A 72,089-nucleotide genomic window follows, 5' to 3' on the forward strand; every position below is an offset into this window, starting at 1 on the left:
GAACTATTCAAAACAGTAGCCTATCTAGCAAGGAGTCCCCGCGATTTGGTCTTCTGCCCTAACCAGAACTTTGTAACCAGCATCGCCACCTTCTTTCAACAAAAGGTTCAGGCAGTCTATGAGGACCTTAGCACCTTAGCTGCAGACACTATCTTTGACAACAACGATAGTACTACATTCGTTGCATACAACTACCCCTGCTTCCCCCCTCTTGAGGAGGCGCAGGTTGGCACCCTACTCACAACAATGAAATCAGGATCCTCGTTAGACCCCTGTCCCCTCTACGTACTGCATATGATCCCGGAGACCATCACTGCTGTTCTCACTCCCTTGCTAATTAAGGTCAACAACTCAGGAGTATTCCCTTTGAGCTGGAAGAAAGCCTGCATTCGGCCCATCCTCAAGAAAGACACCCTTGACCCTTCTTATCCCAAGAACTATCAGCATATCTCCTGTTTGCCATTACCAGCAAAAATTCTGGAAAAATCCATGAATCAAGAAATTATGAGATATGTGGACCAAAATAAACTATTAGACTCCTCTCAGCATGGATTCAGACCCTGTCACTCAACAGAGACCGCAATAATCCTGGCCACTGAAGACATTCGTAGGACCATGGATGAGGGTGGCAGAACGGCCCTCATCCTATTAGACCTAACAGCAGCATTTGATACTGTTAATCATACGACCCTGCTAAATAGATTACAAACCCTAGGATTTTCTGGCACCGCTCTTGCCCTTGTAACATCTTTTTTGAATTCTCGCATTGAGCAAGTGCACTGGGATGGGCTACAATCAGTGGAATTCACCCTCCCGGGAGGGGTCCCCCATGGCTCGGCGCTGTCACCCACTCTGTTTAATTTGTATGTCACCCCTCTAGCGGCATTAATAAAATCACATGGCCTACGATTAGTGTCCTACGTTGGCGACACACAAAACGTCGTGTCAATCTCCCAGTCCATCGAAGCAACAGCAGAACGTTTTAGGAATGGCCTCCTAGATGTCAAAAGCTGGATGAGCCATCACTTCTTAAAACTAAATACGGACAAGACCTAGGTCATAGAATTTGGCCAAAAACCCTCCGTATGGAGTGACCTTTGGTGGCCTCCTGAGGCTGGTTCCTGCCCCAGTCCAGCAGATAAGGTCCGTAATCTCGGCTTTATGCTGGACAAAGACCTGTCTTGCAGGGCGCAAATCAACCAGATAACGTCCGCTTCCTTTCACAGCATTAATATTCTCAGAAAAATCCTACCTTACATTCCGCCTACACTTCAAAAGACAGTGATGGGAGTCTTGGTTATGTCCAGAGTGGATTACTGTAATTCACTCTATTTTGGTACGGGAGAAAAACAGCTGATCAAACTGCAGGCAATTCAAAATGCCGCAGCCAGGGTCCTCTTGAACCTCCCAAAATGACACCTAACCTCTAAAGTCATTCACGGACTCCATTGGCTCCCAGTTAGGCACAGAATTCAGTTCAAAGCTCGATGCCTGGTCCACAAGTCCCTGCATGGTAAAGGCCCGGATGATCTCGCAAAACTCCTTCCCCGCTATTTCCCACCACGCGCCCTGAGACCAGCTACCCAGGATCTTGTCTGCCAGCCCAGAATTAGAAAAGCGCGTTGGGGGGGAAAATCCTTTCCCCATCAAGCCTCCAAACTATGGAACTCACTGTCCCCCTCGCTTCGCTCACAAAAATCCAAAATGAGCTTCAGGCAGGCATTAAACACATGGCTTTTCTCCCTGCCCTAACCACCTTTCCCCTGTTCTTATGCACCATAGCGCCAAGACGGCGCGGCATTCGAGCGCTTTAAAAACGTTTCAGTCAGTCAGTCAGTCAGTCAGTCAATTGTGTCGTGGAACATGGCGGGGCTAGGAAAAGAAAAATATAAGCTTAAATCCTTAGAATACCTAGCCCCCAAGATAATTGTCGTCCAGGAGAGTTTCAGCTAGAGAGCTACTATGTGTATTGTAGTGAATCAAAAACATCTTTAAAGGGGCATGCAAGTGGGGGTTTAGCCATTTTGTTAAGTTGTGAGTTGGCATGGGACCCTGTGATACACATACACCCATCAAATTGCTGTATCTGCGCTAAGTTAAAAATGGAAAAAGACAACTTAGGGCATGCAACCTTTTTGCTTTTGGTAAACGTGTATATTCCACCTGGGAAAGCGTTTACACCATTTGTTGACTCCATTGCTCCTTTGTGCAAGACTTATGTAGTAATGGAGAAAGAGTATGCATAATGATGGTAGGGGATTTTAATGCTAAAATAAGTAACAGCTCCATCTCATCTTTTTCCAATGTGGACTTGGAGGAGGTTTGGTTTATACCAGAGTCAGTATTCCCGGCCAATTTAAAACCTGACAAACGTGGCCTTTCACTCTTGCAAAATCTTAGGAATCTTGACCTGACACAGCCACTGACCTGGGAGGTCACCACTTGGGCTCCTGGACCACTGCAGCCCCAGCGCTGCTTTGCTGCAACAGACACCAGGCTCTCTGCTTCCCTGCTGCCTGCCGCTCCCCAACCATCGCGGCGAGGCGGCAGATCGGGGACTACATTCCCCAGCACCACTTGCGCCTAGGAAGGCGCGCATCCTGTCCCGCCCCCGGAGGTGCGCTTAAGGTCAGCGTGAGCCCCGGGGGAGCGGGGGACCTGACACAGCCACTGACCTGGGAGGTCACCACTTGGGCTCCTGGACCACTGCAGCCCCAGCGCTTCTTCGCTGCAACAGACACCAGGCTCTCTGCTTCCCTGCTGCCTGCCGCTCCCCAACCATTGCGGCGACGCAGCAGATCGGGGACTACATCCCCCAGCACAGCTTGCGCCTAGGAAGGCGCGCATCCTGTCTCGCCCCCAGAGGTGGGCTTAAGGTCAGCGTGAGCCCCCGCATCACTGGATCGCGCGCGGGTCGGCACCCGGGGCTAAGCCCGGGCAAAGGGCGGGCCCTCTGTGGCCCTCAGCGGCACGAGGAGGACCGGGACGGGCCACTCCCCTTGGCACCCCCACAAGAGAAGGTACAGTGCCCAATCTCATTCGTAGACGACTCATGGACATTCTGTTTTACCATCATAGCCATATTACATAAACCATGACACCCAAGGGGGCCTATCAAAATTTCATTCAAATACGACGCCCGGCCCAGGAAATGGATACGCACACTCAGAGCCATAGGACCCTTACCACTATCAGCGAAACAGATACTGATGATTGCCGTCAACCCTTATATTCAACTCAAACCCTCTCACAAACCCCTGACTGTCCGGAAAAATTCTCCTACTGGGAGGAACTAAATGCTTTGTGCGGGACAAATTTTGTTCCAATTATAGCCCCTTCCCCCGTAACAGGCTCTACTATCGACACTCGCGCCGATAGTCCTTGCGATCCACCCCTATTATCTAAGGAGGATAGCAGCCAAGCTATTGGACTGTCACATGGCCAAAGTGCGAAAAGGAAGCATGACGGGGTTAATGATTACGAAACAGAAGCTAAAATACAAAAACTCTGTTCTGATCCCTCAACGCCTGCCATAAATCCTATTATATCCAAGGTGGACACTGAAACTCTGGATGACGAAGTAGCATCCCCCCACCTGCAATTATTGCCCCAGCTTGAACTGATGTTAAGATCTGTAATAGCACCCCTGCTTGATCAAATCAACGTCTTAGGGGATAGGTTGACAAGCCTAGAGACTATTATAAAAGCCAACGCTTCACCTCCCGTAAAGATTGTAATACCTAATTGTTCCACTCTCCCTACTGCTCCCAAAGTGCCTCACACTACACAAACTGTCCCAACTGAAAGTCAATCTCCCAACTGTCTACCTCTAACTCTTACCAAAATCGCCCATAAATCTGTGATCAATACAACAAAAAATGTCCTAACCGATGGACTACCTCCCAAGAGACAACCCCCAACTGCCACCAAAATTGCCCGTAAACCTGCGTTAATCAACTACCCTGCTATCAGAGCAGAAGCAAACAGAGTAGCTTGTATAGATTTGCCTCCGGAAGCCGCCCCCTTTGTGCTTGTTCTTGCAGGAGTTCCTGCACCCACCCACGGGAAACCTGAAAGACATCAGGACCTACTGAACAAGGTCCTGTTTTGGTTATCCAAAAATAGACCCCTCCCACCCAACATAGACGGTGGCATCCTGAGTGTTAGAAGGGTGGGCTGGTTAGGGTCATCATCTAAAGAAATCCCCGGGGACCTAGTTCTAGTTAAATTTAGGAACAGGCACACAGTCCCCTACCTACGATCCTCCCAGCCTCACGAAAATGACGGCTCCATCTCCGTTTGGGATCTGTACGATTTTTACCCGAGTACCCCACCTATCCCCCCACCAAGATCAACAGCCCTACACAAATATTTGCTAAGTAGGGGTACCATCAACTCTCCTACCCCCTATAGACCTGACTTATTTTACAAATATTGTAACGTTTGAGAAGCCTTTATAAAGGGACAAGTTTACATCTCAACCCAGTCGGTAATGCTGTTTTTATGTACCTTCCCTTCGAAAAAGCAAAAGGTTCCCATAGGCTGGTTACATGTCTCTTTTACCTTGTATATATCATTGTATATATTATTTTTTTTATGTTTGTATGCTCATACTGTTTTATATGTATGCTTTTATGATTTTAATTCAAAATTGAATAAAGCCAAGTGACTGACTGACTGACTGACCTTGTATTATTAAACGGCAGATTCCCAGAGGATTCCCCCGCAGCGCTCACCTTTCATGGGACATTTGGCCACTCCCTACTCGATTATATGGCAGTGTCTTTTCAATTGTTTGGGGCATGTTCACAGTTTAAAGTGCTTCCTACTAAATTGAGCGACCATAACATTTTGGCGGTAAATTTAGCATTACATTTCGAGAAACCTGAACTCTGGAACCAGAGGAATGACAACGTAACTTATTCTCGAAATAATGGTCACACCTGTTGGTCACACAAGAACCTCCCGAACTTCCAGTGGGTATTTAAAAATATGGCGCCTAGTTTAATCTGGGAGAGCCCGATTGTGAGCTATGAAAGAGTAATGGCTGCCATAAGAAATCTGGGAAGAAAGAAGCAAGGTGAAAGAGCCGCCCCTAAGGCAGTACTCCCCACCGAAATTAAAAAGCTAAATAATGAGATAAATGGGCTGATTAGAGCTCATTTTAGAGATCCTAGTCCATTAAGACAAAAAGAGATATACAGATTAAAACAGGTCTGGAAAAGAAAACTAGCAGCTGACCGTAGGGTTAACCTTAGGGAAGTGGCACTTTTGGGGGATTCTAGAAAGTACTGGGCCTTAATAGCCAAATACTGTGACAGTAGATAAAAATCCCAACCCATGTTAATCCCAGAAACAGAGTGGTCTATTTATATATCCTTATTGTATGCTCCTAATCTATTAGATGATGAGGGTGAGGGGTCCATTAATACCATAGCACTGGCGGGTGATGTAGAAGTGCCATCAGTGAGGGAAATTGAAGGATACATTAAGGGGGCGAGATACTTGGGTGCAATGGGCCCGGATGATGTCCCTGTAGCTATAATAAAAAAGGATTGTAGCGATTGGGCAAAAGTATTACAACCTCTATTCGTCCATTGCTACAATTTCGGGGACATCCCTTACTCCTGGAAGGGACGCATAATAGTCCCACTATATAAGCAAGATATTAAGTGCTATATTAGCAGCAAGGCTTTTACAACATATGCCCGATCTAGTACACATGGACCAATCCGGATTCATTCCCGCACGCAATACGACGATAAACATTAGAAGGCTCACGCGACTGCTGGAAAGCCCATATACTGAAGACCAAACACCCCTCGTCCTCTCGATAGACATTGAAAAAGCGTTTGACAGCCTAGAATGGGACTACCTCTACAAAGTCATGGAACGCTTTGGATTGGGGGAAGGGTATATTAACTGGACGCGTGTCCTGTACACAGCAGCAGTGGCTAGGGTGCGAATAGGACCCCTAGTCTCGCACCAATATCCAGTTGAGAGAGGCACCCGACAGGGCTGCTTCCTGTCCCCCCTACTATTTGCCCTGGCGATTGAACCTCTTGCGGCCGAGGCCCGGACGGGGCGACACTTCAAGGGCATAGACAGTAGAGACGGCCAACAATTTATCTCTTTATACGCAGATGACTTGTTGCTATTTCTAGAAAATGGCACAACAGCGCTGGGGGGAGCGGAGAGACAGCTGGGGCGTTTTGGTATCCTCTCGGGCCTAAAAGTTAACTGGGCTAAAACATGCCTATTTCCACTGCGGCGGGATACGGATCGTCCCGACCACCGACCCTTGTTCAACTGGGAGCCCACCTGCCTGAAGTACCTAGGAGTATATATATATATATACCACACACCCGCGGACATGCTGGAGGGTAATGTGGGCCGGTGTGTGCGGGCGCTGAAAGGAAGCATGGCCTTTTGGGCCACGCTCCCGCTTTCGGTCACTGGCCGCATTTCCTTGCTGAAAATGATTGCCCTGCCACGGCTACTATACTATTTTAGCACTCTCCTCATCTGGATACCGAGCTCCTTCTTCCGCCAACTTGTTATGTTATGTTATGTTATTTATTGTCTTGTATAGCGCACGGCTACTCAGAAGAGTGTCCCGGCGCTTTATTACCAACCTGCATCACTACATAACGGGCAGAAAGAAACAGAAAAGTGGAAGAAACCCTAACTAACAGTCAAGAATGCTGTCTACAAAGTGAAAAGCCAGGTTTTAAGGCCCTTCCTAAAAGCCAGTAGATTTGCAGTGCTACGCAGAGTCACTGGCAGAGTGTTCCAAAGCTGCGGAGCCAGCAATCTAAAGGAACGACCTTCTATGCGTGCCCTTTTAATCCGAGGGACCACGGCAAGAAACAAGGACCCCGATCTCAAGGATCTAGCAGGATGGTAAAAAGCTAGCCTTTTTTGTAGAAATTTTGCTCCAGAGGCATGTAGAGCTTTGTGGGTCAAGGTCAGGGCCTTGAAAATTATCCGCTTCCGAATGGGGAGCCAATGGAGTGACTGCAGGAGGCCCGAGGTTCGAGCACGGCCGGGTAATCCAAAAATGGCCCGTGCTGCCGAGTTCTGGACCACCTGCAGTCGTTGCAGCAAATACTCCGGCAGGCCGAGATAAAGGATGTTGGAATAATCCATTCTCGAACCGATTATAGCCTGCACCTTTATCTTCCTGTGATCCTCCGATAGTATAGGAAGAAACTTACAGAGCATCCGGAGCAGACCGAAACAGGTGCCGGTGAGCCCAAGAATCTGGGATCGCAGTGTCAAACCATTATCGATCTTAATACCCAGGTTCTTGGCTACCTGGGAGGAGCCTGCAGGAGGAAACATATTCACAGGCCACCATTCCTGCCAGTCTGGATCCGATCTGCAACCAAAGAAAAGAACCTCTGATTTGACCGAGTTGCACTTGAGGCTGTTCAGCTGGAACCAATTAAAAACAGCCCCTAGGCAACCCCGGATACTCTCTCCATCAAAATCCGCTCCTTTCCCGCAAGTAAAGAGGAGCTGGGTGTCATCAGATAGGAAACGATCTGGGCCCCGAAAGACTCCGCCAGTGCCGCCAAAAGGGTCATAAAGATGTTAAAAAGAGTTGGACTCAGCACAGAGCCCTGAGGGACTCCGACACCCAAAGGTGGCATTTCGGCGGAGCTGGGGGAGGCCCAGACCGTTTGTCGGCGACCAGCCAAGAAAGATCAAAACCAGCTGAGCACCGTCCCCCTCAGACCGATCTCAAAAAGTCTGGCGAGGAGACCCTTGTGGGGGACGGTGTCAAAGGCCGCCGACAAATCGAGCATCACCAGCATCGCTTTGCCTCCTGCGTCCAGCACCCCCTTAATAGCCTCCGAAACCTCCAGAAGCGCTGTTTCGGTGCTTAAGTTAGTGCGGAAGCCGGATTGAGTGGAGTGCAGTAAATCATGGGATTCCAGATAATCGGAGAGCATCTTGTGTGCATGCTTCTCGAGGATCTTGGCAAAGGCGGGCAGAAGCGAGATAGGCCTATAATTGGCCAATACCTCCGAATCCAAACCGGGCTTTTTAAGCAGAGGGATGATCATCGCCTGCTTTCAAGCCTGAGGGACTAAACCCTCACTGAGAGAGCGATTTAAAAGGGGATTCACGATGGGATTAATGACTCCAGCCATTTTAGCCAAAAATTTGGCAGGGCATGCGTAAAGAGGTGTTCCTGATTTAAGACAGGCCATGAGGTTCAAAGACGCGGAAGCAGAAAGTGGAGGAAAGTCTGCCAGAGTCGGGTCTGCGCTAGCTGTTAAACCAGAGACATCCTCTGAAAAGTGAGAGACTTCCTGGCTTTTCGCAGGAAAAGAGTCCTGAATCAACTTGATCTTGGAGGTGAAAAAGTTGGCAAGGGCCCCCACCCATGCCTCCGTGGGGGGTGCCTGAGTTGTAGAGGCATGAGGGGCCATGAATTCCCTCACAATAGCAAATACCTCCTTGCATGAATTGGATGCAGTCTCAATTTTCTTAGAAAAATAGCCTATTTTGTCAGAGAGAATGTCTCAATGGTATGCTTTGACAGAGGCTCTATAGGCAAGTTTTGCCACCGGATCGTATTGCGAGCGCCACGCTCTCTCTGCCACCTTGCACTGCCTTCGTGAGACCACCAGAGCTTCGGTGAACCAGGGGGCGGACGCCTGTTTTGCAATATTGCGAGGGGGTCCCACCGGGGCAAGATCATCTAGCCTCTCCGTGAGCCACAATTGCACCAGCTCTGAGTCCCTTTCGAGGTCCCCTGTCAAAAGGCAAGGTTGAGTCAGACATGCCTCTGCCAGCAGTTCTGGAGTCACCCGATGGAACGCCCTCGATCCTTGGCAACACTGCCGGGGAGGAGCACTAGATGGCTTCCCTGCCTCCGACACAAAATATTTGACCAGCCTGTGATCTGACCATAGCACCTGTAAAGGTACTGACATCTCTATAGAGGTCGTCGAGAAGACCAGATCCAGGATATGGCCCTTTTCATTCATCGGTCCGCAGTGATAAAGAGCAAGGCCGAGAGGAGCCGTTACATCCATCATTTTAATCATGCCTGCATCCATTTCATCATCCATATGGATATTGAAATCGCCGGCCAATATGCAGTGCTCAGATCTGAGTACCAGAGTAGACATTATCGACTGGAGTTCTTCAAAAAAGGTGCCTGTCGGCCCCGGGGGCCTATAGACAAGAAGTCCTTTAAAAGATTGTTGCGGCGTTAATACTATGGAGAAAGCAAGGGATTCACAACCCATAATGGCCTCCATGGGAACAGTAGTACAGGTGGCACGTTTGTTCACCACAAGTGCCACCCCCCCCCTCGCCCTTTCAGCCTATCTTGCCTAAGGATATTGTAGTCAGAAGGGATAGCTGCAGCAATATCTGGATTAGAGAACTCCCCCAGCCACGTCTCAGTCAGCATCAGGCACAGAGGCTTTTCTGTTGCCAAAAGATCATAAATTTCGAGAGCATGCCGACTGAAAGATCGGGTATTAAAGAGCAGACAGAGATGCTTGACATTATCTGCCTCGCTGTCTAATACAGGTGCCAAATTGTTCTGTGGCAACCATCCACAATCAGGGCACCGACTCTTGCCCTTGTAGCGGGCCGGGAATACCTTGCGGCAAGAGGCCCCCATCTTTTGTAAAGACCTGAGCTCGAGCACCGAGTATTGAAGCATGATAAAGTAGTAGAGTAGAAAAGACCACCAGAGACCAGACCAGTCCGTTGCCTCAGTCGCCTCCGGGACTCTGACGGGCGCAGACGGGCTGGACTCTGGCGTCACTCCGGCGTCACTACGGCGGAACGCTGCGCGCAAACGCTGTGCGTAGAATGGCTGCTTTATATGCAGGTCAGCGTGTCCTTGCGACAGCTGGTCTGCTACCCCCAAATGGCCAGGCGTGCAAAAGACTCACCCAAGATGGCGGCCAAACCTAAAGTGAAGCAGGGACCCGCAAAGCGCGGTGATATACCAATTATAGTGCAGGCGAGGGAATAAGCACCAGCTAAAAGCAGGGTAAATAGAAACAAAGCAAACACAGATAAAAAACGGGACTTTTAAAAAACGCTATCGCGTTAGTAAATAGCTCGCTCTGCAGCGCGCTATGGCGTGTGATGTCAGGTCAGGCGTCCGAGGTAGAATTAAACAGAGCAGCCCGCCTAGAATGCCCCCTTATATGCAGGTCAGCGTGTCCTTGTGACAGCTGGTCTGCTACCCCCAAATGGCCAGGCGTGCAAAAGACTCACCCAAGATGGCGGTCAAACCTAAAGTGAAGCAGGGACCCGCAAAGCGTGGTGATATACCAATTATAGTGCAGGCGAGGGAATAAGCACCAGCTAAAAGCAGGGTAAATAGAAACAAAGCAAACACAGATAAAAAACGGGACTTTTAAAAAACGCTATCGCGTTAGTAAATAGCTCGCTCTGCAGTGCGCTATGGTGTGTGATGTCAGGTCAGGCGTCCGAGGTAGAATTAAACAGAGCAGCCCGCCTAGAATGCCCCCTTATATGCAGGTCAGCGTGTCCTTGCGACAGCTGGTCTGCTACCCCCAAATGGCCAGGCGTGCAAAAGACTCACTCAAGATGGCGGCCAAACCTAAAGTTAAACAGGGACCCGCAAAGCGCGGTGATATACCAATTATAGTGCAGGCGAGGGAATAAGCACCAGCTAAAAGCAGGGTAAATAGAAACAAAGCAAAAACAGATAAAAAGCGGGACTTTTAAAAAACGCTATCGCGTTAGTAAATAGCTCGCTCTGCAGCGCGCTATGGCGTGTGATGTCAGGTCAGGCGTCCAAGGTAGTCTCAGTTGACCACGTTCCTATGGGGCTCGGGAAGGTGTAGAGTAGCGCTGGCGACGCTCACTCGCCCGAAGGACGAAGGAGGGCTCGCAGTACCAGACTTCGAGCTCTATTATCTCGCTGCTCAATTGCAGATTTTCACTCAGGAGGTGGCGCGAGTGTACCGTGGTCCTGAGAGTGATAGAGGGGGAGGCACGCCAAGACATGTCCTAGCCTATATAGCCCTGCAGCAGAGGATTGCCCTTCGAGACCTGACGCTGGAGGAACAAACGTTCAGGCTTTGTTGGAACCGGTCTCAGCGACACGCGGGGTGCGACACCCATATGCCCCGGAGATACCCCTGGGCATGTTGACTGCGTTCCCCCACGGTGGAGATTGGTCACAGCTGCAGGATTGGGAGGATGCGGGAATACAGGTTGTAGGAGACCTCTATGAGAACGGGGAACTCCTTCAATACCAGGAACTGCAGGAGCCATTCGATCTACCACGAGGGGGTTACCTTCTGCATGCGGCGGTGGTTGGGGCCATTCAGGCGCACTGGAAGGAGGGCCTAGCAGAACCCACAAGAACCATGGCTTGCCAGTACGCCATGATGACAGCCGGGACTTACAAGGCTGTAACATGTCTGTACTCCAGGATGCTCCGCGAGAACCTGCCACCCCTCGAGATGCTGAAGACCAAATGGGAAGTAGACTTTGGTAGGGAAATCCCTGAGACGACTTGGGCCCGGCTAGTGCGCCAAGCTAGGAACAGCACGAGAAATGCGCGGTTTCAGCAAATTCATTTCTACGTACTACACAGGGCCTACATGACCCCGGGTAGAATGAAAAAATATTTCTGGGTGCCTGAGTCGGCGTGCCCACGCTGTGATTTGGAGGGAGCGGAACTGGAACACATGTTGTGGTCCTGCCCTGCCCTCCGGGAGTATTAGCGAGCTATAGGGGATACCTTAAATGAGGTAATGGATAGAACCCTTGACTTTGATTCAGTGGTATGCATACTACACTGTTTTCCACACACGCCCAAAAATAAAACCTCAAGCAAATTCATAGACATGGGACTGATCATAGCACAAAGGGAAATAACACGACATTGGAAGGCGAGGGCGGGTCCTACACACAGAAGAAGGTATAATGAATTCCTCAAGTGGGCAGCTTGTGACAGCACACACAGGTACCAAATAGCCCGCCGGAAGACAGATATTAGAGCGCTAGATATGGCGGCAGCTTGGGAGGCCCTAGTACAAGCCCTAAGAGATAGCATACTAACAGAAGATGAGGAGACACTGGACTTAGACAGAAGCTACACCCAGGACACACCGGGTACATAACATACCTAAACAAATCATAGACCATTACTGTACCCAAATTCCGCAACAAGATGAGTCCTCATGAGCGGGTGGTGGAGGGGGAGGGGAGGGAGGGCAAGTAAGGTTGTTGAGGGTTAGTTTAAAGGGCATTAAAAGAGTTACATTGACTCGAACTAGAAAAGCCGACATGCACCTATCCATGCCATGGTATTAATCCAGACAAAAGCAATCAGACACATGAGGTTCTTATATTTACCGCCGCCCGACCCCCGGTTGTGGGCCAGAAGGCTGTGTACAAAACGTTACGAGAAGAAGGGAATGGGAGAACCAAGATGTAATATATATATGTAATGCTCTGAGTATTGTATGTCTGCAATTAAAATTACTTTAAAAAAAAAAAATAGTCCCACTATATAAGAAGGGCCCAAAAAATTCTCCGGCAAGTTTTAGGCAAATTTCCTTTCTAGATGCAACAGGAAAATTGTTTGCAAAAAGTATCCTGGTTCACTTACAAGAGTGTGTATTTGGAAACAATTTAATTCCCCTCGAACAATCAGGGTTCCGGAAGAATAGTGGCACTCTAGATAACATCTCCATTCTGCAAACCCTAATTGATAAATATCCCGTTGGTCGGAGGTCCCCATTGTACACAGCATTTATTGATTTCTCCACAGCGTTCAATAGGGTAGATTGGGGGACGCTGTGAAGGAAATTGATCACTATGGGGATCCCAGGAAACCTGTTAAGAGTAATAATTGCTCTCCACTCCTCTACATGGACCCAAGTTTTGTTAGGGGGGACTCAAGGACTTTCAAAGAAAATTTTTACTAACAACGGGTTGAAGCAGGGGTGCCTATTGGCCCCTTTACTCTTCTAAATCTACATAAATGACTTACCGAGTCAGATAGGGGAGAGTAAAGGGGATCCTCCACAAGTGGGTGACCTAAAAATAAGTTGTTTGCTGTACGCTGATGACGCTATAATAATGGACTTAACAACAATTGGGCTGCAGAGACGACTGTCGGAATTGGTTAGGTATACTAAGGAATACTTTTTAAAAATAAATGTTTCAAAGAGTAAAGTGATAATTTTTAGTTATAATGGCTGTAAGGTTAGATCAAATCTAAAATGGTTTTTAGGAGATGAAATAATGGAAATAGTAAAATTTTACATTACTTAGGAAATTTTTTCACAAATAAGTGTTCTGCTAACAGACACATGGGCCATTTTAAAAGCAAAGCTATCTCACAAGCCTCTGCAATTAATCGCTTGTACTTGCAATGTGGGAAAAGACATTTTCCGCATACCATTGCAGTATATAAAATAAAGATTCCCCCGACCTTGAATTACGCAAATGAAACGATAGATGAATGTGAATGGGCAAAGTTCGAGAAAGTGGAAGGTAAAATCTGGTGACAACTATGCAATCTGAGTCATGCTGCATCAATCGCGGCTCTTAGGCTCGAATTTGGCCTTCTTTCAACATATGTCTTAACAATGGCAGCTTGCTTAAGGTGGGGTAACGCATTGATAAATTGTGAGGATAATCTATTAAGGTTGGCATTGCATAAGGACATTTTTGTTAATATGTTATCGAAAAGTGTAATCTTTATGAATTATTTAAAGGCTTTAAGCAGTTTTGGTATAGATTTTAAAGTGGCAGCAGGTTTAGATAAAATAGCATTAAAACATATAATTAAAAGAACTATATATGTGATTTCACGGGATAGAGATTTGAAAATATGCCGTGTGAATGGAAGGTTATACTGTATTGCGGAGAGCTCTACAGTTAAAAATCCTCAGCCGTACGTTCTTTGGAACTTGAATCATGGAATTCCAGAGTGATTTTATTGTTAAGAATGAACCTGCTGCCTTTGAGGATTGTAACAGGTGCCTGGGAGGGTATCCCCAAAAATGAAAGACACTGTGATTTATGCAATGGCGGCATACACGACCTTAATCATGTTCTGATTGTGTCCCCCGCACTCCTTTCAATATGTTGCAAATACTTAAGGCATGGTTTTTTACAGTATAAAATCTCAACAGCAGAACAGGCCCGCAACTTTCTTCTGCTCACACCATCTGAATTGATTTGTTTTAACATTTTTTGCTTTTTTAAAGAATTTTTGAATGTTTTTTAAACATTAGTGGGCGAGGGTGACCCTCTAGTTTTTATAGTATTGAGCGATGTGTTCTTATGCATTAGCACTTTGTTATGCACTTTAAGCACTTTAATTAGTTACTATTCAATTTTAATTGTGTATTAGCATTCCTGTAAGATACTTAATTTATTAAGAGCATCTCCTCAGAAACATAGCTCCTGGGTAATTATTTGTGAGAAACGTCCTAGAATAGGGTATTCAATGCACTAGCGCTTTATGTAATACATTAGCACTTTATTTAGCATTTTATAAAAATATCTGCTGCTATTTCTATTCCATGATCCCCTCCCTAAAAAAGTTTTAAACTATTTCTGTAATTTGTTTTGTGTATATTGGATGTTAATTGTACCTGTTTTTAATTATGTGCCACCCAAACGATGATTATTTTACAAAACCAGGGTGATAGCCAAAAGTATTATTCACCTGTTATTGATTGTTATTGGCCGCAAGCGTACTCTACCAGAACATTGTGCTCACCGTAGTGACAAACTTAATGAAGAAAAGAGATTTCCACCTCTTGAAAGAAGCAATTTAGGAAAACTGAACTTGTATCTTTTTGTGTTTTAGACACTGACTTCTGTTGTCCTCCATAGTGCAGAGTCTAATGAAGAAAAGCGATTATGTACTCTTGGGTGTAATCTAGGAAAATTTAAGTTGTATCTTTTTGTGTCTTAATATTGTGATTTGTATGAAATGTTGTTTTATTTGTATTTTATGTGGAATTCCAATCATAATAAAATTATTGAATTGAATTGAGTACCCCTGGGCATAATGGTTGAAAGCAAGGCAAAATGGGTGCAGGCCTAAACACACTGCCTGGCTTAAAAATGGCCCCTTTACCCCCACAACATGGAAAGGCCCTGCCTGTACCAGGCCTCAAAATGGCCCCCACCCACATGGCCATGTCCCAACAACACCCCAAAAAGTCGAAAAACACTCAAACATCACCACATTCCCATGCCATCCATGCCCTCAATGATGTTTAAATTCAAGACACCCTACAGAAAGACTAGGCCCATGCACCACTGAGTACCCCTGGGCATAATGGTAGAAAGCAAGGCAAACTGGGTGCAGGCCTGAGCACACAGCCTGGCTTCAAAATGGCCCCTTGATCCCCACCACATGGCCAGGCCCTGCCTGTACCAGGCCTCAAAATGGCCCCCACCCACATGGCCAGGCCCCAACAACACCCCAAAAAGTAAAGAAAACACTAAAAAATAACCACAATCCCATGCCATCCATGCCCTCAATGATGTTTAAATTCAAGACACCCCACAGAAAGACTAGGCCCATGCACCACTCACTCACTGGGCCTACTGGCTAGTGAGGCTTTACAGGCACCCCAAATTTAAAAAAAAATCATCATATAACAGTGAGCTAAAATTCCATGACATAAATGAGAATTAAGTTAAAAATAAAATCAAAGAAACAGTTGTATCATGCACCCATGACTAACCCTGGGCCTACTGGATACTGTGGCTACCCACCACAATATATATTTTGATAAAGTTGTCAAAAAAGTTTTAAAACTGTAGTTGCCTCAACTGCAATTCCCCAAACAAACAACACCAACTTACTTGTAAAATCTCAAGTCCAAAAGTGATCCAAACTCCAAAGTCCAAAAAGTCCTCAAATACAAATATCCAGCAGCAGTCACAGAAAGTAATCCTTCCAGCTCCACAGCCAAATGAAAAGTGACCAGTACATGGACAAAGCACTGGAAGGAGCCTGCTGGACAGGAACAGGAAGTTGGAGACTCTGGGGTACTTCTTTCCTCCCACCCCATCCCACCAAAAAATGGACTCCTGCACCAAAACGTGCAGCCAAATGTCAATCTGAGGAGTTATTCTGATCAAAATCATCACCCATGTACCCAACTATTTATCAGAAAATACATTTATTAGGGGGGCGTAACACCCCAAACACCCTACCTTAATCGACATCCCTTGCTGCAAGTGTATAGTGCATACACAGTTATAAGCACGGAGACAGGAGCAGCCTATTTAATGCAAATACTATTATAACCCAAGAAAAAGCAAAAATGGTGACTTTACGTCAATGCATCTATTTAAAGCACGCTGACAAAATCTCATACTGTGCTACTCTGTGTAAAAAATGGTAGGTATGGGTGACAGGCAGTTAGCGCAGTAAAATATTCTTTTGAAAAGGAGCAGAGATGGATTTATTGCTTATCAACTCACATAAGTGGGTTAAACTATAACATGCCTTGGAATGCTATCCCTTTGGGTTGATTGATTCCCTGTATTTCAGCACTTATATCCCTCTACTGACATGATAGGTATAACGTCCCAAATATTCATGCTGTCATCTCGGGCTTACTCATATCCTGGTCCTTTCCATGTAAATTCCTCCTACTGACACAAATCAAATTGAGTGTGATGCACCAGCACGACTAACACTCAGTTTGACACAGAATGCCGGATTCCTTACATTCATAAATACCCAATTAGCTAAACATAAGGGTCACCTTAGCTTCTACCGATTGAGCCAGGCACCAAAAATACCTCGCATTGGGACGGGTAGTCATTGGAATGCCTACGCAGCCACTTAGACTACGCCTGAGCTATTGCCATTTCCAAGTACTAGAAAGGGTAGAGATGTTTTGATGTCCGTCTTCATTGTCCAATCGTGTTTGGTGCTTGAATGCTGTGACGTTACCATGCGGTGGTACAATTCGCAACTGCGGTTCACAGGCCTTCTCCCTCTGGTCTGGTCAGACCACAAGGCGGTGCTATTTGAGTCGACCATGCCTGACCGGGACACTAGGAAACCAGCAACTAAAACAGCTGCTAAGCAGAGCATGGAATAATGTAAAAGCTGAGGAATTACAGGAAGTGTTAAACTCCACATCATTCACTCTACTTACAGATTTGGATGAGGCCACACTCCTTAATACTAATTGCTGGAAGCAGCTGGTAATAAGCGTGCTCCCAAGAAATTCTGTCGACCCAATAGGACATGACCCTCCTCTCCCTGGTATACCCAAGAACTTAGAGATTTTCGCCACATTCATTAGCTCAACAATCAAAACGTCCTCGGACCACAAACCCCATCCTTAGTTAAGAACAAGCTCTGGCCACAATTGGATACATTTGACCCAGTTAAAACATCAGCATTCCCAATCCTCTTATGATGGTGAAATCAGGCTCACCATATGATCCATGCCCAGTTTCTATACTAAAGCTAGCACCCGTACCAGACATTTTAACCTTGACTTCCATCATAAATGCCATGTTCACGGAAGGATATTTTCCCAAAATTTGGAAAAGGGCATCTATGCTGCCCCTGCTTAAAAAAACGAGTCTAGACCCTAAAGACTCCAATCATTTTATACCTATATCTGGACTCGGCTCCCTGCAAAAAAACGCAGAAAAAATCATGAATGCTCAACTTAGTTCTTTCCTGGAAGTAGCTCAAGTGTTGGATCCCGTGCAATATGGGTTCCGAGGGGAGCACAGCACGGAGAGTGCCTGTTAATTCTACTGAAGAGATCAGGGCGACACTTGACCGGGGAGGCAAAGCCGCTATGATTATGTTGGACCTCTCAGCAGCTTTTGATACGGTCCATCATGCGTTGTTGATGGACCGGCTGCAAGAGATTGGAGTACAGGGCTTCAAACCGTTTTCTTTGCCCTGTGGTGTCCCCCTGGGGTCATCCTTGAGCGCAACAATTTTTAACTTTTATGTGTCACTGTTGGCTTCCCTGATCAAATCCTATGGCTTCAGCTTGACCTCATATTCAGACAACACCCAAATTGTAGTGTTGCTGCGGCCAGGTAAGCTGCAGGGCACAGCGTCTCAATTCCATGACTGCATGATTGCTGTGGGTAACTGGATGGCCCAAAATTGCCTAAAAATAAACTACAGCAAAACGGAGGTTGTGTTGTTTGGAAATGACTCCAATTTCTGGACCCCGGCTTGGTAGTCTGATACATTGAGACCCCTTCCCTCCCCTATCCAAAGGTAAAAAATCTAGGAGTCTGGATAGACAACAAACTCAGTTGTAGGGACCAAGTGAATGCAGTAGTCTCATCTACTTCGTTTACTCTAAGATATTGCAAGAAAATCATGCCATTCTTACCCAAAGACAGTCAACAAACAGTTATTACTGCTTTAGCTATGTCCAGACTGGATTATTGCAATAGCCTCAATATCAATATCCAGGAAGGACTCATGAATAAACTGCAACTTCTGCAGAATGTGTTGAATGTTATTGTTCGTAGTTGATGCGCAGGCGAAGCACGCGCGTCATCTATGAATAATACGCAGGTGATGTGTTGTGATTTAAAGGCTACTGCGTGTGGAAGGATGTTGCGGGTCGCGTGGTGAGTTATGTTTTGAAAGGCGAGCGGGGAGATGTGCGCGGTGAGCCGGGTGGTTTACCGGCATTCATAGCCTGGAGAGGATCGAGCTTGTATATGGTAATAAAGAGCTCGTTTACCTGAATACACCGGATTTGTGTACTTCTTCCTTCTTGACAGAAAAGTATTTTTCCACACTGGCGACGAGGATGGGATCGCAACCCTGCTTTGGATTTATAATAATTTGTGATTTGGAAGCAATTTCTTCAAGATTATTCTTTGTGATTTTCTTCCATTGGATATCTTCGGAAGTAGTTCAATTTGTGCTTTCCTATTGGATGGATTCTTCAAGCCTTATTGGATAAACAGCATGGAAAATGTATTTTCATTGATTTTCATTGGAAGATGTATCTCACATCTCATTGGGTAAAGAATCTTCATCCAATCTTGTCATTTCTCGGGAACTAATCATCATTCTTCTTATATTCTGGGACAATTTGGTTGTTTTCATTTTTTTTTCAAGCGCTAAAGTGGGCAAACTTACTCTGAATCACAACAAAGTGAGCAAACTTACTCTGAAACACAGCGTGACAATTTCTTTTACTCAATTTCAACGCCAGTGCTGTGATCCACAAGAACAACTGTAAGTAAACTACTGTGACACGCACACATTATTCAGCATGTCATATACAATAATAAAAGAAGGGAAAGAAGTAGTTATTGATATACATTGGCACATATATATAGGAACTATTTTTTTTTATTGTATTTTATACAAGATTAGTAAACAGAAATACACAATATATCTGGAATTCAACCTCCCCCTTAATTTTTAGCTATACCAGGTGATCCCCAAATTGAGTGGGAAATATGGGAAGCAACGTTCTTAGCATATGTGGATGTTCTTGAAGGGGAAGAATGTGAAGCTGACAGGAAATTAGCTTTACTTAAACATTGTCTTGGAGGCATTGCTCTTAAGGAATTTAAAAATCTACCGCCTTTGAGTAACACCTCAAATTTGAATAAATATCAAATTGCATCTAAACAACTTGCTATCAGATATGCGAAGAAGATAAATATGATCATGGAAAGATTCAAATTTTATTCAAGGAAACAAAACAGTGATCAGTCCATTGACAATTATGTTTCTGCATTAAGAGCATTGGCAGTTATATGTGATTTTGAACAAATGAATTATGACCAGGTATTGAGGGATCAGATTCTTATGCGCACTAATAATAAAAAAATACAACAAAGGCTATGGACCACTACTGATATGTCACTCAATGCAGCTATTGAAATAGCAAAGTCAATTGAACATTCCGAGAAGTTTTGAAATTAAATCAAGCGATAAGTCAGATGTCCATATTGTCAATAAGGAGAATGATAAACAAAAAGATCTAGACAAACAGAAAAAGTTTATAAATCAAAAGAATGACAACCAATACAAATCATGAAATTGGAATAGATGGCAAAAACCAGATCCAAGAATGAACTATTGGCAAAGGCCAGATTCAAGAATGTATAGTACTTATTGCTTCAGATGTGGAAGTGGCTATTATTTTGGGAATTCTAAGTCATGTCCAGCTTTGGAGAAATTGTGCACAACATGCAATAAAAAAGGGCATTTTTCAAGAGTATGTAGATCAGCTCCAAGGAGAATCCATTTCATTCATGGACAAGAACAAGATGATACAAATGACTGTGAATTTGATGTTAACAGTATAATGTGTATAAACAAAAACACGGGTTGTAAAAAATTTCCCTCTTGTGAAATCATTATTGATGGAGTTTCAACTAAAGTATTCGTTGATTCTTGTTCATGGTATACTATTCTGCCTTGCACCTTAGTTGACTCTAATTGGCCTAATGTCAAACTGATACAACCTGACATAGCGCCTACACGGTCATAAATTACAACGTAATGGATATTTTATAGCTGAACTGAATTTTAAGAACTGCAGCACATGAGGGAAAATTTATGTTACAAAGGCGGGAGAATCACTACTTGGTTGGCCACATCAGGAGCAACTTGGCATTAAACTAGATCCTAATGCTGATCCACCTGTGTATTCTATTGATGATTCCAATCTGTCAATTTGTAGTGGTGATTCATTAATATCAGAGATTAAAAAGAAATTTCCTTCACTGTTTTGTAATAATCTTGGCAAGTACAAAGGATTTGAACATCACATAAAAGTACATTCCAATGCTTTACCTATTCGCCACAAAGTCAGGAATGTTCCACTGTCATATAGAAATAAATTGAAGGAAATGCTGCATAATATGTGCAGCATTTCCTTCAATTTAAGTCTCGTTTACCTGAATACACTGGATTTGTGTACTTCTCCTTCTTGACAGAAAAGTATTTTTCAACAGAATGCAGCAGCCAGACTGCTCACCCTCATACCAAAATAACCTCAATCTCGGCTGAGATCAGAAGACTTCATTGGCTGTCCGTTAGAAAACGGGTTCAATTTAAGGCTATATGCATGGGGTTCGATTCGCAGAACTTTCTTAAGGCAAATTCCTAAACTTACTACAATTTTGGTATTCGCAGAAGGCACTTACTCATTACAGAAGACACTTACTCATCAATAAGTAAGTGCCTTCTATGAATACCAAAATGAGTGAGTGCACTAACCCAGTTTGGTATTCACAGAAGGCACTTACTCATCAATAAGTAAGTGCCTTCTGTGAATACCAAAATGAGTAAGTGCACTTATTCAGTTTGGTATTCACAGAAGGCACTTACTCATCAATAAGTAAGTGCCTTCTGTGAATATCAAAATGAGTAAGGGCCTTTTGTGAATATCAAAATGAGTAAATGCTAGTAAGTTTAGGATTTTTTCTTATGTTAGCTCTGTGAATTTGGCCTCTCGTTCATAAGGCCCTTCATGGATCCGGGGCTAATACTTTGAATTGCAATTCCATTGGTATGCACCAAAAAGACTACTGCGCTCCTTGGATGCTAAGTTGGTATTGGTACCCTTTCTAAAAAAAGCCAAATTGGGTGGCAGAAGTTTTGGGGTGGGAGCAGCCAAGGCTTGAAATGGCCTTCCATCGCATTTTAGGTGCATGACAAACCTACTTGCCTTCAGGAAGACTTTGAAACCTTGGCTCTTTTCTATCTAATTTCTAACAATTACTTCTCCTGTCTTTAGGCCTCTGTAGGACTTCATTTAGCGCCAGGACACCTCGGGGTAACAGTCTCACTTTAGAAATGTCAATAACATTAACATTAACAAGGCCACAATAGGTAACCAAGCGGGTGGAAGGCCTTAATGCACATGGGGGCATGGTTTGGTTTTCCGAGTATACAAAATCTCTCTTTGAGTATGGCCACGGCCAAAGCTTTGACCCTGATGTTGACACTCATATAGTTTTTTACCGACAAAGTGTGATAATAGGCACTGCGTCCCACTTGAATCCATGATGAATAAACCATTGCAACTATATTAGGTGCAACACATTGTTTTATGTAAAGGGGCAGTCATACAAGCCTCTATGAGTACTGGGTTATCGTGACATCATGACTCATGGTTCTTTGCCTGACTGCAAGACTTTGCTGTATGAATGTGTGATTTTATCACGTAAAATGATGCTTGCAGTCACCAGTAATGTCACGTGAGACACGCATGAGCACTGATCTTGATTGATCATGATCAAGCCTGATGAATACCAATGAACTGCACTATTTGCTTCAACACACAATTCTGTGTCCATGAAGGCGAAGATTGCATGTGACTGGGAACTCAGCACGAGTGCGTGGTCGTAATACAGACTTCCAAGCAGTAGTACAAAGTTAACATGCACTGAAAACACACACTGGTTCAAAGTTTGCATCCACCTCAACGATCAATGTTAGTTTTTCGCACAAATATATTTCTTTGGATGCAAATTGTAAGTTGCAAATCCACCAAACTTACATACTCTTTAGGGCAGAGGTCTTCAATCTGTGGGGTGTGACCACCAGGGGTCCTGGGAAGGGGGGGCGCGCATTTCTCACCCTCACTTGTGCCTTTAATCCAAAACATTTAATTTCCTTTTGGAAAAAGGCAATCATCCTGGGATAGCTAATTTCGATTGAATGCTTCAGCTGAAGGTTCTTTAATTGAGTCTTCTGTACTGTGAAAAGCCTTGGTGCCAGGGTCCCTACTAGCCTAAATGAAATGTTAATGTGCGCTATAATTGATCTGCAAGTGTTAAGGGTGCTTGGGGGTCAATTCTAGCTTTAATTGAGCAAATCACTTCAATTTTTGTGATGAAAAAAAATGTGTGTTTTCTGAGTGGTAGTACAAAGAGTTTACAACTGGGCTGTGAAGTGCGTGCTTTTAACCGGAACTGTATTTACACGGCCCTTGATACTCTGGTATTACTAAAATTGAGATTTTGGAAGCACCATTTTATCGTAAAAGTACTTGCACATTTTGTATGGCTATAATATACTGCGTGCAATGCAAGTATAAAATAATGGCTTACATATTCATGGTGCTTTCTGTCACAGGCTGTGACCTCATAGAACTAAAAATACACAAGTCACTATTCTCCTCTTGCCCAACCAAGTTTTGATTCCGTGGCTTCCTGGTTACACACAAACCTCTGCAGTGTATTGACTAATAGAGGTTCCACAATGAACAACAGTGCATTTCCCACTGAGTAACACATTTTTAAAATGTATTTTTCATGTAAGCTGCCCATTATTTTATATGAAGCAACCTGATGATGAAGGACCTAAAAACATACAGAATATTTTGGGGCTTCTTTGTGAGAGGCTTGCACCCCCAGAGATGCTCCAGCGATGCAAGCGTCTCAACCATGCCTATGAGACCGCTCATTGTCACCCTGCACGGCTTTGCACGGTATCATAGATATGGAGTAAGACAAAGCAACGCACGTCACTGCGTTGCCTTACTCTGCATCAAGGAGCCTTTCCATGGGTGCGGAGTGGTGGTTCCCGCGCAACACCCATGGATTTTGATGCTGCCCCAGATTTACAAAATTGTGTAAACCTGGGGCAGCACCAAAGCCTTACGCCTCCCCAGTGGAGGCGTAATAAGGAGAAATGTTTTAATGTCTCTGAGCTTTTTCCTCCTTCCATGTGTGCTGCATTCTGCAGCTCACATAGAAAGAGGAAATTGCCTCTCCAGATTGTTTTTGGGAAGGAAAGTGCCCCTTCCTGTGCAAAAACAATCCTGCCTATGTTGTTGCTAGGCAGCAATGCAAGGGGAAAGGACAGGAATGCACCGTATTTGATGAATATTGTGCATTTCTACCCTTTCACATTGGCGTAGCGCAGCACAACAAGAAGACTTGCGTCACTGCCCTACACCAATTCCTCAAAAAGGAGGCCCTTTGTTTTTAGCTACACCTTTGACCATGCCCCCAAGCTCACTGACCTTTGGTTTGCTAAACACTGTTTAATGTTATTTTCCCACTGTAAAAATGATTCGCTGTGAGAATTGGGGGCCTTTATGGTTGTCGATAGTTTCTGATGATGAGGAGTATCAAGTTCTAGAAATGTTTGTCAGGAGGTGGTCCTTACGCCTAAAAATGTACGACAAGGAGTTCTCAGCATCAAAAAGTTTGACATCCTCTGCCTTAGGGTGTGTGCATACACCACTTGTTTCCGGTCTCCCCTGGCCCTAACAGCACTGGTCCTGAAGAAAGCTGCCTTACATAGATTTGATTGGCTAAAAAGTGGACCATTTCTGGATGTGTGAGATCATTTTTTCTCTTTCTGATCCACCCTTGTTTTTATTTCTACACCAGGAAATCAATAATAAATGTATCCTGATCTGGGAGATTTTCCTGGAGGTAGTTTTAGGGTTCACATTCACTAATTGCCACTTTTTTCACTAACAGAAAATCCTGCTCTGCTGTAATAAGGCATCGCACCAGACTGAGGAGGCACTCAGCCCACCAGGTGGGAACCCAATGATGAAGTATGCCATCAACTATTATGGTGGGTGAGGGTTCTTTAAAAAACCTGATGAGTTTTCTTCTTTGAGACTACTCAAATCTAACAGGATTCTAGTTGTTTCATATGGTATTCAGCTACTTCTTTTTGTTTGTTACAAGCAGTTAGCACACTGAAGCATCCTTCCTAGTCTCACTCCAGGAGCAAGTTCTGAAAGACTACCAACTCGATTCTCAGTCTCCCACGTGCAAAGAGAATAGGTGCCATTTTAGCAATATTTTTTTTTAAAGCTCAATGTGTGCCAACAGCCACATATGGCACTGAGGTTTGGGGCATTGCCAAAAGTCCCTGTATTCAATTTTAATTGTGGATTATGCCACGAGGTTTCCCGAGGCCATACCTTTACGAAGACCTGATGGGTCTAATGTTGCCAAAGCAATGATCACGGTCTTTTCTAGAGTAGGTTTCCCGAAGGAAATCCTGTCTGACCAAGGGACACCCTTTGTGTCACGACTAATGAAACAAGTATGTACACAGTTAGGAGTCAAACAAATACGTACCTCGGCTTATCACCCCAAACGGATGGATTAGTTGAGAGGTATAATGCAACTATAAAAATCACCCTAAAAAAACTCCTTGCCTTAGAATCTAGAAAGTGGGAAGACATGCTGCCATTGGCTTTATTTGCCATCAGGTGCAAGGAACAGAAAAGTACGGGATACTCTCCATTCGAGTTGTTGTACGGTCATAAACCACGTACTTTATTAGAGATGGCACAGGAAAGATGGGAAGATGAACCCCATGACTCTAAACCCATCACCGAATATGTGTCAAATCTGCATACCCACCTAGGTCAAATTAGGACCATTGTTAAAAACAATTTAGAAGAAGCTCAAGAGGCTCAAAATAAACAGTACGATAAAGGAACAAAAGACAGGACTTTTAAGGTAGGAGACTCCGTATTACTCATGATGTCTTCCTCAGATCATAAGTTGTTGGGGCAGTGGCAAGGCCCATATACAATACTTGATCAGGTTACCCCTGTAACATATAGGATTGAGTTAGATCCGGTAAAGCATACTTCTCCAATATACCACATTAACTTACTAAAGAAATGGGAAGGACCTGTTCCAACCACTGTAAGTATGGCACAAAGTGTGTCTACTCCATTTTATCAATGCATAGACCCTGGGCTGCCTGAAGACTTAAAAGAAAGCCTAACCCAGGTTTTGAAGCCAATACAAGATACCTTTTCCACCAAACCTGGTAGAACTGCATTTATGGAACATGCGATAAAAACTGCTCCCGGGAAGAAGGTGAGACTTCGACCCTATCGCATTCCTGAAGCTCGGAGACAAACAATACGGGAAGAAGTCCAAAAAATGTTGGAGATGGACATTATAGAACCTTCCGTAAGTGAGTGGAATTCACCAATAGTTTTGGTTCCAAAACCGGATGGGTCGGTGCGTTTTTGCATTGACTTCAGGGAAGTTAATAAAATTTCAGAGTTTGATACATATCCCCTTCCACGGGTTGATGAAATGATAGAAAGAATAGGCCAAGCCAAATACATCAGCACACTCGATTTGTGTAAGGGCTACTGCAAATACCCTTACGAGCCGAAGATCGAGAAAAAACTGTGTTTTCCACTCCTGATGGATTATATCAGTTTAAAGTATTACCCTTTGGGTTACATGGATCTCCAGCAACTTTCCAGAGGGCTATGAATATCATCCTACGGCCCTATGAGACATATGCTGGTGCTTACATTGATGATATAGTCATATATAGTGAGACTTGGGAGCAACATCTCTGTCATATCTCCAATGTAGTTCTAGCACTAGGACAATATGGATTAAAGATTAATCCTGCAAAAAGCCATCTGGCCGCCCAAACTGTTAAGTATTTGGGATATTTGTTAGGAGATGGTGTAATTAGACCACAGGCCTCCAAACTGACAGCCATATCACAAATTCCTTTACCTCGCACCAAGAAGGACTTATGAGCCTTCCTGGGATTATTGGGATATTACCGAAGATTTATTCCCCAGTTTTCCCAGACGACTGCACCTTTAACAGACCTACTTAAAAAAAACTGCAAAACAGAAGAGCAGTTACGACACCCCTCCTTAGGAATACTACAAGCATTTGAGACCCTGAAACAGTCCCTAACATCCGACTCGGTGTTAACCAGTCCAGATTATACTCTTCCCTTTGTACTACAAACTGACGCTTCAGATCAAGGACTAGGGGCTGTTTTATCACAAGAAACATCCCAGGGAGAGAAGCCCATATTGTACATCAGTCGTAAACTATTTCCTCGTGAAAAGAAGTATGCCACTATAGAAAAAGAAGATTTAGCCATAAAATGGGCAATAGAAACCTTAAGATACTATCTTGAAGGCAGGGAGTTCACTTTGTACACCGATCACGCCCCTCTAGAATGGTTAGCCAAGAATAAGGGCCATAATGAACGAGCGCTCAGATGGTTCCTTTCCCTACAACCATATTGATTCCGAACCAAACATAGGAAAGGAAGCGAACAAGGAAATGTGGACTATTTATCTAGATTTCCTCAAGAGACAACCCCGAGTAGAAGGACAGCAAGGGAAAGGGGATGTGAGGAATTACTCACCAATGCGGTCCCGTGGGCCGATAATCTACAACAGTCTTCAGAAGCGACAACACCCGATCCGGATCGATGCCGTCTTTTCCTCTCCTTACAGAGAGCTGAAAGACAGAACCCGGAAGTGAACGGCGGTAGCCCCGGAAGAGGAGAACGGAACCCAATGAAAGCGGAGCACAGAGGCGGGTTTAGGGTAGAAGGAGTAGAGCGGAAGAAGACGTCGGGTGAGGTGACGCTAGGAGAGAAGCTGTACCGGAACCAAGAGGACTGCGAGGAGAAGTCCAGGAGAAGAGAAGACCAGGACGAGGAAGCGGACGAGCCCTGGAGTGAGGAGTGGTGGATTCCACCGGAGGACGCTGAAGAGCGGCCGCGGACTCAGGAGAGTTTGCGGCAGGAGTCGCCTCCGGGGAACACCTTTCGATTCCGAAGACGAAGAGCCAGGACCATTGCCAGATACTGAAGAGGATTCCCAGGGAGAAGACTATAGTGACGCCCGGACATCTGTTTTACCTGACCCTACACTTGTTCAAAATAAACCTTTGCCTGTTCGTAAACTTATTCAGCCTCCTCGCCTGTATATTAGACCCGCACTCCCACAGCCCATTAGTCTAGAAAATGCTTATTCAAGACTACTTGCCCTGGATGATGAATAGCTGGTTTTTCGCACAGGCACCTTTTTGAGAATTGCTGTTCGAGCACGCCAGATGATGTCTAATCCTTGAGCTTTTACATTATGTATCCATGTATTGTTACACAAAATTGAAAGATTATTGTATACTGTATGTTGCTAATGGATTTTACTATGACGCTCTTGTTTTTATCTGCTGTGTAGCTGTGCTTTTATGGATACAACATTATCCGAATAAAGTGCCTTTGAACCTTGCACATCTGTAATATGGCTGATTCACAGTTGAAAAAGCTTTATTATGATGAAAAAGGGGTTGGAACTTTTGGAAGTAGATAAGCACCAGTGAGGTGGTTCGGCGCTGAGAAACTAGGTGTTGAGATAACTTTAATGAAGGAGTAGGGATCTGGGGAAGCTGCATATTCTCTAAACAAACTCACATGGGAGCTGTTTAGGAAAAGATTAATGGTTGTGGACACTATAGACTAGCCTGATCGATTTTGCCGTCAAATAATTTGCTAACCATAATAATGGTGCACAATATATATCGACTGTCATGTTCTATCCAAGTATATTTTATCTGAGCTGCTAAAAGACAACACTGGTGCAAGTGTAACTGTTGCCTCTAGATACATATTTAGCAAAGGCCTAACACCTCAAAACCTAGAGATACTGGAAAAAAATGTTTACAAGCTGTTTCACAGAATATTAAAACAGCACTAAATTCATTATTTTATCGCACACACTGAATGAAAGCAATTGTACTAGATTGTTTTAATAGAACTTTAATATGAAAAATATGGAGGGAATTCACAGTTTACACTATCTTCTGTTACGTGGATGCATTACAGCCATTTGTATATAGTTATAATGCTAGTTACCTTAGGTCTATCAAGTCTACACCCAATTCTGAATCATGGAAGAATGCTCTACATATTTGGAGGAAAGTGTATGGTGACCAATTCATGGCGAGACTAAAGAAACCCCTTTTGAAAGAAGGTGATCCCATTAGGGTGTCTAAAATGAAAGATGTTGTCAGTAGATTTTCAGCGATGGAAAAATAGTGGGGATGGGCTTGTGGGGTCTGAAAGGTTGAAAAGGTTTTAAAAAAGAAAGGTAAGAGTGCAAAGAGGCAAGTTTCAGAAAATGGCTGGGTTTGTCCGTGAAATAGCGGCACTGGTTTTGTTAGACCTATCTGGTGTCTTCGACACAGTGCCCCATCAGCTTCTCCTCGCCAGGCTGTCTGCTATCGGCATTTCTGGCTCCGCCTTAGAATGGCTGACGTCATTCCAGAACAACCGGACCCAACAGGTGTGGATGCCGCCACATGCGTCCTCTGCCAGGACACTTTTTTACTGGGGTGCCTCAGGGGTCTACTCTTAGTCCTCTGTTGTTTAATATTTATTTGACCCCTTTGATCTTTCTGGCCGAGCAATTAGGTGCAAAAATAATTGCCTACGCCGATGACACCCAGCTTTTGTTTACATGGCCAGGTGATAAATTGGACACTTCTGCTGTCCAGCTCTGTCTTTCATCGGTCTTCCGTTGGCTTGCACTTGCCCAACTGGAAAAATCTGAAGTCCTCCTCTATGGCGATTTTCCTATTAACTTTAGAGAACTATTGTGGCCGCCGGACGCTCCCTGCCCCAATTCAACGGGTAGCCCGGCAAAAAACTTGGGAGTATGGTTTAGAGAAAATCTTAAATTTGATGACCACATAAAAAAATTAACTGCCGTCTGCTTTGGCACCCTTAAAGCCTTACTCAGATTCTTTCCCTTGCTCCCGAGGGAAGCCAAAGAGACAGTGTCACGTGCCCTTATTCTTTCTCGGTTAGACTACGCAAACGCTTTGTTAATTTGTATTCCGGCTTACCTGATCAAGCGTCTTCAGATCATCCAGAATTCTGTGGCTAGACTTCTTTTTAACATCGAGGAGGTCTAACGTCCGGCAACATTTGTGTAGTCTACACTGGTTGCCTGTGGCACAACGGATTCTGTTTAAATCTCTGGTTCTCTCCTTCAGAGCCACGCACGGTTAAGGTCCTCATTACCTGAGAAAGCGTTTTTCCATGTATGTTCCCAATCGCTGCCTTAGGTCGGTCAACCAGTGTCGGATGGTCCTTCCACGATTCCAGCACGCTCGGCTAGGTGGAAATCTATCTCAGTAAAAGCAGCTAGAGCTTGGAACGCACTTCCCCTGCAACTCCGCGCTATTCGAGGTAATCTTTCCTTTAAAAAAGCATTAAAACACATCTCTTCACCATAGCAATCTCCACCCATTCTGCCTCTCTGCGCGAGCTCGCGCCAGGATACTCCAGAGTAATTGAGCGCGCTACAAAACTGTTTATAACATAAGAAATTTAACAGTTGAGTGTGAGATCTGTGAAGGACATAAGAATTAAAAGCTCTTGAAAATCTAAAGATACTCATAATTTTGTGTCACCTCACCTTCATACGCGTCACCAGATATTTTCCCCAACAATCGGATCTCTACCTTTTCTATTAAACTGTCTAAGCACTTTGATTTGAAAGGGGATTGGGAAGTTGCCCTCTGGGAACCAGTACCCCCAAACCTTGAATACCTTTACTAGGGCTGGGGCTAAATATAAAATGAAGTGGCAGCAGGCAATAGTGTTATTCCAAGCATTTCCCAAGCGTCACATCGGTGGTCAAAGCCATCAATAAAGCCCTAGCTAGCATTGGCATGTATTCAGATATTCAACTGTTTTTAGGTAAACTGAGAAGAAGAGTTTTTTATTAGAATCCCCCCTCAATATGGAATTTATTTGCATCAGTAAATTAAGGTGGTTTTAAGGAACAGTACAACATATGAAAAGCATTGAACTATTAGATCCGTCATTTCTGGATATTAATGGTGGTGTGTGTTGGCCAGGGATGACAATAGCACATTTGCTAATGTTCAGTATGCAATGCCTCACTACATAGCAATTCGTGAGGAGGTTTACCACAATTCTTGATGATCAATTAAAGGAATTGGCTTTTAAATATGGGAAAGCTTCATTTATGTCGGTGACATGACAGCAGTTAGTGCAAATATCCCCCATGATGTGGTGTAATTGGTTACATCAGCTATTTCTAAGCATACAAATAAACAGTACCAAGAAGGAACAGGACTTTTATACTAGTGAGAAATTGCCACCAAAAGGAAGTGAAAAAAGCACCATGACTGAGGCCACCCTTGCCCCATAAAAAAGAGGCACACTTCAGAACGTCTCTCACAAAAGATTAGCAAAAGAGGTCTTCCAAGAACAGGAAAACCACTGCACATTTGAATATTTTTTCCACTCACAAAGCAATAGCAATGGCCTCTGTACACTGTGCCTCTAGAGAATGTTCCAAGTCTGTATTAGACTTGTTTCCCTCGTGCCCACACAGACAAGCATTGAAAGCAGCTTTTTCATGGCGGTCTTACTTCTAGCAACGTTACCTCCTCTGGCACTAATAGAGTTCTTTGTATCCAGATCTGCAGACATGTATATGCATCTCAACCATACTCTTTCACTCCTGATATGTAAAATCACAAATGAAAATGAGACCCATATAGATGCGTATACCAGAGTTGCCACACTTTCTTACCCCATTACTACAATTTTTATGAAACCATGTAGACAACACTCTAGGTAGCCATCTCATTACCCTAAGTGACAATAAGTATGCTTACAGAGCCTATGTGAACCTATATGTCATTGCATAATAAGTATGCTACAGAGCCTATATGACATTGAATAATAAGTATGCTACAGAGCCTATATGACATTGAATAATAAGTATGCTTCAGAGCCTATATGACATTGAATAATAAGTATGCTACAGAGTCTATATGTCATTGCATAATGAGTATGCTACAGAGCCTATATGACATTGAATAATAAGTATGCTACAGAGCCTATATTGCATTGCTTAATAAGTATGTTACAGAGCCTATATGACATTGAATAATAGGTATGCTACAGAGCCTATTTGTCACTGCATAATAAGTATGCTACAGAGCCTATATGACATTGAATAATAAGTATGCAACGGAGTCTATATAACATTGCATATTAAGTATGCTACAGAGCATATATGACATTGAATAATAAGTATGCAACGGAGTCTATATAACATTGCATATTAAGTATGCTACAGAGCATATATGACATTGAATAATAAGTATGCAACGGAGTCTATATAACATTGCATATTAAGTATGCTACAGAGCCTATATGACATTGAATAATAAGTATGCAACGGAGTCTATATAACATTGCATATTAAGTATGCTACAGAGCATATATGACATTGAATAATAAGTATGCAACAGAGTCTATATAACATTGCATATTAAGTATGCTACAGAGCCTATGTGACATTGAATAATAAGTATGCTACAGAGCCTATATGACATTGAATAATAAGTATGCTACAGAGCCTATATGACATTGCATAATAAGTATGTTACAGAGCCTATATGACATTGAATAATAAGTATGCTACAGAGCCTATATGACATTGAATAATAAGTATGCTACAGAGCCTATATGAAGAGTATTCTCAATTATAGCAATGACACTGTACATACCCACATTTCTGACGGTTTCATAAAAAGGGCCAGTTTGGCATCTAGAAGTAAGCAGTTTGACCTCCTTGGCCTTACACATTCAAAAGAAACTACTCATCAGTGGAGCTGATCTTAAGGTTAAACTTTCTTGCAAAAATGATGGCTTTTGCCTCTTCGCAGGAGATGCTGAACAATATAACTGTTTATACTTTTGCACAGTATATTCATAAAGCAAGTGAAAGTGTGAGTAAGCGTCATGCTAACACTCACTTAAGCTTTGCAACTATCAAATGTTGATCACAGTATTAAGAGATTGACTTTGAAGATATTCAGTACACCTGCAGGGTCACGTTTGACCTAGCAACAAAATTAGTTTTTTGGGCAACTTCCAAAGCTCATCATTAAAGTCCTTGTTGACAAAACTGCCTTTGGTGGAATTAGCACCTCGTGTCTATTAAATTTTTAAAAACTATGACATCACTTACGCATCACTGGTCCACATTGGGGCTTTCATTCCTACAAAGTCCTAGCTTTGAAGATGACAATTGTTCCAGGAATGTCTTAGTCTGGTTTCAACCACTGGAAAATATTCACTAGACTCTGGCATTTTTATAGGCAGAGCGGGAAATAAGGCTGGATACAACTTGTTAGCTGCTGACCTGACTACTGATATGGAAGATAGCGGTCATTATAAAATGGAAACCTAAAACCAAAATACATTTTAAACAACTGCTTGCTGAGTTTATTTAGAGTTTTTATCTTTTTACACACTCCCTACAAATATTTGATTTGAAAGGCCTCTTAATTTTTAAGATAGACCCCCACAATATGGGAGAAAGTCATTATTGACCCCCACTATAAGGAAGGATGTAATTGGGCTGCTTTTTTCCCTCGGGGAAGCCAGCTTGGCCAACGGGTCCTGAGGCTCGCGGTATGGCCTCCAACATTCAAGGCACCCACCTATTTAAAAAGGAGGCTACAGGGGATGGAGTCCCCAGAGCAAAAAGAGACTTGGGGATAGCACTGCATAAAGCCCACCCCTAAAATAAAATAAAGTCCTGACGGAGGGTTCCCTAGTGCCTAATGAGGCTTGGGAAGGGTGCCACATTGGCACTTCCCTTTAAATTACATAAGGCCCTGTGGGATGGGGTTTACCGTGCCCAATGAGGCTGAGATTGGTTGGACTGTGGGCCTCCTTTACTTTAAAAAAGGCCTGGGGATGGAGTTCCCAGGACCTAATGAAGCTTGAGGAAGGTGCCACATGGCTTCTTGTCTCTTTAAAATACATAATGCACTGTGGGATTAAGCCCTCAGGGACTAAGGATGCTCATGGAGGGGTGGCACATGAGTTCCCTCTGATATTTTATTGGTTTGGCCCTGGGAAAAGGGGTCCTCTTAAGGCTCAGGGATGGGGACCACATGACACTCCTCCCATTTAAAAAAATATATATATTTGGCATCAGTTATAGGGTTCTCTGTCCTAATAAGGATTTGGGAGGGAGGCTGTATGCGCTCCTCCCACTACATTTTGGCCCAGGGGAATGGGGTCCACAGGGCCTACTGATGCTTGTGATAGGGGCCATGTGGCATCTCTCCCATTTCTTATTGTATTTGGCCCCTAGAGGTTGTGGTTCTCAAGACCTATTATGGCTTTGTGGAGGCATGTCCCTGTTTATTTGTATTTTGCGGGTGGGGTCCATGGGGCCAATTAAGGGTCAAGGAGGGGATCCTCCCCTTAATATATGTGTTTTGGCTACGGAGAATGGGGGCCCCAGGGCCTGAAGGCCAACCCTACACTGAATACTGTAAAGGCTGTTTTTAGTGTGGGGTTGACAGCCTGCTGGGGGGTTGGCCACAGGACTTGATGGAAGCCAAGACCTGTGACCAACTCCGTTGCACAGGGCCTAAACATGTGCACAGGGTGATGTTGGATGCCTGCAGGGAGTTGGAAGTAGGGTCTGACTGTAACACAGGCCCTGTGACAATTTCAATGACTAGACCCGACTCTGAAACCACCTCCTACTCCAGCAATGCCAGACAGCCCACCATCTCCTCCTGGACCCCAGTCACCACAGAAGACACCACTTCAACCATGAAAGGCATCCACTCAGGAACACTCATGGATCCCTGCCCCCGCACATCTTTTACAGAGTCACCACTGCCCTCTCTTCGGAACTACAACACACCATCAATGGCACCTTTGATAACGGCATGTTCCCAGATGACTTGCAATGCACAGAAGACAGACCCCTGCTCAAGAAGCCCTCAGCAGATTCCACAGACCTGAAGAACTACTGACGTATCTCTCTCCTCCCTTTCGCGGCCAAAGTAACCAAAAAGACCGTCAACGCCCAACTAGCAACTTTCATAGAAGAAAACGCCATCCTTGACCCCTCCCAATCTGGATTCTGCAGAAACCACAACACCGAGACCACTCTACTCACCGCCACAGACAACATCCGCACCCTCCTTGACCAAGGACACACCATGGGCCTGATCCTACAGATCCTACAGAAATCAACTCAGAGTACCACAAGTATCATCGCTCAGCCCCACGCTCTTCAACATCCACCTGGCCCCCCTCGCCACCATCGTCAGAAAGCACAGACTCAGCATAGTATCCTACGACGATGACACCCAGTTAATCTTCTCCCTCACCAAGGACCCCATCACCACCAGACTCAACTTTCAGGAAGGAATGAAGGACATTGCATCCTGGATGAGCAGCATCTGCCTGTAGCTCAACTCAGAGAACAGTGTAATAAGAAAATCCCAAGGGGTACGTTTATATAAAATAGATATCATCCACTCAATTTTGAGACCTATAGGCTACACAACAATCACTCTCTCTCTACATGCTGCAGTAGCTTGTGCCATATATAACTGAAGGACCACTACATCAGATTGGGTTTACACGTAGTTTATTAATTACAAGTTACTTAAAATCACATGTTAAAAAAGCTGAAACTCAGCTGCAGTTAATGAAAATTTAAAACCAAAATCAAAACATAACTATTACAGTCACAGGTTATTAAAGGAAACATTGAAATTCTAGAGAGTTATACAAACAGACCAACTCAATTAGTCTTGATAGACTATACATCCATTATCCAAAAATGTTACAATCATTGCTCGATAACATCAACATCTCCTGTTATTTAAACAATGGAGAATAAATGGATTATGTATTTTATGTGGGCGTTTCGATGGTTTCCAAAGGTTATTCCATCTTTATCAAGACCGATTAATCACTCTCTTTATTTTATTGTATAGTTGTTTCAACAGTTCACCTATAAAAACATAAATTCTGTTAAAAAACTAGAAGCTTACAGCAAAAATAAACATAATTGAAGTGGTCAGCACAATAGCAAGAACAGAGACATGAGCATGCCATTTCTTCCATTCCAGTTTGTGTCTATATTACTACCTCTATTCGCATTTAAATATCTCTCTAGATATGCAACCCAGTTATTTATTAGACTGTTATTAAAGAGGCACAACATGATAATAACAGGTTTCCTTGTATAATATGGCCCAATCTAACAGTTTGCTATATACATATAGTCTCAGTTTCTTACCTTCCAGACAACTTTTACTTCTACTCAGTACATATCTCACATACATACCCATTCCAACTATACAAAAGGACTCAAATCGTCCACTCTACTTTAATATTTGTCTTATCTACCTCACCTTTTTATTTAGAGGTTGGATGCCTAATATAAACAGGGTTCTTGTGGACCAACTTAGTTTGGACCATGAGTTTGTACAGGAGCTCTTGTTTCCACCTGGTCGGAAGCAGGCTAAAGATATAATATGAAAGAATAATTAGATAATTTCTTATACCCCCAGAAAATTATTGCCCAGGACAAATGAACCCGTATAGTGTCTGACCTTAAAGATTATTATTTGGCTCAATCCACTATTTTGGAGTTTTGTTGTCAATAAGTTCTCTCCTGCAACAATATTGAATAAGGATACATAGTATCACTAATTTAGCTTTAGTGTATTTATCTCTGTACTTTTGCAATGCTTCTCAAATATTTACCTTTAGTACAGAGGACGGTATAATCGCTTCTACAGGGAGAAGTAGTCTTGTTCACCCCCCCTATGTTGGTATAAAATTAGATTGTTCGGCCCATTTACTGATTTGTACTCGGTCCAATGCCTGTTAAGAATAAAATTAAATTAAAACACTCTAAGACTTCAATTTTACCAAATAAAAACGTGTTCGTGAGCTCAATAGATAACATATATCTCTGGTAGCTCTCGGGGGATTGGGTGACAAGTATGCGGGTCTTATTATGGTATGCACCCTTATGGATGTAAATATCCCTCTATTTACACCTCCCCACATATATTCCTCGTAACGGATGTTTCTGCAGAGGCACGTTTATTATCATAGAAGTGCCTCGAGATCTAATTGGTATGTCGGGGTATTATTCACCTTTGGTTAAAAATCCCAGGGCAGGAAATCATTAACCTACCCACGCTCCCATTTAAAACGATGCCGGGATCAAGATAGCACAAACCTCCCAATGTATCAGCGTGGCCCCCCTTGTCCGAAAAGAGCGCCGTCTGTCCACTCGGGTCCTGTGTGATAAAAGACCCTTCTCTTGCCAGTCGGCTTTTTATATACCGAAAACTTACACACTTGAAGCTATTCACTGTCAATAACGCGCAACCCACCCACTGGACGTGAATGTCATGGGAGCGCTTCCAGGGCATTCATTTTTTTTCATTTTTTTCAACGCTAACCTGTGTCCCGGTTTGTTGATACATACCGCACTGTAATTTAGGCGCCATCTTTAAATGGACTTAGGTCTAATAATGCTATAATCGAATTCAATATAAGTGTATAACTGGTTTACATGTCTAGTGTTTATCCCTCGAATTTGACAGAGGCATGTTGGATTATACTACACATTTTCTACCTTCTCTAACAGATATTTATCAATGGGGTTCTTTTTATTTACAGTGCAGTTATGAGTTCTAGGCACGTTAAGACCTAATTTAATATTCTTTTCGGTGTTCAAAATACAGATGACTTCTATATGGCCCTGCCTTGTCCAAAGGGTGGAAGGGTTTTTTTCCCCTTTTTTTAATTAAGAACTTCACTAAGCCCCGATTTGTTCATACATAGGACTCAAAGGTTTAGACGACATCTTGGATTGGGGCATTGCGTTTTAATATTTTCCTCTGTTGCAATTTTCTCTGGTAATTGTTATATTGTGGAATCTTAGTATCTTAAATCGGTTTTGTAGACATGTCCCCCTATCCTAATATACTCGAGATGTATTTTGTGTTCCACTGCATAAACAGTATTGTCATATATATCAATCCATGCCCAGAAGTCCAATATTAAAGGGTAGTGATATTATGCCTTAGGGTTTTTTTTAGTATGTAATGACAAAACGACCCCTGGTAGTCAACAAATATATACGACCTGGCATTATCTAATTCTATTATATCTTAAAGGTCTAGAAAACTAACAGAATGGAGGGGCGATCCCACTGGGAAGGTACTGGTATTAGACAATAAACGGCATCCAATCCTCCCTACTGTTAAGCCCCTTATTGATAGTATCTAGTGTTCATATGTACCACTGCTCTCTCATTTTTCTTTTCTTTTCTATATTGCCCCCTCTTCTGCTGATCTTAATTTTTTCCAAAATAAACCATTTAAAATCATCGCATTTGTGGTTTTTGGAAATAAAATGCCCTGTTAGAGGTGCATTTTCTTTTTTGATGCGAATTGCAGATTTGTGTTCTGTTAATCTAAGACGTAGTTCCCGTCCAGTTTCACCCACGTAGCCTAGGCCACATGGGCAGACCAGGAGGTAGACCACGTTCTTGGTCCTGCAATTTGTCAAATCTTTCGCGCTATAGGTTTTCTCATTATATTCAATAGATTTATTCACTATACTTTGTTCACAAATGGAACAATTGCCACATTTGTTGTTTCCTATGGTTCATGTATGCATGATCGTACTTTGGTAACTTTCATTTTGATCATAATATGTATGGACTAATGAGTTTCTAAGGTGGTATTACGCCTAAACATGAAAAGAGGTTTTTCAATGGGATTATCTCTGTCGTCGTTAATAATCTTCCAGTTCCTGTTGATAATGTTTTTTATTTGATTGCTAACATTAGAGTATTTACTTACAAAGACTATTTGGTTTTGAATCACTTTGTCTTTTTTAGTCTTGTTCATATCCAAACATTGCTTCCCTGTTATAAAATCTTGCTCTTTTACATGCATGTCTAATCAATTTCTTGGGGTATCCTCGATCAGTTATTTTCTTCTTGAACTTTTCCGAAAGGGTATAAAAATCCTCAAGTGAGGTGCAATTTCTCCGAAGTCGTAGAAATTCCCCAAACAGGATATTGTCCTTCTGCGACTTCGGATGATGACTCTGATAATGAAGAAGAGTATTCTTGTCTGTTGGCTTGCTATATATTTCAACTGCTAAAATGTTGTCTACGTTCTTAATATAAATATCCAAAAAATTAACATGGGTGTTGCTCCAGTTGGACGTAAAATTTAAATTAGGGTCACCCAAGTTTAGCCAAGCAATGAACTCTTCCAACTGGTCACTGGCACCGTTCCTGATGAAAATGATATCGTCAATGAACCGGTGCCAGTGACTGATGTTCTCAAACAAGGGGGCTAGCTCATGAAATATGTGAACCTGTTCGAAATTGCTCACATATAAGCAGGCTAGACTTGGGGCGCAGGTTACGCCCATACTGGTCCCCTTCACTTTATGGTAGAGATCTTTTTTATATAGGAAGAAATTATTTTTCAATACTAGGCTCACACAATTCATAATAAATCCAAGATTAGCTCTTCCCAAATCTTCCACCTGGAGCATAGATCCTACCGCTCTAATTGTGTCATCTTGGGGGATATTTGTATAAAGAGCTTCAATGTCAAGGGTGACCAGAAGCTGGGTCACCCCATTGAAGCTCATCCCTTCAAATGTATAAATGGCGTGAGCAGAGTCTCTCAGGTAGAACTTTTGTTTAGCCACTACAGGTTTCAAAAATACATCAGCATATTTACTTAATGGTTCCAGAATTGAACCAATACTGCTGACTATTGGGCACAAAGGACTATGACAGAAAAATGATGAATCTCCTCAATTGTAGAGAACACTATCAACATCTTAAGAGAGAAGTTCTGGATATACTGAGATAGAGCTGAAGCAGAGGAGTGGATCAGTAATGAAGAATATAAATTCCTTCTTAATCAGGAACCTATCGCACCGGCAATCTATGGATTGCCAAAGATCCCAAAAAATTTAGAACAACCACCCATGCGCCCAATAGTCAGCAGTATTGGTTCAATTCTGGAACCATTAAGTAAATATGCTGATGTATTTTTGAAACCTGTAGTGGCTAAACAAAAGTCCTACCTGAGAGACTCTGCTCACGCCATTAATACATTTGAAGGGATGAGCTTCAATGGGGTGACCCAGCTTCTGGTCACCCTTGACATTGAAGCTCTTTATACAAATATCCCCCAAGATGACACAATTAGAACGGTAGGAACTATGCTCCAGGTGGAAGATTTGGGAGGAGCTAATCTTGGATTTATCATGAATTGTGTGAGCCTAGTATTGAAAAATAATTTCTTCTTATATAAAAAAGATCTCTACCATCAAGTGAAGGGGACCAGTATGGGCGCAACCTGCGCCCCAAGTGAGCAATTTCGAACAGGTTCACATATTTAATGAGCTAGCCCCCTTCTTTGAGAACATCAGTCACTGGCACCGGTTCATTGATGATATCATTTTCATCTGGAATGGTGCCAGTGACCATTTGGAAGAGTTCATTGCTTGGCTAAACTTGGGTGACCCTAATTTAAATTTTACGTCCAACATTTTAGCAGTTGAATTATATAGCAAGCCAACAGACAAGAATACTCTTCTTCATTATCAGAGTCATCATCCGAAGTCGCATTAGGACAATATCCCATTTGGGGAATTTCTGCGACTTCGGAGAAATTGCACTTCACTTGAGGATTTTTATACCCATTCGGATAAGTTCAAGAAGAAACTAACTGATCGAGGATTCTAATCAACTCAGAGAAAACAGAAGTCCCCATCCTCAGACCCCAGCCTCCATTTGGGACAACACCTGGTGGCCCACCACCCTCGGCAGCCCTTCCACCCCCATGGACCATGACTGAAACCTCAGAATTGTACTTGACTCCTCCCTCTCCATGACCCGACAGGCGGTGCTCAGTTTGAGGTTGGCTGCCTGCAGGTGGGTTGGTCACAGGGCCAAATCATGCTCTGTATGGGCAAAAACCATGTGCAGTGGGGTTGACTACCTGTGGGGGTTTGCTGCAGGGTCGAGTTACCTTTTTATCTGTGGTAGCTCGTAAACATAAACGAAGGTCACATGATGTGCATGGTATAGGGTCAATGATGCAAATAACACAAACTTGCTTCACCTATAGGGGTTTCATGAATGATAGCAGTCATGATGGTTCACATTATTTTGGGCTATTTTGTACTTACATTTAAGTCTCCATTGCAATACTAGTTTATAGAGCAATGTGTGTGTAAGATGCTTGTATGATGCCATCAGTGATGCCATCAATTATGCCATTTGAGATGTTTTCATTGATGTCATAGAACATGTCATGAGTGATGTAATATATGAGGTCATAAGCAGTGAATAATGGGAGGCAAGTTATAGTTAGCTCTGGTATAACTGGTGATTTGCTGTGATTTTTTTAGTTCAAAATGTAAAGGTTGTCACTGATATATTCACCTAACTATAACATTAGTGTAACCTTTGTTTTTTTCAGAATATATATATATATATATATATATATATATATATATATATATATATATATATATGAAGTAGCCACTCTGTAGAGTCTCATAGAAAGGAATTTTAGAATTCAAGTATATTTTCTACTTGAGTGACAGCTTTCTGACAGCAAATTGTCGCAACCGCTCACAATGCCTGTGTTAGAAAAACCTCACCTGGTGTCCTCCTAGCGATCAAAACTAGCACTAAGGGACATCAAATCATCCTGAGAAACAAATCTGGCGGTTGGTAGAATTTGCCCAAAATTTGATTGTAAGCATAACGCGGAGTTGGCAAAATTCTGACAATTCTACAGGCAGAGCGGAATATTTCACCTAACTCTAATTAGTACACTACATTTCTACTGTTAACTGTGGGGGACTGTTTTTATGTGAATATGCACAGAGCAAGTGTTTTGGTACGAGTGTTCTCGCCCTTCAGAGCAGGGCACTTTTTAGTCACCATTTTGGGGGATGGTCTAGTCATGCGAGGAGGAAACTATTTAGGTGGGGTGCTGGCTCGCCGTGCGCAGGTGACACCCTGCCGGTGCGCCAAAGGCAAGTCTGTGTGTACCCATCTGTGATCTGAAAGGGCACAGCACCAGACCCACTGGAGGTTTTGTCTCCCATCACATAAGGAGGTTAGGTTATGCTAGAGAAAAGCTACTAGCCCAGAATATCACAGGTAAGGATGCCACCTGCATTGGACTAGATTCAGGCGCGAGGTCTCAAACTTTTATAATGACATACCAGGGATATAACTTCTTGATAGAGAACCCTGAGGCACATTGTATTCCGATGTCAGTAATTAGCAGTCATATATCGCGACCGTTATCTTCCTAGAGGGAGAAGCACTCTCCTTCAATATCGAACTGTCTAAAACCCAATCTTTTAATAGGTTGACAGTGTATCATCCTCCCTGGCCTGGAAACACTTTTGTAGAGGCTGTCAACTTTCTCTTGGAATAGTGTTTAATTTTTTCGGATTACAGAGTTTTAGGATAATTTAATTTTTACTTGGAGGCCCTTGAAGCCTAAGATACAGAGGATTTAATTGATACCATGCCTTGCCTTGGCCTCACTCAAGTGGTGAACGGCTGACCCACTGTGAGGGTCGCACTTTAGCTGATTCAGAAACCTTATTGTTGACCTGGTCATATCGCAAGGCAGTGATGTTTGAAATAAGCATCTCTCGCAAAGGGCCCACGTCCATTAAAACATATTTCATTCAAACTTCACGTGATTGGCATAAAATCCAATCTTATCAAATTAATTTGTTTCTAACTGCATTCCATCTTGTGCATGCAAGGGACCTTGATCAACAAACTCTTAATTATAGTAACTGGCTGAGCTCCACTTTACTCTCACTCGCACCTGCTAAATCATCTAAGCACCACAGAAGTAAACCATTGACACGATGGCTGAAGGACAAACTGACAAGACTGAAACAAGAGTGTATGAGACAGGAGCGTAAATGGGTAAAGGAATATATAAATTTAAAGGAACACTAATATCCCAGCATCACCGTGGTAGCCTTTGACCTGCTAAAGGTGTTTCTTTAGGACAGAGAACAGTCAGTGGCACTGGGTGAGTTTGTGTCCCAGCCTTTCTGATTTCCCTGCGGATCTTACAAAGGTCCTCGCTCAGCCCAACCCTGTTTAATATCTATGTCACCACCCTAGCAGAAGTAATTAGATCACATGGCTTCTCTCTTACATCCTATGCTGACGACACTCAAATCGTCATCTCTCTGGCCAGGGACAGAAATTATACAGGATCTAGATTTCATGATTGTATGATGCAGTGAGCAACTGGTGAACTGAGGTTTTTCTATTTGTTTCTCAGCCATCATTTTGGACCCCTAATTGGTGTCTAGAGGATTTAGGTGTTCTGCCAACACCAGGCCCGGAATTTAGGGGTAGTAATTGATAACAAACTCACTTTTAATGATCACATCAATGCAGTGACATCCTCTTAATTTCAAACCTTAAGGACCACAAAAAAGACTGTACCTTTTATCCCTTCTGATCTTCAAAACACAGTGGTCAATGCATAAGTACTTTCTACGATAGACTACTGTAAAGGACTGTATCTAAATTTGCATCAGTACTTATTGAATAGGCTGCAAACTCTCCAAAATGCTGCAGCAAGACTATTGTTAAAGAGCTCAAAATTTCCGTCAGTGTCCTCAGGAAGTTACCCTGGTTGCAAGTACGACAGAGAATTACTTTCAGGGCTTTATGCACTATCTATAAAGAATTACACAACCAAGTTGCAGTTTCTTCAGGGAGAACACTAAGATCCACAAGAGCTAAATCTGCAGTAGTCCCCAGGTTTAAAAGATCTTCCTGGGGTGGAATAAGTGTTTTAACTGGAGCAGCGACGGTTTGGAATTCTCTTCCCTTGTAAATTAAAGCAATGCCCAATTTATTGTGGTTTAGGAAGGCATTGAACGCCTGGTTGATCAATGCAGAAAGAGTTTTATTTTTCCGATTCGGTTCTTCTTGAGAGTATCAAAGCTAGCCCCAAGATGCCTTTGGGCAATCGAGCGCTCTTATTAATTCCAGAAACATAACATAAACAATGCATTATAAAGTATAAGATTCTGCTTGAGGAAAAAAATCTTGCTTCTTTACCCCAAAAATGTAATCATCACAGAATTCGGTGAAAGAACTATTCAAGCCTGTTAGTAATCTCACTAATGTCTTTAGTAATAGCATGGCAAGGAGTAGTCAATCCTTATGCAACACCCTTACAAATGCCTTTCAAAATAAAGTTGAACAGGTATATAACAGGTTCTCCTCAAACATCAATACTAATTTGAAGGAAAATATGCTATCCCTTTGTCTCTCACAGAATGACACATTTAGTGAATTTTCCTTCCTCACAGCTGAGCAGGTAAAACTGCTAATAAAATCCATCATATCAGGTACCACTTGATCTCAGCCCCCCATCGGTGATACAACTAGTGCCGGAAACCATTGCAAATCATCTTTTTGGAATTTTCAATAAAATGTTAAAATTAAGCTAATTCCCTAAACAGTGGAAAATAGCTTTGATAAAAAATCTAATCTTCATCCTAATAACCCAAATACTTAACTTCCAATTTTCTTACTCCCCGCTAAGATGATGCCGAAATCTATCAATCAGCATTAGCCACTTTCATAGAGAATATTCATCTCCTGGATACCACTCAGTTTGGATTCAGGAGTGTTCAGATCACCAGAACTGCCCTGATAGTGAAAAGTGATGGGATTAAGGCATCCCTTGACAAGGGAGGAAAAGCAGCACTTATCCTACTAGGCCACTCTGCTGCATTTCATACGGTCAATCACAAATTGCTGATTGGCCGTTTCCACAACATTTGGATCAAGGATGATAGACTGGCCCTTTTAAGATCTTTCTTTTGTGGGAGAGAGCAATCTGTAGGACTATAGGAGTTCATATCGGAACCCTTCTCCTTGACTTGCAGGGTCCATCCGAGGTCCCGGTTGAGCACAACTTTGTTTAAAATTTATGGAACCTCTTTGGCCAGTCTAGATACATTATTTGGATTTTTCTTGACATCATACACCAATGACACTCAAATAGTCTCTTCCACTTCCATCAACAACAATAAATACTAGAAACTGATTACAAATTTGCATGAGGCATTGAGCAACTGGATGAATAATAAATGCTTGAAGTTAAACTCTGGTAGGACAGAGGCACTCCTGTTTGGTAATTATGGTCCTGTCAAGGTGGCCTCAAGAGTTAGGAAAGCTTCCAAAACTGGTCAGAAAGGTAAAGAATGTAATACTTGTAGTAGATAGCAAGCTTGTCTATGGAGATCAAGGGCCAGATGTACGACCAATTTCAGCATGCGCAAACAGGTTACCAACACAATTTTGCAAATGAATTGCAACTCACAAAAAAATTGTTTCGAGACTCGCTATTTGGAAGGGGTGTTCCCTTTAGTGTCTCAATTGCGGTCGCAAAACACTCGCAAATTACCACCCTCTTCAAGAGGGCGGTAATACAGTCGCAATTTGGAAGGGGTTTCCGGGGGACCCCTTCCTCTTTGTGACTGTCTCTAAAAATATTTTTTAAGGGCAGGCAGTGGTCCCAGGGACCACTACCTGCCTTTAAAAAATGAAACGAAAACGTTTATTTTTTTCTTTTTTCAATGCATACCGTTTTCCTTTAAGGAAAACGGGCTGCATTCAGAAAAAACACCTGCTTCCTTTCAAAGCAATCCCAGACGTGGTGGTCTGCTGAGCCAAGCAGCCCCCTTATACCTGGCAGGGCCTGTCATTCCCAATGAGCTCGCAAATTGTAAGAGGCTCATTAATATCAATGAGCCTTGCAATTTGCGACCCCATTAGGGATCGCAAACAGTGTTAAACACACTGTTGTACATGGCAAATTGCGCCTTGCATATAGCGACTCGCAAAAGAGTCGCAAATTTGCGAGGCGCAATTTTGTTGGACGTACATCTGGCCCCAAGAGAATATTATTATCTCCTTTTCCTTCTATACTCTAAAGATAATAAATAAATTCTGCTCTTACATTCCACTTGATTCACAGAAAACTGTTGACGGGCATAGTCTTGTTCAAAATAGACTATTGTAATGGCCCCAATCTAAACATGCAATAGCAATTCGTGAATAAGCGCCAAACTTTGAAGAATGCTGCTACATGCATGTTGCTCAGGATACCCAATTTTCGATCGGCACCTCAGGTTTTGCAAAAGCTTCATTGGCTACCTATAAAGAAGCGGAATACCTTCAAGGCCTTGTGCATTGCCTATAAGGTACTTCTCTACACACATGCCGGGAGTATTTGAAGGGTAGTTTTAAATGATACTGTCCGGGCAGGTCTCTACATTCTACTGGTGTCAAAGATATTGTGGCCCCTAAATTTAAATGCTCTTACTGGGGAGGGAGAAGTTTTTTACTTGTATATCTAATTATGAAAATATCTTCCCCTAAACATCAAATCCATGACCAATCTTCTATCTTTCAGGAAGGATCTAAAAACTGGTATTTTCAGTAATCAGTAACAGGTTATTTCCCTGACCTATTTGGACCATGCCAAAGCACCTCTGAGTATTTGCTTACTTTAAAAGGATTAATTATATACCATAACATAACATACCATAACATTACACTTAAAACCCAGTTGTGGACTAACCATATTCTAAACAAAATGGCTTCATTTTAATTTGGAAGGGCCTAAATAACCCAATCAAATGCTATTTTGCTATCATATCATACCCTGGTATACCATGAAATTACCGCAGTATACGACTGCCCAATACATAGCTACATTTTGTACCTTATAACTATAAAACTACTGAACCAGTTTAGACCATTACCAAAAAGTAATCTTTGCACCCCAAAATCTATATTTCTGCTAAATGTCCTCTATATACGTTCAGCCATTTTCAAGCAGCTATTTAAACAGCTCTCTATGACATTTCACTCAACTCCGCTGTACCACATGCCACTCCACTCTATCACAAGTCACTCCACTCTACGACAGTCCACTCCACTCTACAATACTCTACGCCACTATTCTCAATGACATGCCTACCATTCTAGGAAACACCACTCTACTATAACACACGCCATCCTATCCCCCTCTTGGACATGACACTCCAACCTATGACACGCCATACCTCTCCCCTCTGTGACCTGCTGCTCTTCTCTACTACATGCCACTCCACTCTAGGACTTGCCACTCCACTCTGACATGCCACTCCATTCTGGTAAATTCCACTCCAATCTGCAATATGCCACTCCACCTCACTTTACTCCTCTCTACTCTATGAAACACTACTGCACTATACTCCACAGTACTGCAGTACTCCACGCTATGCCATACCACTGTATTCCACTCCAATATACAGCAGTCTATTTCACTTCCCTCTAACACATTGTACAACATGCCACTCCACCCTACACTGTTCCACTGTATAACACTCAACTCCAATCTATGCCTCTACACTGCACGCCACTCTACAACGCCACTCCACAGCACAACATCCCCCTTCACTCTATGACACACCACTCCACTCTATGATGTGCTGCCTAGTGCCAACACAGACACTGTTCCACTACGGTGCAAGGTTATCTATGTTGTAAGGGGCACTCTCCTGCCCAAAATCAATCCTCTGAGTAATTTTCCTCTTTCTATGTGAGCTGCACAAACCCACTCCAAATGTATCAAGCCATTAAAGGTAGCCTTGCGTGGCTTAATAAATGTGACTTAAGGGAAGCATCGCTGATGAGCCCCATTGCATGGCGCAAGAGTAATCAGAGTTGGGCCTTACGATCATTGAAGAATACGAAGATCTGCTCTACTTCAGACAAATTGCTAATCTAATGGTCATTTAGATTCTGGGATGAACCGCAATTTACTAATCTAGCTCTAAGGGCCTGATTACCTAAAATAAAGGTGTTTGCTTAATTGCATTCCATGTTTGTGGATGGATTGCAATTCCAAGTGGTGCAATGTTACGGCACCCAGTAATTAACAAAAGTAATAAAGGCTGCACTTGCAGTAAAGTTTTGTCAGTCATATTCCACAAAGGGAAAGGGATTATGTTGTGGTAAGCAACAAAATCCACGTAATTCCTCAGAAACTCAGAACACCTTGGCACCAAATTTTTATCAGCGATGGTAGTCATTGCATCCGATAGAACCTACTTGTAATCAAACCATAAAAGTGTTATGTGGGAATTTTCATGCCTGCTATCTATCTTTTGAGACCCAAGAGTAAAAGCTGCTGTTTTCTACATAGGTGATGTTTTAGGTTAATATGTGTCTGAATACCTTAAGCTATATTTACTTCATTGGGTCACTGGGAACTAAAGCTCATTTTACAATGGGGCTGGTGAATCAAAAATGAATGATGGTAGCACAACTGCTGCTCTAGATAGGACTCAGCTAGAATTCTGCTGCCAGGTAATCTGAATTACCAAATTACATGTACCATCCACTTCCGCAGAGACAACCTTTGCTCCATGGGGTGAACCATTATGATTTGAAGCTAGTAAAGATATTACTTTACTATTCTTAATCTTACTCAAAAACAAACAAACACTATGTAATAGACAGACACTGCGTCAGGGAGTTAAACAGGGTCTAACTGGACAGAAAAAAGCCACCAAAATAAAAATGGCCCTCGTTAGTGGATATAGTGGGATTCATATTTTGGCAGATGGATTATCTGTCACCGCTGTGACAGAGTAGCCTGTCTGTCGACATCTAAATCGTGCACTATGTCATAGATAGAATTATATACAGGACCCAAGGAGCATCTTATTTCGTCACTATAATAATTCAATAGTCACATGTAGACATAATCAGTCCAAACACAAACTCTTCTCTGCAGGCTTGCTTCTTCTTTCTTTTTATTTTCACAATTCAAATAATTTCTTCAATGATGTATCAAAAAATATAGTTCAAATGATGATCAAATACAGCCACAGTTCAAATGATGATCAAAATACTGCCAGTTCAAATGATGATCAAAATACAGCCTACGCGTTTCGTCCCACAAGGGACATCATCAGGGCTTTAGAGAGGTAAGAAAAAAAGGAAAATGACTAACAATTCATCAATGTTAAATACATTCAATCAATGGCAAGTCTCACCCAGCCTATATAACAATCTAAAGCAATTCCTGCCTATAAGACATTTTACCAACCATTGTCATCATACTGAGAGCACAACAGAACATCTCAACATGAGCGGGACTCTTTAGAGTTAATATTAATTTCATGGTGTCTGTTAAATACAAGAATACATGTCACCCCTAGAAATCACATTAGGTGGACTGTCATCCCCAGCATATCCTCACCTTCATGAAAAGTCAAAGCTAGTTTATCTTCTTGGTTCCAACAGTCTTTGATTATGTTGCCACTTAACTTGTACCTTCTCATACAGTTGAATCTATATTTATAATGAAACAATCCATTTTAGTATCTCAGATATTTATATCCATGGGCTAAGTGAACAATCACTGTCACCTTTACCCTGGAATAATGTAATCACTACTGCTCGCTTACCTAGTCAATAAATTTGATTCGAATCAAGATGATATCCTAGATGCGGTGGAAGAATCTCCAAATTAGTGATAGTAATCACTATACGAACAATTACATCTAGAAATGAAAGGGAGATATGTATAAATATCAAGTAGGCCGAAAACACGCTATGCCCTTCTTGTCTCAAATTCATATGTGACCAAACTATTCATAATGTTTCTCTTTATTATTATAGAATTCTGACAAGTCCAGTAAGAACTGACATATGTTACTGATACGACTTCAAGGTCCGAGACAGCTATTAGTCATGTTTGGGTGAAAAACAAAAATAATCTCAAGGACCTCATAGTTCTTAATCCAAATTGCTAAATTATGTTGCCAAATTCCAATTCCCAATTCCTACCTCAATGATTTTATACAAATTACCACCTTGGTCAGCTTGACACTTCTTTACAGGGTGAAGTACCCTCTATTTCCTCTACGAAAAATTCCTGAGACCAATATTCCTATTGAAAGTAAAGATAAAACAAAAACGGGGACATTTTAAATTACTCGTCCCCTTAAAATACCCAAGTACCATCAAATCTATGACAGTATGTCTGCTAAAAAAGTATAAGTCTGTTATCACTCACCTTCGTCAAAGAAAAATAGTCTGATTCTACCGCATCTTTCTCCTTCGGCTGAACTGCTCGATAAACAGTCGAAAAAATCTCTGTTGATTCCTGACTCTATTTCAAGTTATTTGCGCGCCATATCCGCCCCCCTCGATAGGTTCAGGTTCCCTGCTCGGTCCGCAGTCCCTGTGGGCCGGAAATATTGTAGTACATCCAGTCCGTCTGAAAAAACGAAGCCTGTTGGCTTGTGGGATGTAAACACCTGCAATTCATCAATTGCAATAGCACAGGGGTGGTTTACGCATTGATTTGTGCATGTAACAAAGTTTATATTTGGAGCACCAAGAGAGTGCTCAAAATTCGCATGCAAGAACACAGGAGAGCGATTATTAATCAAGATCTTAAATCACCGATCTTTGTACATATAAAAAAAATTCATGAAAAAGACCAGGAATTTAAATTTCACGGTCTTCAGAAAACAGACCCCAATGTAAGAGGTGGAGATTGGGAATTACATATCAGGAAGGAGGAAGCTAGATGGATATTTAACATTAATGAATTGTTAGTCATTTTCCTTTTTTTTCGTTACTCTCTACAGTCCTGATGATGTCCCTTGTGGGACGAAACGCGTAGGCTGTATTTTGATCATCATTTGAACTGGCTGTATTTTGATCATCATTGAACTGTGGCTGTATTTGATCATCATTTAAACTATATTTTTTGAAACATTATTGAAGAAATTATTTGAATTGTGAAAATAAAAAGAAAGAAGAAGCAAGCTTGCAGTGAAGAGTTTGTGTTTGGACTGATTATGTCTACATGTGACTATTGAATTATTATAGTGACGAAATAAGATACTCCTTGAGTTCTGTATATAATTCTTAGTTGCAGTGGTTTTTGAGGTGGGCCATTCCAAGTTGAGTGTCTGAATAATTGTTATTAGATAGTTTAAGTAAGTTTTGATTTCTCACAGTGTACGAAGTAGATGACTCTCATCGCTCAGTGTTGTTGTAATGTCATAGATAGACACTAAGGGGCCTATTACGATGGCGGATTTCCGGGCGGGAAAACCGCTGCGGATGCTTGAAAGACCCACCGCCAAATTAGGATGGCTGGTGGTTCTTGGAATCTGTCCTCCGCTTTTCCGCCGCGGTCGCCTTCTGACCGTGGCGGAAAAGTATTAACATGGCTGGCGGTGTCTATCAGACACCGCCAGCCATATTATGATGGAGTAGAAAGTATGCTTTTCCACGGCGGCTTTTCCGCCGTGGAAAAGCATACGGACCTTCACTTCGGGGGCCCGTTGCGGGCCCCCTGGGTGAAGGAGGCGTGGGGGGTGCACATGGGGGGTACCTATGGTACCCCCCTGCATTTGCGTGAACAAAGCAGCAGGCACCGCACGGTGCCTGCCGCTTTGTGCACACAAATGCCGTGCATGCATTTTTAACACTGCCGCAATGTTAAAAATAGAGAATGTGACCGCCACCCTGGCGGTCACATCCTAATCTGCACGGAGGGACCGCCGCTGCCCCTGCGGACGGTCCCTCTTACTCTATGGTGGCGGACGGACTCAGGTCCGTCCGCCATCATAATCGGCCCCTATGTCATGGAGTTCAACAGTTTTCAGCCGGAACAGAAAATAGGCCTGGGGCACCAACATCAAATTGGCCACTTGATCGTAAATTAAGTACCTAAAATATTGCCCATGTTTGTAAATAGGGACAGTTTTGAACAAACTATATGAGCAGTTTTGCAAGGTATGGAAGACTGCATGGATTTGAACTTTCTACAGGCAATGTTTGCTTCAATACCAAATAAATCAACATCGAAAACTGGCCCACAAACACTCACAAAACAACCCTACAGAATGACATGTCAGACTGCCTGTTTGCCCCGTGGGCCTATCAAACCCTTGAATTAAATAAGGGTTCAGAAAAACCAAGACAATTCATACAAACCAAAGACAACTTGTGCTCGGTTCTCACATTTTTTGTGGGAGATGAAGTTGAGTTGATCCTTCTGGTAGAGGATAGGAGGTTTAATTTGTCTCCTCAGTCCTATTACAAAGCAACCTACTGGAAGTGGTCCAAGATAAAGTGTCACTTGACAAAGTCTAATTGCCAAGTTAAGCCCTATTTTCTCAATTGAAAAAACAGGTTGGCGCACAAATCTAAAGTATTTTAAAATATTAAGGCAACAGGAAAATGGCCAATTGACTCGAATGTGTTTCGAATAGCTCGAGCTTCTTTCTCCCTCATCCACTCCTGCAGCACAACAGTCAAACTTCAATATACGTAAAACAAGCCATACAATGACAGCTTCTCTAATGCACATCTTCCATACATTAGATCAGAAAAGTGAAAAGAGTCTTACTTGACTGTTTGAAGACAATCATCTAATATAAAAACCAAGTGCTCAATAGGAGAGTTCCCACTTTCGGGGAATAATGCAAAGGCTTTGACAGGTGTGGAGGCTTGACCAGTGTGTGCCACAAGGACTTTCAGGGCTTAGAGTCACCACAAACAAATCAATCATTCATGTCCCAAAGAGGGAGACGAAGGGCTCCTGCACAATGTCGCTCCTTTTCCACTTGTCCTTCCAGTGCCCGGACTGAATTCAGCACAGCCATATTATGTAGAACTTATTCACATACTCCTGAAATAAGGACTGTATTGGAGGAAGGTGGGGGCTCAGGCTTTTGGTGCTGGAAATCCCTTGAGGAAGCAAACCAAAGATGCCAGGTAGGTAGTTCTCCAGGCTAACATCCTTTCCGCCTTTAGTCTGTTCTATTTTAATTAGTTAGCTTAAATTACTTTTAAACAGTCGCCATTTTTTATTAATTTTTAAAAGGTATTTTTTGATAAATTACCCCACAAACAAGAGCACCAGTTACCTATTCAGCAGACATGGCAGAATAAAAAACCTGGCATGAAACCGCAAATAACAATTCAGCATCCTGGAACGACCGCATTCTTGGCACAAGCGATGTTTGTGTAGTCATAACAGTAATGGCGCGCAGTACAGCCCAGGCAAAAGATGACTCCAGGTAAACAGAGCCCCAGAAAGCCAAGGGTCCCTGTGATTCAAAGCAACTCTAGATGAAGAGCCAACCTGGCACATAGAGAAGTGTTAGCACATAAATAGTATAGAACTTGAAATTCCCTGGTACCAGAGACTGAGTGGCTATAGAGAATGGTTAGTACATCAGATGCTATAGCGCATAGAATGTCCCAGGCACAGGAGACTGCCAAGCACATAGAGCAGTGTTAGTATATTAGATGGTTTTAATCAATCAATCAGTCATTTGTAGAGCGCTACACCTCCCCCGTGAGGGATTCGAGGCTCTGGTATGGCACATAGAACGCCAGAGGCCCCAGAGACTGACTGGCACACAGATCAACTTAGGTCCTGGAACTAGCAACTCTGGCAGGAGCACTGCTGGTGAACAGAGCAGTATCTGGTGCTTTCCACACAGAGGAGCCTGGAACAAAAGTGGACCATCATCGCCATCATCTACGGGCCATTTTGAAAGCCTTACGGGACACCACTACTATTAATATAGAAACAATAATCAGGGAACAGACATTGCTTCAAAAAAAAATATGTATTTTTTCTTGATTTACCTTTAAAACCTTTTCAGTACCAAGCAGAATCTCAACATCACTACCACAACAGGCATGCATTGGCATGTAAACAGGATATTCATGTGGACATGTAATACAGTCAAGCATAAACTGTAATACCTTGATTTTCATGTAATGCCTCTGGACTATTTCCCATATAGTTTTACAATAACACTACACTGATTGATTTTAAATATCAGCAATCTAGAAGTTTGGTGAACATATTAGGATATTGTCATCAACCTGTGAAATACTCAGCTGAGTTCGATATCAATCAATCCGTACATTTGTGAGCGATTCTTGTCACCCGTGAGGGTATCCAGGCATAAGCCGAATAGGCAGGTCGTCAGTGACTTTCGGAATTCTGAAAGAACTGGGGAGGTGTGTAGATCAAAAGGTAGGTCGTTCCATTTGTTCACCGCTAGGGAGGAAAATAATTTACCTCTGCATCTGCTATGTCAGATGCAGGGAGTGAGGGTTAGAAAAAGGTATGCGGTGTCTAGTGGGCTGGTTCAAGTTCAGGAGGGGGTTCAAGTAGGCGGGTCCCTAGTTGTAAACAGCCTAGTATGCCTGGGTCAAGAGCTTGAAGTGCCATCTTTTCAACACAGGGAGCCAGCGAAGTTCCCTGAAAAAGGGGTTGATGTGGGCTATACTAGGGAGATCCAGGACAAGTCTTGCTGCGGCGTTCTGTATGGTCTTTAGTATTCATAGGGGGTGAGCTATAATGTAAATGTTAATGTAAATGTACATGTATTTATATAGCGCAAATCACCCACATCGCAGGTATCTAAGCGCTTGCTTAGGGAACCCGTCCTGGTATTCCCCTGTGAGATAACCCCGGCAGGGTATCCACAAGGTGAAAGCCAGGCATCCCGCCGCAAGGGGCCGTTGTGGAGATTAAGCAAGCTTATGTCCAGAGTCTCAGAGTGTGAACCCGTGAGTCGAGTAGGCACCGGAGCGAGAATTATCGAGTCCGTGGAATTATTGAGCCCAAGCCCCGTCGAGGCGGGGAATTGAACCCTAGTCCAGGGCCGATCTCAGCTTCCGGGTCTGCCGCCTCTAACCCCTGAGCCACACTTCTCCACATGTGTAGAGAGCATTGCCTTACTCCCGTCAGCTCGAGATGAGGGCCTGAGTGATGGTGCATCTGGAGCTTTGGGGTAGCAATTTGCATATCTTACAAAGCATGCAGAGGATGAAGAAGCAGGAGGAGGGGACATAGTTCACCTGAGTCATCATTGTTAGTTTGTTTCCCATAACGATTTCAAGGTTCCTAGCATTGTCATTGGGTGTAGGAGCAGGTCCAAGTTCTGAGGTTCAACAGGGTATGTCCCATGGGGAGCTTTTATTTCCGAAAAGCAGTACCTCTGTCTTTTCTATGTTTAGCTTCAGGCATTTGTCATTCATCCAGTTGGGGATGTCTGTCATGCAGTTGTGGAAGATGGTCTTAGTGGCGTCTTCAGAGAGGGAGAGGATGAGTTGTGAAATGTCTGCATAGCATATGATGTTGAGTCCAAGTGTTGAAGAGGGTGGGGCTGAGCAGGGTTTGGAGTAAAGGGACATTTTGCTTTCTTCTGGTGATGAAAGATACAATCCATCTAAAGCAGCTCCTTGGATGCCTATGCTGTGCAGCCTTGTGATAAGTTTGTGGTGGGAGACTGTATCAAAGGCTGCTAAGAGGTCTAGGAGGATCAGAGCTGCTGTCTCTCCTTGGTCAAGCAAAGCTCAGATGTTGCTGGTAGCTGCGATGAGGGGTGCCTTGTTCCTGTGATTGCTGCAGAATCTGGATTTGGAGGATTAATATATATCGATCAATATTATGAATTTCTTCACATTCTTGCACATCTTGAACCCACAGATTCCACTTTGAGCCCATTAGTGAATACATGTAAAAGCCACCAACAATAGCTCTAGAGAATTGAGTTTGTATGTGATATTACCATTCCCAGTTGTTTAATTGTTGGAAAAGCAGTATTTTCAGTTGTATAGTTTAGGCACTTACCTGTCCAGAGGGTGGCTTGAGCGTGCCTGTCTCCAAGGAGATTCTGAATTGAGGAGCTGCTCCCAGCCCCTTGCCCAGGAGTCTGAGATGAGATCACATGACCATTGTATAAGCTGCTATTAGACGTTACATCTGTGCTCTGATTGGTTACTGTATCTGGTGTTTCTATTGGGCTTAGGGTTAGTCTTCTGATTGGCTGATAGGTCTATGGTTCCGATTGGTCCCTTGGATAGTGATTCTATTGGAAATGGGGCTTAGGGTTAGCTTTCTGATTGGCGGATAGGTCCAGAGGTTTTAAATGGTTCCTGAGCTATGGTTTGTATTGGACCTAGGGCTTAGGGTTTCATTTATGATTGGCTGCTAGAACTGGGGCTGTTATTGGCTGCAAGCATCTGGTCTCCTATTGGTCCTAGGGCTTAGGGCTAGTGTTCTGATTGGTTAGGGCTAAGGGGTGCATTGGCCGAATGGGTCACCTGACCACTAGGGCTATTTAATGTCAGAATTCAGAGCAGCTAAGCCCAGACATCAAGGCAAAGGCAGGGAGGACAATGGCAGCTGCCTGTTTGGGACTGGTTGGACAAAGGGCCAGAGATGCTGCCCATTTTCCCATTCACCAGCACCACCCTACCCCATCCACATCCAAACCAGATTAAGACACTTACAGCAAATGTACTCTACTAATTTACTACAAACTACCCATAAACACCTTTCAGTGTATTAGCTCCAACTAAAAACCCCACAAACCATACCTTTACACTCATCTACCCGAACTACCACATATTTGCACCTTCACTTACACACAAAACACCACTCTAGCATATACCACTAACCAATCTAATCATCACAAACACAACCAAAAGCTGTACCATAATTAACTATATCCCATCTAGAAACACACTCCCTGCTTTAATTCCTCCTAACAGACCACTTTCTGTCACCAGCAAAACTATACTCAGCCTTCCATCTATCAACACCCTACTCTTGTTTCTGACAAAAAACACAATCACTCAACCCTTATACTCCAATGCACCACACATAATACATCTTACAGCAATCAAATCTAACACACTCTTAACTCTTTTTTCATCCCCTCTCACACACCACATACACTCTTTTCCATAAACACATCACCACCCCTTTACCTTGCAACTTCCACTCACCAACAAGTCTTTACATGCAAATTCTTCTCTGAACACAAATACATCATTATCTCAGCTCACTACTCCACAAAAACAAAACATAACATACACACCAGCAAAACAAAATCTCAAAGCCACAACACCTCATAACACTTTCTGTCACAAATTAGAAACATATAATCCTCTCTTCCCTCCCCCTGGGTTCCTTCCATGTCCACCTCCCATTCCCCTCGCCCGCCTGTGGAACATGACCTTCTCCCCATGGACCCCCCCCCATGGACCCCCCTGTCTCCTTATAGTCCACGTTTTTAACCCAGTTGCTTCTTAACATTGAACTCCACCTTTCCATCTTGACGATGAAACTTTCATCTCTCGGAAATGACTTTAACGCCCTCTCTCAAACTAAACCTGCCAATCCTCCCGTCACAATCGGCGACACGCATACCAACACTTTTTTCCCTCCACAAAGATGTACCACCCCTTATGGCATCCCATCCGAGGTAATCCCTGATAATTTCCTCCTTAGCCCACCTCAAGCACTGACGCATCATTCCTCCCAGAACCCTGGGGACCTAAATAATTCCTACTCCCCCAGCTCGACAATCGTATGCCTCAATCCACTATTCCGGTGACCCTGGGGAGAAACATCTGCCCTAACCCCACTGGCTCGCCCAGGCCACCTCCACAACTCACGGCGACTACGGATCCTCCTACTCGTCACTCCACTATTCCCATGATCCTGGGGACCAGCCGCACTCCTGCCTCCCCCGGCTCGCCCAGGTCTCCCCCGCAGCTCACCACTATCCTCTCTGGATTCTCCCTTGAGACCAACCACAAACCCCTCAATTGCATGCTGGTCAACTGTCAATCAGCTGCACGACATGCCACAGAGATCGCGGAGACTGTCCTCAGTGAAGCCACTGGCATCGCCTTTCTTATGGAAACCTGGCTCAAGGCTCACTCCTCAGCTATTCTTGACATGCTCTTCCCCGCGGGTTACTCTATCCTCAGAAAAGATAGGCTTGACAAAATCGGTGGGGGGGCCTAGCCATAATTTATAAAGATGAACTCCCACTCTCCCTTGTTAAGCACTCCGATCAAGCCAGTTGCGAATACATTGTAGCCAAACTTAAAGTTCAGGGGGCCCCTGCTATTCGACTACACAACATTTACCATCTCCCAGGTGACCCTTTGCTCTTTGTAGAGGAAATGTCTGACCTACTTTCCCAAGCCTCGATTTCCAACTCCAAAAACATCTTCCTCAGAGACTCCAATGTTCACTGGAACAAAAAGACTGATCCCTCGGTTAGTATCCTCTATGACCTACTCGACATTACAGACTTGATTCAACTTTGGCATTCCCCAACACACGACAAAGTAGCGACTCTTGGCGCCACCATTACTAGCAAAGATTTGGTTTCCCTTTTGCACATTGTCCCTATTGATTGGTCGGACCATCACCTCATCCTCTTCACGATCAACAGCGTTACTCCTCTCCCCACCTTCCCCCCAATAACATCAAACATAATAAATTAACCAGAAACCTTCACGTTATCCCTCCAGGCAAATTGGAGTCTAAACTCAAAGCGAAACTACAACTTCCACCTCCCTCACAAAATGCTAATGATCTCACTGAATACAGTGTGACTAGGACCATGCTTACTTGCGGCCTTACATTTCCGTCTGAAAACATTAAAAGTGAATAAATCGATAATTTACTTGGAACCTTCATTTAAAATACGGAAACATATTGATTAACAGTTATCGGAATGGAATGGATTAGAACCATGACTGTCACAAAGTTCAATCAGCCCTGAAGAAGTCCGGTAACGGATGAAATGCATTGGCTATCTGCTTTTTTTAAAAAGAAAGCTGAATAAGGAACTGGATTGAAACAAAGAGCCTCCTTTTGCTGTTTCTTGGGAAAACGACTAAATACTTTGTATATAACGAAATCATTATTGTGAAGACTTAAACAATGTATTGAATTGTTGAAGGGTGCTGAGCAAATTTTGTGTATATTTTATCAAAAATCAAACAGCTTCAGCCCCCCAAAATTGATCGCCACTACCAAAAGATGTGAAGAAACCCAGTTATGGACTAAATGTTACTTCTTATTTCCTTGTCAAAGTATTTATTGCTCTTTACATTTTGCTCATATATTTTACTTTTCCTTGTTGTACAAATGTTTAACTGCATTTTGTTTCCACTTCCTTCCCCTGTAAAGCGTGCTGATACCCGTGGGTCTAGTCAGCGCGATATAAAACCGTTTAAATAAAATAAAATACACCCACACCCACCTTCCTGACAACACAAATAATAAACACCCTAAACCAACTCCACTGCCAAGCTTTCTCTCTTCCCCCACACCTAACACAGATTCAGCAACACAGCAACTCTCTTTTAACCGCCTTTCATGCACTGGACAATTTAGAACCGTACGTGACTCACATGCTGCCCCATTACCCTTAACTCATACACCTTCCGCCCTAAACAGACGCAAACAAAATATGCAACATGCCGCTCTTCACAATTTCACATCTCCATGTCTACTGCACAACAGTGTTACTTTACAAAAACAACAGAGCTCACCAACCCCCTCTCAACCTCCATCCACACCACCTACACATGCAGCCCATCACTGTGCTACTGGATTCAGGCTAGCCTGGATGATGAGAGGCAATACCCCTAAGCTGGTCCCAGGATGCCTGTTTTTGGTCAAGAGAAGACCTGGCTTGGCAGTTCAGGCTTGACTGTTCCAATAAGGAACAGGGTCAAAACTGATTTGCATATGCCTCCTCCGTAGAAGCTGGAACAAAGCCACAGAAGACCAGCTCACTGCCACCCTCATCAGCATCCCACCACTTTGACGCCCGCCCTTAACACTGCAGCACGCAACCTCCACCGCTGGATCAGTAACTGCGCTGACACATTTGCCTCTCTCAAAAAAGCCACAGGATGACGCATCAAGAAAGCAAGCTGGTTTACCTCTGCACTCCAAGAATCCAAACGCTGCTGACGACGTCTCAAAAAGACATGGAGGAACAACAAAACCGCAGAAACATGTACCACCTACAGAGGAACGACCACAGCACACCACCAACTCATCAAATTTACAAAGAAAAAATCCCTCAGAGACAGAATCCTCACCAACACCGTAACACCAAAGAACTCTTCTCCATCATCAAAGAATTGGCCAAACCCTTCAGTAAAACAACAGAGGTCCCACCCTCCCAAAACCTCTGCAACAGACTCAGCACCTTCTTTCACATCAAGATTAAGATGATCAATGACAACTTTCATAACCAAGATCTCCCCTCCTAGCGATGCCACCCAACGGACCCTGCTCATTTGGACCCCACTAATGACAGAAGACACCTTAAAGACTATTAAAAAGCATCCACTCAGGAGCACCCTCAGGTCACTGCCCAACCCACATCATCCAGAGAGCCGCAAGGGCCATCAAACCCGAATTATATCTGACGATCAACTGCTCCCTCAAAACCACCACATTCCCAGATGACTGTAAGCATGCCAAAGTCAACCCCCTTCTGAAGAAACCCTCTGCAGACCCGACCAACCATAAAAACTGAGGCCAATCTCCCTGCTTCCATTCACAGGCAAGGTCATCGAAAAGGCCATCAACATCCAGCTAGCAAACTTCATCGAAGCCAAAAATGTCTTGAATATCTCCCAATCCCAAATCTGCAGCAACCACAGCACCAAGACCACCCAACACGCCGCCACTGATTACATCTGTCCAGGGTCAAATGGCAGCCCTCTTCTTGCTTGACCTCTCGGCTTCCTTATAAACTGTCACACCAGCCACCACACTCCATGGCGCTGTCATCCGCTCTTTTCTCACAGGTAGAACTCAGCGAATCAGACTCCCACCCTCCCTCTTGGAGGCAAAAGAGACCAACTGTAGATTGCCACATGGATCCTCCTTCAGTCCCAATTCAACAACTACATGGCCCCCCTCGCAGTCATCGTTGGAAACCACGGAATCAACATTGTCTCCTACACACATGACACCTAGCTTATCCTCTCCCTCACCAACTAACCCAACATCACCTGATACAACTTCCAAGAAGGGATGAAAGCCATCACCACCTGGATGATGAAGAGCCACCTGAAACTCAACTCTGAGGAAACAGAAGTCCTTATGCTTGGCTCCACCCCTTCTGCATGGGATGACTCCTGGTGGCCCTCTGCCCTTGGAAACCCCCCACCCCAACAGACAACAAACAAAACCTCAGCATCATAAGACTCATCGCTCACAATGAACCACCAGATCAACACCATATCCTTGGCCTGCTTCAACACCCTCCGCATACTCTGAAAAACGTTCAGATGGATCCCATTCTAAGCCATAAAAACTGTCCTGCGCGCTCTCATCAGTAGCAGACTGCACTACGGCAATGCTCTCTATGTCAAAATCTACAAGAACCTACTTCACAATCTCCAGACCATCCAGAACATTGCAGCCAGACATACCCTAGGCATTCCCCGTCGCAGCCACATCACCGAACACCTCTGCGATCTCCACTGGTTCCCTATTGAAAGAAGAATAACTTTCAAACTCCTCACTCACGCATTTAAGGCCCTCCAAAACACCGGACCAACATAACTGAACAACTGCCTCTCCTTCCACACACCCAAAAGACACCTGATCAGCCAACCTCTCTCTGGCCACCATTCCACGCATCTACAAGACCAGAAGGGGAGAAAAGTCTTTCTCCTACCTCACAGTCAAGGCTTGGAATGACCATGTCCTCTGCCTCCGGCAAGCCCCCACACTGCTCCAGTTCAGGAAGGACCTCAAGACCTGGCTCTTTGGATGACCCCTGCACTCAACTGAGCCGAGTCCCCTCCCCCAATACCTTCAGACCTTCGCAGGTTAGTAGTTGTTCTGTACTAACCCTGATTGATTGATTGATATGGCTGTGTCTGAACAGGGGTGGTGAAGTGAGCTAAAGAACGATGATGGGTTCAACCCAGATATGTGACTGGGGATGAGTGTCTGAAAAGTTTCAGCGTTCTGTCCATCATCCTCTTCTGTTTTATTTGTTCACCCTAAGTTGGTAGGGATATGCCTAGACATGGATCCCTTGCTCATTTTGCCACTGAATTCAAGCTTGCCTGGCTGACGAGTGGTGTTACCCTGAAACCGGTCCTAGGATGCTTGTTTCCGGTCCAGGGTAGACCTGGCTTGGCATTTCAGGTAGGACTGTTCCTATTATTAATTTGCTAGTCCTTGTGAGAAGTAGGCCCATGTGATATTTCAGTTACACGAGTATAATTTACTTATTGTCTGTACTTTTGTGTTAGGCTTATTATGTGACACTCCAGAAATTGTTATTATGCCACTTCACGTAATTACACGGTGTTCTAAGCACAATCTATGCATGCTAAAATTTTGTGCTAAATACCAGATTTTGAATTTCAAAAAAATGCATGAAACTAAATTACACACATTTTGCACACTTGCAATGAAAAGCTGCCTTGCCCTATTGAAAACTCTGAACACAGTAGAGCCCTGACAAATGCAGCAGCCCTAGACAAAGGACATTTGTTGAACAAGTCCAGTCATGATACAGACAAAAGCCCTCAAACTACAGTGTATTGGCACACGTGCAGTCGTGTCATGTACAGAAGCCTGGAGCAAGAGGATGGTTTGGACAAGTGCCTACCTGATGGCAAAATGATCTAGGCCAGCCACAGCAGAAGTTCACCATGCACACTAAGCAGCGGTGGGACATGAGAAGATCTGTACCACAACACTAACACAACAGCGTCATTTCCACGAAAATTGAATTTCAGATGTTTGCAGCCTTGTATTTGTGAACTGCACTCCTGACACGTGCAGTAGCATAGACAGGATGGCTTGATCCCAAATGCAGTCAAGGAAAATAACTTAACTGCTGTTTGTGTAGCAAAATATACCAACTATCAGGTTCATGGGGCACCTCACTGCACCTGCTGCACTAATGGTTGGTATGACCCTTGATTCACGAGACAACCTATATAGAATTTAGAACTCTTCCATTGTTTTTACCATACACATTATATTTTGTTGGGAACTTATAAGCTACCAAAAAGAAATTGTGAAATTGGTTGTAAGTCTCACTCCTTAAAGGACCACCTCCAAAATACATTGACTTTTGGAAGATGTATATCAAAATATTGAGTTTTCATATCAACACCCAAAAAAATTAAATCATTAATATCATGTACCACACTATAATCATGGTAAGAACATAAGTAGAAACGTTGTATACCTTTCATTAAACTCAAAAGTAGGGATTGCACTCATTATGTTAGATGTGGCTATGCCTCAGAAGTCCCTCAGAAGTAGTTATGTCACTTTCACCCATGTGACCAGGAAGTGATGTTACCTATGACTCCTGATCTGGAACTCCCACTGTGGAAATTAATGGCCTGATTTAAATCTTAGCTGGAATCCAGTCGTCCCTCTGCGGAGGAGTCTGTCAAGCTGACAGAATCCCGCCAGCCTATTTAGATGTTTGCTGGTTGAACCGCCGTCTATGTCGACAGAGTGTTTTCTGTCGCATACACAGTTCACCACTGTAGACATGGTGGACCTCTCTGGTGGCTATCATTAGTCTGTCACCATCAGGGTGGTAGGGTTCTGCCGAACATATTTACATTTCATAGTTGTGCTGGCGTTGTTCTAGGGGGGATTGCTGACAGAGGGATTCTGTCGACGGATGCGTTCATCATTTCAGTATTCCTGTGGCTTTTAGATGGATGCCAGCCTCACACACCTGATGTGTTTTGCTAATGGTTTTCACCCGCATATCACACAATAAGACACACTCTGTTTCAGACCACGATCCTTTGCCATTCCACTGACCCATAACATTTTTAAACTGAGCTTTTACCAGTTCAGTCAAGTTTGTTTTTAAGCATTCTCTATTTATTGTCTCATAATTATTCTTTCATTCATATTCTTGTATGACATAACATTTATTAAATCTTTGTTATATTCATAGTGGCAGGGAGTAAAAATGCCCATTTTATAGAGGGAAAATTGACAGTCATGGTGAATGAAATTATTAGAGCAGAGCCACAATTCTTTTGGGCCCAAGTACAAAATACAACCAAAGTCCTGAAAAGGCAAATGTGCACCAAACAACCTGCGAACACAGGAGGAAATTTGGAAGAGGTGGAATGACCTGCAGAGGAGTGTGCTTTTCTTGGCCTCCAAGTGCCACCTAGAGGCCCAGAGGACTGGTGATGGTTCTCCTGCCGCCCCTCCCCCCCTTGCAACGTCTTGCAGATCCTACGTCCTAAAGGCTTGACAGGAATCCATGGTGGGGTAGAGATTGCCAAGTTTTATGTTTGGATGTGTCACTAAATCTAAATGTCATTTTTAGGTCGAGTATTCAACCTTTTGGGGTAGCCGTGCGCTCAAAAAGTACGGCTATAACATAACAACATACTTTGGTATATACTTTAGTATCTATCCTTTAGTATATACTTATATGGGTATGTACTTTGTGGGCTCTGGAGATCAGCCCTAGGACTTGTCTGCTTCCACTTAGGGGATTTTCTTTTCTGTTCAGCTACCTCTATTTAACTGTCTTGATAGAGAATGACCAGTAGAGGTCTGTAAAATAGCAGAATTGCTTTCTGCTGTAGGAGTTTTGTTTTTTTATTTTTCTGGCAACTGCCTCTAATTAACTTTCATGATAGAAAACGACCAGCACAGGTTAGTAAAATACAAGAATCAGTTTAGCATTCTCTAGATTCTCGTCCATAGAATTTGTCTTCCACGAGCACCCGTAGCCAATAATATTTTTTTCAAATCTTGTATTTTCAGTGATATGACCTATGAAGGCCCTACTTATATATTAAAAACAGAGCTTTGGACTATACCATTTCCCGCTGAAAGACAATATTTCTCTCCATGTGTTCCCATATCTGGCATGTCACACAGCTTGGTGCTTACTTTTCCTCCATGTTAAAGAACAGTAGATGTTTCAGCACCCAAAGGCGAGACCGGATGCATAACATGGAAAACTATTTATATTTGTATCCTATTTTATTTGGCCGTTTGTTTGAATGTAGATTGTTGTATTGAAGATTACAGGTCTCAATCCCCATTACATATCACATGATGTAATCATGCTTCTTAGTCAATAAATAATTTCATATATGTGTTTTATATTGGAAATGTGTTTTCTTTATCAAAGCATGTTTTCACTATGTATGTTTCACTCACTATGTTTCAAGCATTGGTAAAGTTTAATTGAAATGGGTACATCTACCATGGTGCCTTGTTTTAATTTGTTCAAAATAATATTGCAATGTCAAATTGTTCATTCTCTCTTTTTAGTATGTTGTCCTACCCTTGTTCTTTTATTGAATTGATGTTATTTGTTCCACAAATAAAAGTTTGTTGACTCAACAATTTCAGGTAGGTAAAATTGTGTGCTGTACATAAGTAAATGTACTCTGCAATGTTTATGTGATGAGTGTTGGGATTTTGATTTATGGAATATGGAATGTGCAATGGGGATTCATTGTGTATGAAGTTGGAAGGTATAGTCTTGAACATGGAGCAGCAGTTTATGTAAGCCTGCTTCCCTGCCAGTCCTTACTTACAAATTCTCAGAATTAATACTTATTGAAGAAGCACTTACCGGACTATGCATCTTTATATTGGCGACAAGCGGACTGTCAGGGTCCCATGCGTAATTCCTGGCATCATACAGCTTTTTTTTTGTGTTACTGCTTCTGCTGATCTCTCAGAGGCGCTGGAATTCCTGAAAGCCAGGGATTCCTTCCTAGATTTGTGGAGTGATGGAGAGATCTTCACATCGTTTGAGGAGTACACAATTATATGTTTTTGGGTTTTGACTTTGTCACTAGGTCACCTAGCAACCCCTTTTGAGTTGCATCGCAGGCATTTTCTGTCCGGCCAAAAGCGGTACTAAAGGGGGTGGTAATGGACAGAGCATCTGAACCAATCAAACACTCACTCCCAGTCAAAAGATCTGGGTCCATTACCACCCCCTTTTTTACCGCTTTTGGCCGCCATAAGTGTGGGAGGGTATGCTCAGACGTGAGTCCCTTGCTCACTTTGCCACTGGATTCAAGCAAGCCGGGCTGAAGACGGCTGGAATGCCAGAAACCGGTCCTCTGAATCTTTTTTCCGGTCCAGGGAAGTCATGGCTTGGCAGTTCGGGCTGGACTGTTCCCATGAAGCACAGGGTCAGACCGATTTGCATATAGCCATGTCTGAACTGGGGTGGCAGAGTGGGCTAAAGAACGGTGATGGATTAAACCCAGATCTTTTGACTGGGTGTGAGTGTTTGATTGACTCAGATGCTCCGTCCATCACCACCCCCGTTTGTACCGCCTGTGGGGCATTGCAGCGCTGGCGCTCCAAGAAGCATGGCCAATGATGAGGCATGACACCTTTCGGGGTATGTGAGGGCACTTCCTCCATTTGGAGGTTTTCCCAGAGACCTGACCGCCACTATTATCCTTAGGAATGGCACCCTCACGTATTTGAACAATTACAAGGGAGTACGTGTACTGAACCTGGAAAAAACAATCCCGGTTCCTTTGTTTTGGAAACCACGAGTAGCCCACGTTGCCCATGCTTTACATTGGTAACGTAGAGAACACACGCTATATGACACCAGTATCTATATACTCCCTATCTATTTTTATTAATTTATGGTAAGCAAGAAACACTTAGAGCCTGATTACGATGTTTGTCGGAAAGGCCCTGAACAGCATTCCGATTCTCCTAAACCGGAACCTAATTTTCCGATCAACTTGGAAACATTTCTGACTGACTGATTAGAATGTTTTGAATCAGTTCCGACTGGCATTCAGACACTCTGAGTCGGCCGACGCTGAATCATACAGCTCTATGGACCTCGTTTCCGATGAACGTATTACGATTTCGGATTATGACAGACTTGGTCTATCTGATACGAAAAAACTGTTGGAAACTGACTTTGGGTGCTTCTAGCAAGTACCCTTCACCCTGAGGCCTCCGGTCGGCAGCCTTGGGGGTACCCAACGTGAGGTTCCGTAGCGATCCGAACCCGTGTTTTCGGTATCATAGTACTGACACGATTTTGGTACCAGTGAACCGTAAATGATCCATTTAGTATGTGATGGTGTTTTCGCTGTGCTACAAGCAGGGATTCACTGAGAAATAGGGCATTCTGTTGAAAACACACGGCATCCATTTTAGATACGGCGTCCATCTTGTTTTCTTGCCATCACATAGTCAATGGACGAACGTTGAACCTGGCTGAATCACCTTGTTAGGGACACGTAGGCTTTAGTTCAAGAAGGCTGATGCTGCGTGACTTGGCAGAAGCTGCCTCCCTTGCCTGAGGCCAGTCCTGCTATACTGGTTCTCGTGTTTGTTGGCCTGATCACGATTAGGAAGCCGAAGACACTAGCCGTGCTCGTTTTATGACCCACAAGCATTTCTTATCCAGCTTTTCTATCTTCTACACCTGGCTCTGCTCCTTTCCTTCTGGGCTTTTACTATGGGGAGGAAACATTTTTTACGATGAGGCGGATCGATCTATGAATAGAAAACTGACATGAAGACTTGATCGAATACTGGAAACCTGCAAATAATTATCGTTTGGCATATGTTTATTGTTCGTTTGGGATACCGGGCTAGGCATAAAAGATAGATGGGCCCTATTCCTACCCCTTCAGCCACAGCCCGCAACCTCGGGGTCCTTCTTGACAACCAGCTGTCAATGAAGCAACATGCTGTAAAGGTCTCAGCCACCTGCATTACCATCGTAAGGTGGCTGGGAAAAATCACGTGGATGCTTCCAGCTGACACCCTGAGGACCGTAGTCCAGGCCCTTGTCACCTCACGGATGGACTACGGGAACATTCTGCTCCTGGGTGCCTGCAAGGAGGTCTTAAAGAAATTGCAGGTGGTTCAGAACATGACAGTTCGCCTTATCTGCAACTTGCCTGCCAGGTCCTCGGCCGCCGTCCATCTGCGCTAGCTGCACTGGCTGCGCATTGAGAGCCGAGTGAAATTTAAAGCTCTCTGCATAATGCACCATATCAAAACTGGTAAAGCCCCGAAATACGTTTCCTCTTTAGTACAGCACTATGTCCCTTCCCGCACTCTGAGATCCTCCACGCAAAACAAGTTTCAGACCCCTCGTTTCAACAAAGCCAAAATGGGCGGTCGCTCGTTTGCGCTACTTGCACCCTCCCTATGGAACTCCATGCCTCAATCCCTGCGATCTGAAATTTGCTACCTGAAATTTCGTAAAGGAATTAAGACCTGGCTTTTTAATTCTTAAAATGCGTGCTCATTTCCTTCTCAACTTAGCTCACTTTTTGTTTGCCTTTAGCGACGGGAAACGTCAGGGTAGCTGCGCGCTCAATAAATGCAATTATAATAATAATAATAAAAACAATGTTGCCTAAAGTAATTTTTCCATGTATATAAGGAACAACCCACTTTGTACAAGTCGAACAGTCTCCTAGAATCTGCCTTTGTGTGGTTCCTGTGACTTCTGTATCCCTGCAGTAAATAAACCTTGGTCTCTGACGCCACCATCGAGAAGCCCATGTCTCTGTTTATTTGTGCACCGAGACAGGAAGGAACTCAGGGGTCTTTGGGTGTTGTTTCCCTGACACCTCTGGACAGTAGAAAAATAGTCCCGAACCTCATTTGGCGCCCAACTTCGGGGCGACGTCAACTGGTACCGGTCCAAAGCCTGAAGAGTTCGAGGAGCTTCGTGTGAAGATTCCGGAGGGAGGTACCCCGCTTTATCGATCTCTGCATGTCGTAAAAGTGGCCCGACGATCTCTTCCACGAGGGTTCCCGTTCCCAGACGGCTACAGAGGACTGCTGCCCTGACTGTCGCCCTGTCTTGGACCTGAGGTGCAGACCTTAGTACGGCGAGACGCAGACGGGTTCTCCTTGGTGACGTCTTTGACATTTCAGTTAAGTATAAAGTGGGTTACACCCAGTTGGTTGCTTTTGGTTGCTCTTGGTTGCTCTTGTAAGGATTTATCATTGGTTGCTCTTGTACGGATAATCCTTTTGTTTTCTGGATACGTTTGTTTTTGATTGTAGATTATCACCGGTTGCTCTTGTCAAGATAATCTTTGGTTTTTGGTATTGGTTCATTTGGATACTCATGGTAGGCGTTTGGTTAGAATTTTGTCCTTAGTTTGCAATGGCTAGCCGTAGTAATTGTTTCCTGTCCTGGGTAAGTTGCAACAGGGATTCCCGGTTGGAGGACTCGTGTCCGGTTCCTCCGATTGGAACTCCAACGTATGAGCTCTACTGTAAACATGGTGTGGGTCCTATCACTTATAATGAAGTGTGGGTCCAATACACCAGGAAAGATGGTGTCCTTAGTTGGCCACCACATGGTAGCTTCGAAACTGAAATTCTAGATAATCTGGAAGTGAAATTATTTAAGAAGAAAGCCCGGCCGGCAATGTTTGATTCTTTCCGTTTTTGGCGTAAGGAAGCCAGACAGAGAGAAATAAGAAAAATGAAAAAGGAACAGAAAGAGAAAGGGTTGACTTTAATGCAGTTTGATAGGCCGTTGCATGTCAACGAAACTGAAAAAGCGATAGAGGTAGCGAATAGAGAGCATAATCTGGTGATTGACAAGTGCTACGCTGCCTTGCCATTGTGTCCTGCTAAGCCAGTAGAGGACCCTGAAAAGGATCCCCTGTTGTCTTTTGACATCACCTCCACCGTATGCACAGGGTGTTACGGCACCTCAGTTGCCACCTGTTGTACAACCGGCTGTGGGTCAGCCTGGAATAGTTGTTCCTCCTCTTTTGATCCAAGCTCCTGTCCTTCCTGTAGTTAATGTTCCTCCGGCACCCCCTCTTCCTGGGTTACCTATTCCGTCTGTACCTGTCGTTTCGCAAACTGCTTTGCCTACTACTCCTACCCTTACAATTTCATCTGCTCCAGTTTCCTTGTCCCTGACCTCTGTAAACATTCTAACTCGGCTTTCTGTTAGTCGGAAAATAACTGACTCTGTAATTAATATTTTAACTCCTTTATACAGGTCTTTAATTAAGACCCCCGTTTCTGACTCTACACAGAGACGTAGTCAGCTTTCTGATCCCCAGGAACGAGAAATGTTAGATTCAACAGCTCTAAGGTGGGTTTCGAAAACTGTGAAATATGATACACAAAGAGTGTTGGATACGTTTATGCAATGGAATGAACCAACTCAGCGATACGTATTTGATGTGATGTGTTCCCTTTTGCGTGAGGAATGGGATGATGATGACTTGGATTCAGTTCCCGCTGATTTGATACATACTCAGCGACGGTTCGCTGCAGGAATGATAGTAGGTCCGGACGTAAAGGAAGCGATAGAACTGATTTTAGCATACAGGTCTGATTCTCCTCTTCGATCATCAAGGGACTCAGATAGTTCTCCGATTACTAGGAAGAAGCGAGGTCAGTATCCGATGAGGGAAGTTCCGCCGATATGGCGCGAAGCAGTTCAAGCTAACGCGAATCTGGGTATCCAAGCGGCTCCAGCACAATTTCAGAGAGTGTGGATACACATTCCGTGGAAACGGGCTGAAGTTTTAGCAGTAAAACAGGCGTTGCCAGACCCGCGTAAAAATCGTGCTGGCTATTATAAAGAGTTGACCCAGACAGTTTAAGCTTGTGTCATGAATTTGGCAGACATTGAGATGCTATTTGGCAATGTAATACCACAGCCTATTTGGGCCAAAATTCGCCATGAGGATCATCAAGTTGCCTTAGGAGGTGATTGGCCAGCTATTGTAGCGGCAGATGCACAACAAATTGGTGGTGCTAAACCTGAGCCCCTGATTGCTGCTTTGCCGGGCAGAAGAATCGATCTGATGAAAACTCTGATGCCAGCGTTACGTGTCAACTGGGATAAATTATCAGCATGCAAGCAAAAGAAGGACGAAAGTGTCTCTGATTTCTTCACCAGATTTGAAGAGACTTTCGTAGACCATAGTGGTCAAGATATGAGTACCGAGAGAGGCCAGAGATTGTTTGTCGACAAGTTTGTGTTTAATTTATTGCCTGAATTAAGTAATAAATTGAAGGATTCTGAGAGTGCATGGGCGGTATCGACGACAGCACAGATACTTGCAACTGCTCAGTATTACGAAAATAGAGAAAAGGAAGAGAAGGAAAAGTCAGAGAAAAAGACGAAAGACTTGAAAACTAAAGTTCTTTTGCAACAGGCGTACCCGCCTCGCTCGAATCAGTCAGATTCACAGCAGCGACCACAGTTCCAGCAAGGAATTTCCCAAAGGTTTGATTATGGTATTCCACGGCAACAGGTAGCATGGAATCAGTGTGCCTATTGTAAAAAGGAGGGTCATTATAAGAATGAGTGTCCAGTTCTGCATCCGCAAACTAGTGGTGTCCCAGCTCCGAGAGGCCGTGGTGGTTTTGGGCAAGCTCCTAGAGGCAGAGGACACGTTGCTGCGCCTCCACAGACTGATCGTTCCTCTAATTATTTTGATCAGCAGAATGTGCCATCGGGTAGATCTCAACAATACCATGTTGAAGATTATTATGAGGGTAATGGAGAGTTCAGCAAAGTGAGTACTAGGACAGCCATAGGCAAAGAGAGGGAGTAGTATCAGTTCCAGTCGATCAGAGTGGACCTTATGTCACAGTAGCTACATCAGGTGTGATTGAACCGTTTCTGTTGGATACTGGTGCGGCTAAAAGTTCAATTATGCATGCGAAACTCCCTGGCGCACCTTTGTCTGGCTTAACAAACATTTCGGTAGGATTCTCAGGCGCCCCTGTTCACAACCCTGTTTCTGGTCCTTTGTCCATTTCTGTTGGACCATGCCATCTAGAAGCACCCCAGTGGCTCACTGGTTAGAGGCGGCAGACCCGAGAGCAGAGGACGGCCCGGGACCAGGGTTCGATTCCCGGCGCGGCAGGTTTCTGGACCAGGGTCAGCGGACTCGATAATTCTCTCGCCTCGGTGCTCACTCTGATCAGCGATCACACTCGGCAACTATGGGCATTAGCTTGCCTCATCTTCACTAACGGCCCCACCAGACCGCCGGGGATGCCTGGTCTCACCCTGGAGATACCCATTAAGGGACCATCTCTCAGGGAAGCCAGGAAGGGTTTTTCCAGCGGTCGAAGCGCCTTGGGACCCTACGGGTAAGTAGTGCGCTATATAAATGCCTATACATATACATACATACATTATTCTAACGACTGGTTGTAATGAGAATCTGCTTGGTCTAGATCTGTAAAAACGCCTGCATGCGACATTGTACTGCTCTCCTTCAGGAGTATAGCTCACGTTGGGTAAGAGAGTGATCTCTCCAATGTATTTGTCAATGGATAAGCTCCCACCGGAGCTACGTTCTCTCCCTGATACTCTTTGGGCAACTGGTCCTAATGATGTAGGTCTTTTGGAAATTCCTCCTTATGTGGTGAGTTTGAAGGCGAATGTTAGATTTCCACGAATCCCACAATATCGG

The 72,089-nt window shown here is 43.5% G+C and overlaps 1 long non-coding RNA gene across 1 annotated transcript; it reads right to left on the bottom strand.

Annotated features, from left to right (window-relative positions):
- Window positions 1–36,050: 36,050 nt before the first annotated feature.
- Window positions 36,051–36,915, bottom strand: LOC147665735 (uncharacterized). The gene is made up of 3 exons (XR_015304984.1): window positions 36,867–36,915; window positions 36,383–36,502; window positions 36,051–36,137 (listed from the first exon to the last, which is right to left on the bottom strand). It is a non-coding gene; the product is annotated as an uncharacterized LOC147665735 (long non-coding RNA).
- Between the last annotated feature and the right edge of the window lie 35,174 nt (window positions 36,916–72,089).

This window comes from Lissotriton vulgaris, unplaced genomic scaffold (genome assembly GCF_964263255.1).
Source record: "Lissotriton vulgaris unplaced genomic scaffold, aLisVul1.2 SCAFFOLD_2132, whole genome shotgun sequence".
Classification (NCBI taxonomy): Eukaryota; Metazoa; Chordata; class Amphibia; order Caudata; family Salamandridae; genus Lissotriton; species Lissotriton vulgaris.